The sequence below is a fragment of the Chiloscyllium plagiosum genome, chromosome 35 (assembly GCF_004010195.1).
Source record: "Chiloscyllium plagiosum isolate BGI_BamShark_2017 chromosome 35, ASM401019v2, whole genome shotgun sequence".
Lineage (NCBI taxonomy): Eukaryota > Metazoa > Chordata > Chondrichthyes > Orectolobiformes > Hemiscylliidae > Chiloscyllium > Chiloscyllium plagiosum.
Window position 1 is genome coordinate 9,678,371 of NC_057744.1, and position 72,089 is coordinate 9,750,459.

The 72,089-nt window shown below is 41.3% G+C and overlaps 3 protein-coding genes across 5 annotated transcripts in view; 1 reads left to right on the forward strand and 2 right to left on the reverse strand.

Moving 5' to 3' along the window:
- The window catches only part of LOC122540637 (palmitoyl-protein thioesterase ABHD10, mitochondrial-like), a 35,910-nt gene extending 35,130 nt beyond the window's left edge, over positions 1 to 780 (reverse strand). The window contains exon 1 of the mRNA XM_043676624.1: positions 529 to 780. The gene's annotated coding sequence lies outside the window, so the exon portion shown is untranslated. The remainder of the gene's footprint in view (positions 1 to 528) is intronic.
- A 14,867-nt stretch (positions 781 to 15,647) lies between these two features.
- LOC122540638 (transgelin-like) lies at positions 15,648 to 32,712 on the forward strand. Of its 2 annotated transcripts, XM_043676627.1 has the most exons (6): positions 15,648 to 15,772; positions 26,112 to 26,310; positions 28,139 to 28,313; positions 30,038 to 30,140; positions 30,963 to 30,996; positions 32,006 to 32,054. In XM_043676627.1, exons 2-6 carry the CDS (start codon positions 26,131 to 26,133, stop codon positions 32,021 to 32,023), a joined length of 510 nt encoding a protein of 169 aa, XP_043532562.1. In that variant the 5' UTR covers positions 15,648 to 15,772; positions 26,112 to 26,130; the 3' UTR covers positions 32,024 to 32,054. The 2 variants fall into 2 exon arrangements, with proteins under 2 accessions (XP_043532562.1, XP_043532561.1); XM_043676626.1 differs by lacking the exon at positions 30,963 to 30,996 and having other exon boundaries at positions 32,006 to 32,712.
- Positions 32,713 to 52,464: 19,752 nt separating this feature from the next.
- Positions 52,465 to 72,089, reverse strand: part of pcsk7 (proprotein convertase subtilisin/kexin type 7) — a 214,200-nt gene continuing 194,575 nt past the window's right edge. For both annotated transcript variants that reach the window (XM_043676630.1, XM_043676631.1), the window contains exons 13-16: positions 62,124 to 62,218; positions 56,309 to 56,405; positions 55,197 to 55,314; positions 52,465 to 53,285 (exon numbers count right to left, since the gene is read on the reverse strand). In XM_043676630.1, the coding sequence (XP_043532565.1) occupies positions 52,878 to 53,285; positions 55,197 to 55,314; positions 56,309 to 56,405; positions 62,124 to 62,218 (718 nt within the window). In that variant the 3' untranslated portion in view covers positions 52,465 to 52,877. The remainder of the gene's footprint in view (positions 53,286 to 55,196; positions 55,315 to 56,308; positions 56,406 to 62,123; positions 62,219 to 72,089) is intronic.

Here is a 72,089-nt window from a genome sequence, read left to right on the forward strand (position 1 = left end):
TTACACACGGAGAGTCCTTGATACTGATCCAGCTCTCTCAGAGCCAGCTCTCAGAGTGAACAGGATGTCTGACACTCCTGTTCTAACGTGTCAGCCAGGGCTCCTTGATTGGACCAGATTAACAGCCTCAATCAGGGAACTCATATTCTATGAGTCCACCTGGCTGACTTCTTTACATTCACTACTAGTATCTAACCTTTCAAGTCCATTTGGTGTTTTAAACACTGCAGTCAGTTTTTCCTTTAATCTTCAATATTCAAAGGATGCAAGCTAACCTCATAATTTAATCTTTCAACCCCTAGTATTATTCTGGGTCAATCTTGCATCACCAAAACCAAAAAATCCCTTCAGATGTGTATTGCCCAAAACTAATGACCAAAATTGTAGAAAACAGTACTTTTCCCACGATGTTGTTCATCTCACGACAATTGAGTTCAACAATGGAAGTCAACTTGAGTACACATTAAATGATAAAAACAATGAGGACATGATATAATAAAGTCATCTCCTTGGAATAATCAGACTCACCATGGCATCAGTATGAATAGTGCTGATTGGCTCCTTCCTGATCTCCATTCAAGTTTTCCACTCCTGGCTAATGGAAACTTTGTCTCCAAAGTGGTTGATATCCTCCATGATCACTTGTCAGGGACGACTAATGACAACTTCAATCTCCTCAAGTCCATTGTTCTTTACTAACTCTGTGCTGCAAAGTTGAACTGTCAAATTCTCAGCAGTCACACCTCGATAAAGAAAATGTTCCTAGGTTTCTTCATGCATTGATCAAGCAGACGTCCATCTTTCAAATTTGAAAAGGAAGGTGGTTTGACGCAAGCTTGGATCCCACTAAGATTGGCTGTTGTCTTGTCCTATCCAACTGTTCAGTTTGCCATTGAGTAGCCTTACACATTTCCTCAGAAACTCTGCCAGAGAAGGGAGAGGATGGGGAGTAGATAGAATCTTGTTAGGCATGGGAATGAAGCTATATCAGGTGTAGATGTGAATGTGGAATCCAAAACACAAGCATATCAGCTATGATCTGATCGAATGGGGGAATAACTATGAAGGACTGAGTGGTCTACTTCCTAATGCATATGTTGTATCAAATAGTCTAATCATGTATTAAAGCAAAAAAATAATTTAAAGCAGGTTTATTTGATAGTAATCACTGTTGTCTCATCTGAACAACACTCTCCGTCTTTGATATTTCACTCAGGACATCAGTTTTTTACATTCGGAACCTTTTTAACCTACTCTAGTATTATGGACTAGGCCAGACCACTCAAAACATTCTTAAGCAGACAGCCCTAAACCTAACTTTGCAATTTGTTTTGGTAAGTGTACAGTGAAAATTACCCAGAGTAAGATAGCTAGGTTGACAACTAGATTTTAAAACAGACAAAAACTTTATTCACAAAATTACACAATGAAACACAAAGAACAGAATAAAGATCCCCTACAGAACTCAACCTATCCAGCTAGACTTTATTATGATGTTCTGAATACACACAACAGTCCCAATAAGCAAGCTCCCTTTAAAAAACAGTATAAATGGAACACATGCTTACAGGTTTAAGTTGAAGTGAGAGTAAGAGAGAGAGTTTCCACACAGCTCCCCGTTGAACTTCCCAGTTCAAGACTGAACTAAAACTACTCAGTCAGCTAGCTAGAGATCTGACCACTCCCCTCTCTTTATACTTCTAAAGCATAACCACTTTGGCCTGAAGTCAGATCTGTTTACATGCAAACAAAAGGCCTCTCAAAATCCTTTTCATCTCTGTACCAAACCAGACTGATCGGAGTCCAGCCCAGTTTATTGCCCCTCTGAAAAAAATCAAGTACAGAGTCTCCTTGAACCAAGGAACAGCTCTTAGAAAAAAAGGGACTAGCTTTGTGACACTAGTTCATAAAATATTGGAAACATTTCAACCCTCTGTAAACTTTGTAAAGATGTCAAATAAACAGATTTTTGGGCTGAACTCTGGACCTCGAATTGGAAGATAGATCTCAAAAAACCAACATCATCCATGTCATAAAAATAAATTATCTTTGGAATCAAAGTAAACCAATGAGATACAGAACAGACTTAAACACTGATAGCTGCTGGCACAACAGCACATACAAACTGGAACACAGTTCATGCATAACGCTGAAGTTGCAGATCACAAGCAGAAGCAGAAACCAGACAATAATTTCAATTCTTCAACCTCAGAACTTCAAATGTCAGGCATAAACAACTTGACATTTGGCTTTTAATGGTAATGACTTCATACGGACCTCGTGATCAGAACCGTGGCTTGACACACTCCTATCTAGCCCTTGCTCTCTGCAATTTATATCCCACCTGCCATTTTCTAGCAATTTATTAGGAGGTATAAGGTAATGTCACCATAGTCTGACTAGAACCATTGGGCTGCTCTCACATTAGAGATAGACACTGGTGGTGGCTTAACCTCAGGAGAAGGGGGAGTGAATCCTTCACGGTAAACTCAACCAATGTGGAAATTGAACCCATGATGTTGACATTATTTTGCATTGCAGACCTGCTATTTGAGCTAACTTAGATTTAGATTTTATTGTTACGTGTACTCAAGTACAGAAGCACAGGAGAACAGTGAAAATTGTATAATGTCACCACATACCATCTTAGGCACAAAGATGCCTTGGTACAAAATACTTCAGTAGAAAGTAGCAAAAGTTAAAAAGATTAAGCATTATCTTCACAGAACAAGGAAAAAAGTAAAGAAATGAGGTAATAATTAACATTAAAGTCCTTCTTAATATAAACTAGAAAAGTAAAGGAAAAAGTTAAAAGTTCAACTTTGATGAGTCCTCCACTTAGCTTGCTCTCCAGGAGACCTTAGCTGCCTCTTCCTAATGCCGCAGATCCCAGGGATCACCCTCATCGCTCGCTCTTCCTGCTGGGCCGTGATGACATCGCCGCTGTTGCTGCTAAAGCTGCTGCTTCCCTCGTCTCCTCCTGCTGCCTCTGGAACATTCCTGGCAGGATCCACTTGCACATTAAGATGCCCAGCAAAGGTACACCCACACTGGGCTGAGTGAACGGACCGAGAGACCTGGCCGAGAGACCGGACTGAGAGACTGGACTGAGAGACAGGACCGAGAGAGCGGACTGAAAGACCGGACTGAGAGACCGGACTGAGAGACCGGACCGAGAGACCGACTGAGAGACCAGACCGAGAGACCAGACCAAGAGACCGGACTGAGAGACCGGATCGAGAGATCAGTCCGAGAGACTGGACCGAGAGACTGACCGAGAGATCGGACAGAGAGACCGGACTGAAAGACCGGACTGAGAGACCGGACCAAGAGACCGACTGAGAGACCGGACCAAGAGACCGACTGAGAGACCGGACCAAGAGACCAGACCAAGAGACTGGACTAAGAGACCGGATTGAGAGATCAGACCGAGAGACTGGACCAAGAGACCGACCGAGAGATCGGACGGAGAGACTGGACTGAGAGACCGGACTGAGAGACTGTACCGAGAGACAGGACGGAGAGACTGGACTGAGAGACTGCCACGCTGGGCTGAGAGACCACCACACCAGGCCAAGATACTTGTCCAAGACAATGCCATGCCAGACTGAGAGACTGGATCGAGAGACTGTCATGTGTTGCAGAGGGACCGGGCCAAGAGACCACCACCGGCCAGGCCAGATCAATAGGGCACCTTGCTAGGTCCACATGAGATTGGGAATGAAGAAAAGAAGAAAAGAAACACCAAGAGAGGAAATAAAGAGAAAGAAATAGACTGAATGGACGAGTTTCAATGGAAGCCTTCTCCTCTGCCACCATCTTGGAGTAAACTGACTCCCCCATTAAAGCTCTCCAGCTGACCTCAGTACTTAGTGAGAGGGCAGTCCAATCCGACCCTCAAACCACCCCTGTCATTTCAATCAGATCATTACTAAATTGTATCTCTCCCTCTTTGACACCTGATTTCACACCTATTGTTGTGAGCTCTTTTCCAAAAAGGACAATGATGGTAAGTTCGAAAGGAAGTCAGCTTTCACATAAATGATAACTTTGGACTATGTTCAAAGCTCTACAGATGTGATGTTGGATTTGGGGTTGGAAGTTATAGAACCTGACAATTCCATAACAGAGTCTGGCAGAGTTATTTCACAAACGATCCTAATGTCCAACAGGCTGATTTTCACATCATGAATGGGAACTGATCAGGAATCCTGATGCCAGTAGTGAAAGATGTCAAGACCATAATATCAACATCCCATGCTGCTGTGCTGATTACCTCCACCCCAATGCCAAAATAAACAAAGAAAGCTTTATTATTGATGGTTTGGGGAAAGGAAATGGAGCCTGAAGAACAGACCAGAAATATTCAGTTACAATTAACCATTCCATGCTCCCAATGCAAACCTGAATTCTTCCATTTGCTCTCAAGTGACGACCAGAAGTTTACTTCAAAAGAATGTAGGGGACTGATTCCACACAGATGGATACCTGGCTTTACATACAAATGTCAAACTTCAGAAGATTCCTCACATAAAAATTAACAAAAGTGAAAAATATATTGGTTTATCTATCCAAAAAGCCCACACTAGTCATTGCTTCTTTAAAATATACATGAACAATTCCCTTCCCATCACCACCCCGCCCCCCCCCCCAAACTGCTATTCATAGCTGCAAGGAAATCTACCCCCCTCCACAATGAGCCGACCCTCCCTGTCTAATCGTCAACTCTTTCTTTACATTCATGGTCAATATTTGTTGCCCATCCCTAATTCCCCTGAGATCAGATAAAAGGGTAAGGAGACTGGATTTTCTTCCGTCACAATACAGGAATGGCAGGTCATGGTCGTTCCAGAAGGCTACTCTCTCATTAGAGAGAGAGAGAGAGAGATGACTGGTGGTGAGCTTAACCTGAGGGTCACCACACCCTCAGGTGAGGGGAGAGGTTGAGAGGGTAGGACCTTGGTCCAGAGTGGGAAGTGAACCCACACTGTATGTATTGATCTGTCTAGCAAACCAGCCATTCAGCCAACTGAGCATCAAATTGATTTGAAAGGTACTGGTGACCATTAATTTGATTAGATTTTAATCCTTGACCTTGGGTTTTAAAATTAATTTTAAATTCCTCCAACCATGATGAAAGGAGAAGTACTATATCCCCAGAGAATTAGGCTTGACCACTAGCTTCTAGTTCAGTGAACTATAACAATGCCACCATTCCCTCTGATGACAATCTGATAATCTCTTTCTCTCTATAATACCACCAGTGCTGCCCAGACAAACTTTATTCCTCTATAACTAACATTGCTCGGAAAGACACAAACCTGCTCTGGTTGTCTCTGAAGTGGGACCAAGATGATGGCCTCAACTGGCTTTCCTTTTGCGATTTTGCGCTATGGCAGAGAATATCAACATAATTAAAATGCTGCTTTGCTTTTATGATTGTCCATTTCCAAATGAAGAAGAAATTTTCAAAAAGAGGTGGTATTTAATCCAGACAATGCTGGCCTAACCCAGCAGAGGGAGAGCTGGTGAGAGACACATCCCTTCCTTTGGGGAAAGACAACCATGCTGATCAGGGAGTGACCTTGCATCATTGGGTCTTCCCTGGGATTGCGGATCCTGGAGATGGAAATACCCCAGACCCAGAAAGCTCCTGGCCAATCAGAAGTTGCAAGTTGTCCAAGGCAGGTATCACCAGCCATAGTGGAGGCTGTGACCCGTGAAGCACCTACCAGAGGGCCAGGATCTGCAAGAGAGATCCTCTGGACAGTGGGGGTATCACTGAGGGGATCCACGGGATGAGTGTCACAGGCAGCAGATCAGATCTTACTGGGCTCTACCCTTTCCAATGCCATGTGCTTGGATCTGGCACTGAAGGCTTTTGAACTATTCCTTCCACTGGGAGGCAGAGTTTGATTCTCCTTCAAGATGACAGTCCTGCAGGTCACAAGTTTTGAATATCATTAAAGCCTCGGGCAGGGCTGGGGATGGTCAGCTGGCCATGAGCCTTCCCATATGTTGGCATCAAAGGTTGAAAGACAGTAGAGTCACTACTGGGCATCCTCCTGCCTGATTAAGTGCCCCCTGCATCTCCAGCCCCCTTGAGAGAGGGTATTAAATGGAATATATATTCATTTTGAGCCTGCACTGATATTTTTTTGAATGACAAAACATGAACATCTAAAACTAAATGAAAATATGAACATGTTTTGTTATAGTGATACAGAAGTTAAAGTTTAGAATCATAGAATCCCTACGAAATATTATCCAGCCCATCAAGTCCACAATGACCCTCCGAAGGCCATGCCAACCAAACACAGTGTCCTACTTTATCCCCGTAATCCGACATTTAACATGGACAATCCACCCAACCTGCACATCTTTGGACTATGGGAGGAAACCGGAGCACCCAGAGGAAACCCACGCAGACACAGGGTGAATGTGCAAACCCCACACAGACAGTCGCCCAAGGCTGGAATCGAACCTGGGACCCTGGTGCGTGAGGCAGCAGTGCTAACCACTGAGCCTCAAAAATACAAATCTTTAATATTATCTATAGCAGCCACATTGTCTTTGTTTTTTCTGTCTCCTATAACCAAAGTATCTAGGGATCATATTTGCTGTGTTTACAGATCCCAATAAACAGAGCGCATGGTCAAATCTTTTTACAAATAACAGAGAATGGAAAACTTAGTCATTAACCTGTTCGTTCTTAGAAGACCTGTGAGCAAAAAAGTCACACAGTTCTCAGAATTTAAATAAATTAAATGGTGTTGCAGGATTGCAGTCCCTCATTTCAATAATGCACTGTATAGCTAAAAATTAAATCACAAACCGTGTGCTGTGATTCCTCAGATGTCGAGTTCCTTCACATAACTGCATTCCATGGCTGAATGAGGATAGATTTTCTTCTCTAAAGGACTTCTGGGAGGCAGCTGGTAGTTTCACAGCAACCATTACTGAGACTGACCCAAATCTGCAATCATTGAATTTGAATCCAACCCAAATTACTTCCTTAGGATGTTACTTGAGAACAGGAGGAATTTGTCAAAGTGTTCCAGGAAGGAAAAGAAACCAACGAAACAGAAAAAAAAAACTGAGCTGGAGGTAGTGAGGAAAGCAACAAGCAGAGTATTGAGGTTGGGAGGGTGGAGAAAGTGTCACAGGGGAGTATTTCAAGAAGCTCTTTGGGAATGAGACAGTGGAGGCCAGAGGACAGGAAGGTCATGGCTGAGAAACTGGAGTCGAGGGTAGGATAGTAGACAAGAGTTAACAGTGTATTGGTTATATACAAGAATGCAAAGAAGAGAAAACAGACTAAAGTGAAGGCAAAATCTTGAAGCTGAATACAAAGATGAGAATTTTTAAATCAATATGTTACAACATGGGAAATTAATGCAACTTGTGGAGGTTTGGGAAAAGCTATTTATTAATTTTTGTTTTCTTTGTCCATGGGTGCTGGCTAGGCCAGCATTTATTCTCCATCCCTAATTGCCCAGAAGGGAGTTAATGGTCAATTACATTTTCATGTGTCTGGAGTTACGTGTCGGCCAGGGCGACCAGACCAGTGCCATTACTACTCTGTCACTGCCCCCACTAGAGGGAGCTACAGCTGAAGGGCATTGTGCAATTGCCCCCACTCCCCAACCGGATAACTGTCTGTGTGGAGTTTGCACATTCTCCCAGCATTTGCGTGGGTTTCCTCCGGGTGCTCTTGTTTCCTCCCACAGTCCAAAAATGTGCAGGTTAGGTGAATTGGCTATGCTAAAGTGTTCAGGGATGTGTAGGTTAGGTGCATTAGTTAGGGGTAAATGTAGAGTAAATGTAGATTAACTGGTTAGGGAATGGGTCTGGGTGGGTTACTCTTCGGAGGGTTGCTGTGGAGTTGTTGGGACAAATGGCCTGTTTCCACACTGTAGGGATTCTATGAAAAATCTCCAGTTTAACTCCCACCTCAGGATGCAGCGACCATGGAGGTGTTGATCACACGATATCTAAATAGATTAACAGAAGACCATGAAACAGCTGAGACATTGGTTGAGGAGGCAAATGCTGCATCCTGTAAATAAAGAAACTGTCAAGGAAAAGATTTGTTTCATATTAGTTTCATACTTCATCATCCGACTGTGGATCCATTTATCAAAAGAAAGGGCAAGAATTACCTCCTTTCCTTGCTTATTGACATTTGACACCAAGGGAACTGTGAGAAAGATTAATTTCAGAATATGGGGAATAACAGGTGTCCGTCCTGACCCCTTGGTAAAACTCCTGTCTCTCAGTGAGAAGATTCACCTGGTGAAGGAACAGCACTCCAAAAGCTTGTAATTTTAATTATCTTGTTGGATTATAACTTGGTATTGTTTAACTTCTGACTTTGTCCATCCCAGTCCAACACTGGCACTCCACATCAGTACAGCCAGGGAAAAGCACTGCGGAAAATACTGTCCATCAGAGGAAACCTGAAAACACAGTGCTATCTATTATCTCAAGGTTTTTAAGAGTCCTACAGCCCTACAGCACCAAGACAGTCCCTTTGGCCCAAACTGGTCCATGCTGACCAAAATGTCCATCTATACAAACCCCATTTCCCTGCACTTGGCCCATATCCTTCAACCCTTTCCTATCCATATATTTGACCGAACGCCTTTTAAACGTTGTTAACGTATTCGCCTCAACCACTTCCACATTCTAAAAGCGTACCACCCTCTGTGTAAAAAAATTGCCACTCAGATTCCCTTTTATTCTTTCCCTTCTAACCTTAAACTGATGCCCTCTAGTCTTCGATTCCCCAACCCTGGGGAAAAGACTGAGTGCGTCTAACCTAACCATGCCTCTCGGGATCTTATACACTTCTATAAGATTCCTCCCTCAGTCTGCTACACTCTTAAAGAAAAGATTCCTAGCTTGTCCAACCTCTCCTTATAACTTGGACTGTTGAGTCCTGCCAACATTCTTCTAAGTTTCTTCTTTTTTAAAAAAAATGTTCTTGCAAATATGGTGCAAATGCTGGCAAGATTGGCATCTGTTCATCGCTCTTAGTTGTTCTTGAGGCTCTGGAGGTGACTGTCACAGTGGTGTGGGGAAGGTGTAATGCGAGGCAGGAATTTCCAACACCTTAACGCAGGGATGCAGTGAGGGAACAGTGATATATTTCCAGGAACTGCAACATAAAACATCATTTTCCAGTATTTGAAGAGAATCAGTGAGTTCATATGGTCAATATTTCAATCTGAAAGCAATAATTATCATGTGTACAGATGCAGAAGCAGATAATTCAGCTTCTGGAGCCTTTTCACCAGTTCCAGTAGATCATTGTTGATCTGGTCACTCATTGGTGTTCGTAGGGGTTTAAATATGTCTGCTGTCTTTCCCCAACAGTGACTACATTGTAAAAGTATTTAGTTGGCCATAAGATGCTTTATGATGTTGTGAAATGTAGGGTATAAATAAAAATTACTTCTCATTCTAAACACATAATCATATGATGAAATTGTTAGACTATTCCTGAAGAAACACGTCCAAGAATATTAAACAAAATATTCTCCAGTATTTCAGGCTTTTGGCGTCTGACACAGCCAACATACTTTCTTTTGTTAATTCCAACTCCCTTGTCTCTTCCCCTCCCCCCACCATTGATAAAGATGTTCATCTCCATGACTCTGACAATATTCAGTGCCCACTCCCTCCTCCATTATCTGTGAACTCTGGCAATGTTCTGACAGTAGAATAAGTTCACCCCTCCAATGTCCCCACCTCAACCACTTCCATTGGCATCTCATTACACATGCACACCACCCTCTGTGTAAAAAGGTTGCCCCTCAGGTTCCCTTTTATTCTTTCCCTTTTAACCTTAAACTGATGCCCTCTAGTCCCACAGCACCTCCCCAGTCAAATTTTGGTTCCCACCCTCAAAAGTATTTCCTGTAAATCACCAATCATTAAATCTTTGGATGATAGTGGGATCATAATAATAGACCGGCAGGTCATTAGACCTAGCCGTCTGGAGACCCAGCGTAACGTTCTGGAGAGTAGATTCAAATCCCAAAATTTAAATTCAATTAGTTCTTTGTTTCCTCACTGTTAATGTAATCAATTATGGTTAAAAACACATTTGTTTTCTAATACCCCTTTCGAAGATGGATATCTACCCAATCTGACATCAATGTTAACTCTAACTCTCTAAGAGAACCACACAGTTCAACGGCAATATAATGCTACCTTGCTCACATCTCTGGAAGAATGTTTGAAAAGCTATTCCTCATCCAAGTGAACTTCCAACCAGACAGCTTTGTTGAACAGTAATGTAAATCACCACCTTATTACTGACTGCCCAGGTACAAACTCCCCTCTAATTTTCTCTCCCATCTGCTGGAGTATGTTATACCTGTTCATTAGATGCTTGCCTATTCACTTGACTATGATCATACCTCAAAATTACATCTGACAACACTTAAAGCAGCTGACGTATTCATCTTCAATCAACTCTGTTAACCATACAATTCGTGTCAATAATTTCAGTAAGTCAGACAGCTATAATTACAAAAACCACAATCGCCCTTCCCTCTCAGCTCACTGATCCACCAATCACAACCTCCCCTTTCCCTCGCTGCTCACTGATCCACCAATCACAGCCTCCCTGTCCTTGCTGCTCACTGATCCACCAATCACAACCTCACCTTTCCCTCGCTGCTCACTGATCCACCAATCACAGCCTCCCTTTCCTTTCCCTCGCTGCTCACTGATCCACCAATCACAGCCTCCCTTTCCTTGCTGCTCACTGATCCACCAATCACAACCTCCCCTTTCCCTCGCTGCTCACTGATCCACCAATCACAGCCTCCCTTTCCTTGCTGCTCACTGATCCACCAATCACAACCTTCCCTTTCCCTCGTTGCTCGCTGATCCACCAATCACAACCTCCCCTTTCCCCCGTTGCTCAATGATTCACCAATCACAACCTCCCTTTTCTCGCTGCTCACTGATCCACCAATCAAAATCTTCCCTTCTCCAGTGTTAGCTAATCTTCCAATCACAGCTTCCCATTTCCTTCCCCTACTTACTGACCATCCAATCATAGCTTTCCTTTCCCTTGCACCCCACCCCCTGCAAGTGCACCTTGGTCTGCCAGTTGCAAGTCCCTTTCCATTCCTGCTTCCTTCTGCCTCTTTCCCCAGGAATGGCTGCTGTCTGTTAATAAAAAGATGCCAGTTACTTTAGAGTTCCACATTCTCAACTAAACAGAAAACTTCTGCATGACTTAGAAGTGATGTGAGTGTTGACCGTGTAAATCTAATGAGTAACACTGAGGGAACATGGTGTTAGATAGACAGAGGCTGACCCCAGAGGGAGAACAGGCCAGGCACAACACCTACCTATGGGTTTGACCATTTCTAGAAGTTGCTTGGGACTGTGACTGATGGGAACAAATGTTAGCATTATTTTACTGTGCTCATTTTCTATAGCTAATTATGGGGGGTGTGGAACGGGAGGCAAAGCTGAAGGTTCGCTCGGGGTGTCTAATGCTCATACACTAGCCCTCCATTAAGCATATATTCGTAAGCACTGCCAGTCCTCACCCATCATCAGTGGAACTCAACATCCAAGGAAGAACTGTTGGAAAGAAAGATCAAACAAAGCTCCCAATTCCAACAATTGAAGCTGCCTTCAGAAGATAAAGTAAGAAAATCATGGGTAAAAAAACGATGAAGAAAAAGGTCTCGTAGTGATATTAACAAATGTTATTGTCATAGCTGTGTAACTTAGTTTTCTCATTGATTTCTTTTAAGTCAATTTTATATGTTATGGTGCTAGTGGTCTTTCAACCTACTATATTCTCTTTATCTGGTCAAACTTCTTGTTTCATTATTGGTAGCTGTGTCTTCAGCTTTCTGCATCCTCAACTCTCAAATGTTGCCCCCATCCCCACATTGCCACCTCTTTTCTCTCCCTTAAGATATTCCTTAAAATCTATCCCTTTGACCAAACTTTAGTCTGTCTGCTCAAGGATAAACATTTTTTTCAAAATGATTATTCATTCAGGAGATGTAGGCTTCATTGGCTGTGTAGTGATTGTAACAAGGTCAACCAAGTGGACCTCATAGAATATGAGTTCCCTGATTGGGGGGTTGTTAATCTGGTCCAATCAGGGAGTCCTGGCTGAGAGATAAGAAAAGGAGTGTCACAGAGAGCTGGATCAGTGTCTGTGGAGATACCAGCCTCTGTGGAGTTATTTCAGGCTGGACCACCATATTCTTGTTGCCATGGAGAAGGTGACCTGCCGTTTTTGTATCACTGCAAGCCATTGATGTGGATGCACCCACATTGCTATGATGGAGGAAGCTCCAGGATTTTGACCCAGCAACACTGAAAGAATGGTGATATATTTCCAAGTCAGGATGGTGAGTGGCTTGGAGGGCAACTTACAGGTGGTTCCCATGAATCCGCTACCTCCCCATCCCCCCGCCTTGTCAATGGAAGTGGTTGAGAGTTTGAAAGATGCTGTGAAAGAGCCTTGGTGAATTTCTGAGCTCCCTGTGACATTTTGTTTTATAACACACCTGTGAAGTGCCTTGGGACATTTTATTATGTTAAAAAGTGCTACAAAAATATAAGTTGCTGTTAAATAAAAATAGAGGATGCTGTAAATGCTCAGGTGGTGTGTGGAGAGAGTAGCAGAAAATTGCTTTGGTGGAAGGTCATTGACCTCTGTTTTATCCTCCAGAGATGGTTCTAAACATGTTGAAAACTTCAAACATTTTCTGTTTATTAGTTCAAAATTGCCAGCATCTGCAACATCTGGCTATGGTACAATTTGCTTTGGATGTCTTGTGGCACTGTGGGTAGTGTCCCTACTTCTGAGTCAGAGGCCTCAGATTCAATTCCTACTCTTAGTGCTGAAGTCAAAGGGAGGTATGTTTGTAAGGCAGCCAAACAAGTTGTGAGTATACATTTGTAAATCCTTCCAATGCTCAGACTGTATGGGCAGGGGAGCTTCCTTCCCAGCCATAAGACCTTTAGAAATAAGTTAAAAATCACACATCACCAGGTTATAGTCCAACAGGTTTATTTGGAAGTACTAGCTTTCGGAGTGCTGCTTCTTCATCAGGTAGCTGTAAAGCAGGATCATAACCCTTATGGTCCTGCTCCACAGTTACCTGACAAAGGAGCATCACTTCAAAGGCTAGTACTTCCAGATAAATGTGTTGGACTATAACCTGGTGTTGTGTGATCTTTAACTTTGCCCACCCTAGTCCAACACCGGCTCCTCCACATTAAGAAATAGGAACAGGAGTGGGCTGTTCGGCCCATCAAGCCTGCTCCACCATTCAATAGGATCATGGCTGATCCCATATTCCTCACATCCACTTTCCTGTCCTTTCCTCAAACCCTTGATTCCCCAACTATTCAAGAATCTATCTATCTCCACCTCAGATATACACAAGGACTCTGTCCCTCTAGCTCTCTATAACAAGGATTTGCAAAGAGTGCAAACCTTCTGAGAATAAATTCCTCTTCATCTCAGCCTTAAATTGGTGCCTTTTTATTCTGAGACTATGCCCTTTGCCCCACATTCTCCTATGAGGGGATCTCAGTAAGTACTCTCACAAGCTTCTTAAGAATCCTATGAGTGTTGCTGAACAAAGAGACCTTGGAGTGCAGATTCATAGCTCCTTGAAAGTGGAGTCGCAGGTAGATAGGATAGTGAAGAAGGCGTTTGGTATGTTTTCCTTTATTGGTTGGAGTATTGAGTACAGGAGTTGGGAGGTCATGTTGCGGCTGTACAGGACATTGGTTAGGCCACTGTTGGAATATTGCGTGCAATTCTGGTCTCCTTCCTATTAGAAAGATGTTGTGAAACTTGAAAGTGTTCAGAAAAGATTTACAAGGATGTTGCCAGGGTTGGAGGATTTGAGCTATAGGGAGAAGTTGAACAGGCTGGGGCTGTTTTCCCTGGAGCGTCGGAGGCTGAGGGGTGACCTGATAGAGGTTTGCAAAATTATAAGGGGTATGGATAGAATAAATAGACAAAGTCTTTTCCCTGGGGTGGGGGAGTCCAGAACTATGCTTAGGGTGAAAGGGGAAAGATATAAAAGAGACCTACGAGGCAACGTTTTCACACAGAGAGTGGTGCGTGTATGGAATGAGCTGCCAGAGGAAGTGGTGGAGGCTGGTACAATTGCAACATTTAAAAGGCACCTGGATGGGTATATGAATAGGAAGGGTTTTAGAGGGATATGGGCCAGGTGCTGGCAGGTGGGACTAGATTGGGTTGGGATATCTGGTTGGCATGGATGGGTGGGACTGAAGGGTCTGTTTCCATGCTGTACATCTTTATGACTCTGTGGCTCTATATTTCAATGAGATTATCTCTCAGTCTTTTAAACTCCAATGAGTAGATTTCCAACCTGTTCTACCTATTCTGACTGAACTGCCTCCAATGAAATGGTACATTTTCTTTAATAATTCTTTAATAATTTTCTTTAAAAACTGCTCACAATATCCCAGCTATGGTCTCACCTTGCAAATTTGCAGGAAGACTTCCCTACTGTTCTAGGTCAAACCCCTTGAAATAAGGGCCAACATTATCTTCCCGATTAACTGCTCTGCACTAGCAGTCTGTTTCCAATGCATAAATACCTTTATGTTGCAGCTTTTTTGCCATGTGGCTGGAAGTAAGTTGGAGTCTCTACTATCACTATGCACAGTTCCAGATGACATTGTACACGTTAGCACAGTGACTCGGGCTCCCTGAGAGGGTTATAGAATTATAGAGATGTACAGCACAGAATCGGGGGATATTTTCCTAATTAACCTGCTCAGAGATGTTATTACATATCCCTGGAACATGTGGGATTTGCAGCCAGGTCTCCTGGTAGAAATACTACCGTTGCACCACATGAACCCCTCCTGAGTGAACAATGCACCACAGGTTGTTACTGATGGGTGAATGGTTGTCAATATCATCCAGTGGAATTGTTATGTGGCGGCCCGACCAGCAGGTGTCAGTATCCCCAATAGAACTACTGCAACAGTATCCAGCCACTTTTTCCCATGTAGTAAAGATCAGCAGGCAAACTGAGTGCAGCAAGGATAACAAAATCATTGCAACACATCCAAACCATTGAAAACAAAGAAATTTAAAGTAAGGAACGCCCGGGTTCTGAATATAACTTTAGCGAAATGTCTAAAGGATAATACTTTGTCACCAAGCTTTTAACAAATTGAATAAGATGTTCAGACATTTGATGTGGCTAATTATTACAGAAGCTTGTCAAGACCAAGCCACATTGTTACTGGCCTCATGAATAAGTCTCTCTTTTGGAACACAGCTTTAACATCTTCTTTCAACAGTGCACTTTTTACTATCATCCGCGGTGCAATCTATCATCCGCTTATTCTTCAAAAAAGTAGCCAACCAGCATCTGTGGGCTTTTTGTTTTACAAATTCTGCACCAAAAGTATCTATACGTCTGCTGTCCATAAATGGACGCTCTGCTTAAAGGCTCTGCCTTTGAAATCACCAGAAGTTTGGAATGCGGGGAATGTGTCAATTTTCATGAACCTGCCTCTCGCTTATTGTGTTTCTCTGCGCCTTTTCCCAAATAAGGACGCTTCCCCAATACTGATTGTCCATTTCAGGCGTTGCTTCCTTTTTTCTTGACGAGCTGACGTCATGGTGATAAGGACAGCATTTTTAGTTGAGTTCCAGCCCGAAGCTCCACACTTTCTGGTTAGCAGTGAACCTAGCAACTTCTGTTCCTCCTGCGGAAAAGTAAGTCGTAACAGCTCTTGTCTTGCAACTGAAACTCGGGCTTGAATTTAATTTGGCACAGCTTGTGCAGGGATGGTTTCAGCAATATCAAACCGAAAAGTAAACTGAACAGGTTGGGCACCTATTCACGAGGGACAGACTTAACTTTTTAGTCTGTAAAGTCAAGAATCTAAAACGTTATTTCTCTCGCTGCCTGACCTGTTGAGTTTCTTTCACCCCAGCAATTTTTAAGTGTAACTTTTACAAAGTCAGCATCTGCAGTTTGCAGCTACTTTTTTTTAGAAAGGGAGGGGAAAGAAACTGGGCTAGTTTTTAATCCTCGGATGCTGCCTGAACTGCTGTGCTCTTCCAGCACCTAGTTTTAATCCAGTTGGACGACTGTGAATTTGTAGTCAGTAAAGGATTGAATTCTCTTTTGGCAATACAGTTTGGTTTGTGGTTTTAAAATTAATGAGTAAGTGTTGGGAGTGAAGATTTTAAATTGAGAACTCCAAGTAACTTATTTTAAAACAAAAGGAAATGTCAGGCTGAGGCTATCTACGGGTGCGGGTCCGTTGTGAACGGTAAATCGTGCTGTGTATTATTTGCTACGATCTGCAGTGTTAAGGTAGTTGCTGGAACTATTGATTTGTGGCTGAAGGCTTGGGTGTGGCTTCTTCCGAATCCCGCGAGGCTTTTGCGAGAAATGAAAAATGATTAAATTTGAGCCGCAGACTTTCTTATTCGAAAGGAATTTTTAAAAAAAAGTCAATTCTCGCAAAATTAATCATTTTATAGCCCTCGTTTTGGACTTCTGTGATGTTAACGATTATTTGAGAAACACGTCAGGAGGTGAAATTTCACTGCCAACTCTAGAAATTCTCAAAGTTTGGGGCAGATATCCAGAGAAATGCGCACGCTGGATGAAACGCCCCTCCATTCCAGATGTGGTTCAAGACTGACCTTTTTTTATTTTTGCCCCGACTGCTACCATCTCCCCAGGACAGGGACCACTGTTCCCTTTTTGACCGGAGCTCTCTGATCCGAAAACTCACTCCCCTTTTTAATGTCAGTGATTAACCAACCCCGGCCCCTCTGAATGGGCGGTTGTATCGTTACTACGGGCAGTTGCAAATGCAATGCACAAAGTTTAAAGACAGAGTAAGGCTGGCACACTTCCTTTCCTAAAGGACACCAGTGAATCAGATGGATTTTTACGACAGTTGATGACTTAGTGGTCTCAATCTTTGGTGCGCAGAAGACCATTCAGCCCATCGTGCCTGCGCCGATTCTATTACCCAAAGTCAATCCCCTGCACAAAGCTTAAACATTTAATGTGATGGCTAAGTATTTATTAAGTTGTAAATAATTCCGTGCATATCCTCTTGTGTCCCGAAGTTTTTACCCTTGTGATCTGGGATGGCTCTCTCCCTGCTCTCCAAGTCCCCACACTGGACAGCAAGTTCCTTTCCACTACTGCCCCCTGTAACCTTTCAGCGAGTCCGCTCGCTCTATCCCTCCCTAAATCTTTGGGTTCCTCTGTCCGCCTTTTAACAAGTTGTCACATCTCCCACTTTTCATCCGTTTGTATTTTTTTTATCATCATCCTTAGATGATTTTATGTTTTAAAGGTTAAATGCAAGTTGCTACAGATACAATAAACTGGCATCGATCCAGACATTTTGATTGACATTCCTTTTTTTAAAAAAAAACTATTTGTATATCTTAAAGTTGATGTTAACCGGTTCCTTAATACATCGAGACTTTGGGTGTATTACGCGTTTCACAGTGAGATTGTAAAACTCTGGGTCACTGCGTGAGGAGGTTTTAAACCACATCAAATGCTGCTTTAAAAAGCCTCATGCTGTGATTATCATGTCCGTACCATTTATAGTCCCCTACACCACCTCACTTTTGTAACTCAGCACTGAGTGGGCCAGGCAAAAGTGAGGACTGCAGATGCTGGGTGGGCCACTGAGCGGGCCAGCCTACTCGCCACAACTGTGGAATCTGACATTTTCTCTCCCCCTCTTTCTGGAGATAGATTGGAGTCACACCCTGTTCCTGTGGCAAGGTGCTGAGCAGAGCACAGCACAGATCCTGACTTCCATAGAAGAGGGGCAATTTCTCTCTTAATTTATATAATAGTCTGTGGGTGGCAATGATGAGGCCAGTATTACTTATCCATCCCTAAGTGGCTAGGCAATTTGTTGCTCCATTGCAGGAGGGAGTTGTTATAAAAGTCAATTGTGTCGCTGTGGGTATGCAGACCAGGTAAAGATGGCGGATTTCCTTCTCTAAAAGACATTAGTGACTTTTACAACAATTGATGGCTTCATGGCAGTATAATCATTGTATTGTTGCAGCCCATTGTGCCTGTGCTGATTCTATTACCTAAGGTCAATCTCCTGCCTTTCCTCTGGATCCTTGCTCACAATTTCTATTCAAATATTCATCCAACGTCACCCTGAATGCCTCAGCACCACCCTGCCCTCCCTGCCACCCTCCTTTATCTGCAACATCCACCCCCACTCTCCCAAAAGGTTGACTTCCTCACTACCTGATGCTACCTGGCTTGCTGTGTTCTTCCAGCCTCCTGCTTGGCCACCACATTTCATAACAGTGCATTTTATAAGCTTACTACTTGCTGAGTTTTTTTTTCTCTCAACTGCTCATTCCTTTTGAGCTGAAATATCTTATTCAGCCTGCTCACGATTTTGAAAACCTCGATCAGATCTCCACTTGGCCGCCTCCTTCTTCTCTCCAAGAAGTTATAAATTCTTCAATCTAGTTCCTGGAACTAGTCTTCTATTCCCAATTTCATTAATTGAATGTGAATTCTACAGTAGTTCAGTGATATTGCTTCTGCTGCACCAAATTCCCTGAATTATTACATGTACACACCTACTGTTCTAAATAGAGACTGGTTTCAGCAACATTCTGGAGAGGTTGGTGAGCACGCAAGAGAAGAACAAGGCGAGAACAATATTGTAACCTCATTCATGACCACACTTTTTTTGGTCAATTGTCCTTGCATCTCCTTATGTGGCTTGGTGTGTCAGTTTTGCCTGTGAAGTCTGGTAGGTCATGTTGCAACATTTAGTGCACTCTATGATCGAGCTGGTGCTGAGTAACTCAATGCTTTCATTAAAACTGAAGTAAGGTTGGTCTTTTGCATGGTCTAAATGGGCACAGTCATTAGAGATTGGATTTGGAAAGCTTTTGATTCTCCAATATTAAAGATTGGTACTCTGAATAGATTTACTGGTTGGTCAGTTTTGTTCTCTGCAGAGTTGATATGGGATTAACAGATTCCAGGACACTGGTAGCTGCAGAATTAAATGGCGGTCTATGCAGATCCCTATGTTAACAACCTTACTTTGTACTAGATTAATCAGCTGTATGAAGTATCAAGTAGGAAGCTTTGAGACACATCAAGGCCAATAAAGCAAGCCATATTATAAACTATAATCAAAACAAGGTCAAAAACTTTGAAAGCCATAATTTGCAATATTTTTCAAATGTTCTGAAACCAAAACATCCATGATTCAGGAAGTCTAGAGACTCTGATGCAGAAACAGTGGTGTCATCTAGATTTGACAGTCCTTGGTTCGAGCATTGAGAGACAACCACTTTCACAATGGATGCAGTCCACATGCTGCAACCAGTCTCCATTGTCTCTAGTCTGTGCTGCAGCAAATCAGTGGTGGATTGTAATCCAGTGACTATTGCTGGAAACTCTATGAACAGATGGAAGTGGGGGTTGGAAAATATCCATCTGACCTGCAACTCAGCCCTTTTATTTGCTACCCTAATTCTGCAAATACCTGCAAAATGGCAGTGAATTCCACAAGAACATGGAATGTGGTAGCCTGTAACTTTCACAACTAATGGCAACTTGCCATCTATCAATGCAAACAACTTCTTTGATTCAAAGCTGTGACATTTCTCCTTTTAAAGGATCGCAGTAAATCAAAACCCATGGCACGTCTGTGCCAGAGGCATTCAGCATCCACGGTAGCCTTTTTGCCTCCACTCTCATGACTTCTAGGATACATAAATAGATCTGAGTCCAATCTCTTCCATCATTTTTAAAACCTCCAGGATTGAGCTCTGTTATGATTTGCCTCTGCAGTTGAATTAATTGCAACTCCAAGTTCAAAATCAGGGAAAATGGTTGTGATGTTAGTGTGCATGAAATAGTACCCCAATTCTGTTTGCTTGGGTTTTGCTGTCTTACAATTGATAATCCTAGTTGAATCTTCAGGGCTGCTATTTTACTTACTGATCCATTAGACAAAATGATCTCTAAGAAGTGAATAGCTGAATTATTGTAGCAGGGTGTAGAATTTATAATTGTTTTTATGCTAACTATCACACACCCATTGAGAGGCAATCTTTTATGGTAAAGTGTGTCATCAGCCTATGTCCTTCTCTTAGCACAGAGATAGCAGGAGCACCCAATACTTGCTGGCTGTAAGCTGCTGTCATTACTTGATCTCTGTCAGCTCCAAAGCCTGGGGCAAGTGGTGGTACCTGTCAAAGGTGTATTTATTTCCAAGCTTCAAAATACTGCTGAATGAAACAGAAAAGATTCAGTTGTTCAGGCGGCATCTGTGATCAGAGAAAGATGTGATTTTCAGGTCAACTTCTAAGCATCAGAAATAAGTATGGAGAATGCTGGAGAAACTTAGCAGGTCTGGCAGAATCTGTGAAGAGAGAAACAATGCATGTTCTGAGTCCAGAATGATTTGAATTAGATCTGATTTCTTCAGTTGTCAGACCTGCTAAGTTTCTCCAGCATTCTGTGTTTTGTTTCAGATTTCCAGCATCTTCAGGATTTTGCAGAGCATCAAGACTTTCTTTTTAGATGATAGTGTATTGATGTTGTGCAACTTTTTGTTCCCTGCGTGTTCAGACCAGCAATTCAACATTGCTTTGTATCCCAACAAATGGATTGGAATGTGATTGTGTAAAGATATGGCTGACTTTGGCTAGCGTCTTAAAGGAGCTATTCTCATCTAAATGGCTGTTCTTTGCCTTTGGAATAGACAGGAGTATCTTATCTCTTCTGACCTTTAGCAGCAACCCTTTTCAAGAAAATGGCTGATAAACTTATGTACACAACTTAAAATAGGGCATGGGTATAAATAACTTCCATCTTAAAGTATTGCATCGAGGTTTTGCACTATTAGGTTAGATTCTCTACAGTATGGAAACAGGCCCTTCGGCCTAACAAGTCCACACCGACCCTTCAAAGGGTAATCCACTCAGACCCAATATCGTACTCTATACCCCTGACTAATGCACCTAATACTATGGGCAATTTAGCATTGCCAATTCACCTGGCCTGCACATCTTTGGATTGTGGGTAGAAACGAGCACCCAGAGGGGTCCCATGCAGACACGTGGAGAATGTGCAAACTCCACACAGACAGTCACCCGAGGGTGGGAATCGAACCTAGGTCCATGGTGCTGTGAGGCAGCAGTGTTAACCACTGTGCCGCCCAATATTATCAGCACACTGGTTCCTTGTATTTAGAAATCCAAAATCTTCCACTTGTGACTCTAACTACTGCAATAAGGTGCAATGATCATGATATTCAAAATCTTTTATATTCTATCATCTTCTCTAATTCAAACTTTCAATGCAAAATAGATTTTGTTCAAGCTATTGTGGGCTCTTTTGATTTGGAATTGTTCAGGAGGAGGAGTTTAGTGCTTGCACTCAGATTTCCAATTACTTGAATGAAATTTCGGTTTTCAGAAATGTGTATAAAAGGTTTTCAAATCACTAGCCCTCCCTGGCTTGGCAAGTGTTTTTTTTTGTTTCTTCATAATTTCAAATGTTTTTCTTTCTTGTTTAATTGTCAGGATCTTAACTGGGAGTTGTCAAATTGTGCACAGGATGTTGTGTCAACAAAAGGGGAACTAGGAGTTTAAATTAAGTCACCTGTTAGCAACATCTCATAGAGGAAAGAAATAGACTTTTTAAACCTCTCCCTTTTTTTATTGTATCCTAGATGCAGTGAGTTGATAGTGTGTTCATTGTTGTATGGACATTGCATTTTTAATTATGCCAAAGCAGCTCTGAAGCTGTTTGGAGATTGAAAGCCAGTTATTTTCTGTTGTGTTTTTTGACCTTTCCATTATTTGCATGTCCCAAAATAACTACTTATTTAGTTATCAATTTCCTGTGCTAAGATTCATTTGACCTTGTGCAATCATTTCCCTTGATGGCAATATCAGGACAAGTCAAGTTAGCAGAAAATAACAAAGACCCACCCTACCCTCCTAAACTCATTCAGTCTAACCCATTATTCACTTTGTTTTTAGCATCCAGTGGTTTTCAGTGAGGGGTAAGGAATGGCTTGTTTTAATTACAACATCTGGATGTTATTTTCTATCTATTTTTTGCTCTTTTCTAAGAAGATGATGTTCCTGAACATTTTGTTCAGATTTTTTTAAATTAGTTTGAGATTCCACAGTTCAAATTAACCATAACCTGTGAAACATTTCCATAAACTTTATCTAGAAAAATAATTATGACTTGTCTCCCCATCTTCCAGCCTGAAAAGCTCATTGATGTAACCTCCTGCCTCTTCTCTCTGCACTGCCGTTAACTACCAAACTCCTTTACTGTTTACTGCTAGCCAGAGCCGAGCAATGTTTCAGGTGTGAGATGGTTGGTCTGCAAAGTTTGATCATTGCCTATTGTGACATATTTGACTATTTGCAAATATCCAGTGAAACAAAAATTGAGTTTGCCTTCAGGGTGGTTTTAGCTGATGTCAATGTTTATAGAGTCATAGAGATGTACAGCACAGAAACAGACCCTTCGGTCCAACCTATCCATGCCGACCAGATATCCCAACCTATCTTTCCCCTCTCACCCTAAACCTATGCCCTCTAGTTCTGGACTCTCTGACCCCAGGGAAAATACTTTGCCTATTTAACCTATCCACGCCCCTCATAATTTTGTAAACCTCTGTAAGGTCACCCCTCAGCTTCCGACACTCCAGGGAATAAAGCCCCAGCCTGTTCAGCCTCTCCCCATAGGTCAAATCCTGCAACCTTGGTAACATTCTTGTAAATCTTTTCTGAATCCTTTCAAGTTTCACAACATCTTTCCGATAGGAAGGAAACTAGAATTACACGCAATATTCCAACATTGGCCTAACCAATGTCCTGTACAGCTGCAACATGACCTCCCTACTCCTGTACTCAATATTTTGACCAATAAAGGAAAGCATGCCAAACGCCTTCTTCACTATCCTAGCTACCTGCGACTCCACTTTCAAGGAGCTATGAACCTGCACTCCAAGGTCTCTTTGTTCAGCAACACTCCCTAGGACCTTACCATTAAGTGTATAAGGCCTGCTTTCCCAAAATGCAGTGCCTCGCATTTATCTGAATTAAACTCCATCTGCCACATTTTGGCCCATTGGCCCATCTGATCAAGATCCTGATATTTTAATAAACTGGATATTATGGTATCAAAGAATCCAACAGGTATTTACTATCATTATTAAGTATAGATATGCCATTTCCCAGGAACATAAGTGTCTGGGCTAATGTTAAGTTTTTTTTGGTTTGCAAAAGAGGAGCATACTTCAAGTAGAATGCCATGCTTTAAATAATCAGAGGTAAGATGGAGTATGAGATCTTTATGTTCATGCTGCGATACAGTGGCGATTTCAAGAAAACCTCTCTTTAAAGGCATACTAATGGCTAGACATAGCAAAACAATGTGGTTGTTCCGTTGAAAGAACTAATGGAGGATTACAAGTGCAACCGATCTTGACCAACACTTGAAGTATATGGATACGTGGTCCTATATTCTCATGTCGATAGCAGCATAAGGCAGTGTGATAGGAAAAAAAAAACAAGCTTCATGTTCACAGCTATTTTCTCATTCGCAAAAGTGTCATGAGGAAATTATTTCCAGTTGAACTTGGATTGCATATATCTCACTGTCGTACCCAACATTATTCTGATGTGGCAACTTGTTTGGAATGGTACTTGTCTTTTTGAAATTCAGTTCCTTGTAAGTAAGAATGCAAATCAAAGTGAGTCAAATGTTAATCATTTGTAAGTTAAACACCAGTAGCTAAGCAGTTATTATTTAAATTTCACCACAATTCGTGATGTCAATATTGTTACTTATGTACAGGATCTGTATAGTACAGCAAAGTCTCTTTTATAGGAAGAGTACTTGTCAGTGTGGGCCTACATCTTTAGAAACGAAGACAGGTAGAGATATGTCTGTAAAATAAAAGACACCTCTTATCTCATGAATCACATATTTTTTTGAGAAATGGGATTGTGTTTGTGATGTTGGGGTTGCATATTGAATTGCTATTTTCCTGTCTTACTATTTTTAATTTATCAAACTTTTGAGCTTCCATAGTTTCCGCTGTGCTCTTCCAGCTTATCCTGGTTTATCTAGGGTCACCACAATGCATGTTCATCACTGCTTCATCTTTACCTACCAGTCACCCATTCCTCTTTACACCAACTATACAAAGATCTCTTGCCGCTGCGTCCTTTCAGAGTCTTGGACCTTCTTGAAAGTCCCCTCTCCATCATTCACATTGTTACATCAGGAATGATGAAGGGCTTTTGCCTGAAATGTCGATTTTCCTGCTCCTCAGATGCTGCCAGACCGGCTGTGCTTTTCCAGCACCATTCTAATCTAGGCAATGTCTGTACAGCCACAAGCTGACATCCCAACTCCAATACTCCATGCACTGACCAATAAAGGCAAGTGTCCCAAATGCCTTTACCACCTTGTCTACCTCTGACTCCACTTTGAAGGAGTTATCTTTTTGTTTGGCAACGCTCCTCAGGATCTGCTATATATGTCGAAGAGTGTGGTGCTGGAAAAGAACAGTAGGTCAGGTAACGTCCTAGGAGCAGGAGAGTTGATTGTTCGGGCATATTCCCTTCAGGAATGTCTGGAACAACAAGAACATCCCTGATGAAGGGCTTCTGCCTGAAACGTTAACTCATCTGCTCCTCGGATGCTGCCTGACCGGCTGCACTTTTCCAGCGCCACACTTTTTTGTTTCGATTCTGATCTCCAGCATCTGCAATCCTTACTGTCTCTTGATGTATATGTTCTGGCCTGATTTGCTTAATCAAAATGCGACACTTCACAGTTACCTAAGTTAAACTCCATCTGCCCCCCAATTTCAGCCCATTGAGATGATGTACTGTGTTTAAATGTGCTGTATAAATGATGAGCAGGCTGAGGCACTGACCTGTCTATTCCTGCTAAGTTTTATATGTTCATAAATGTGTATTTGAATTGCTGTATATTATTCTTGGCTCTGGTTAAGTCTCCAGTGTGTCAGTAGTGGTTCAGTTAGTAGTACTCTCTTCTGTGGAGCACCAAGGTTCAAACCCCACTCCAAAGAACGCAGTAATTAAGACTGCCACTTCAGTGTAGCACTGAGGGAGCTCTGCTACTAGAGCTACTGTCTGTTGAATGAGACATTTTAAACCAAGTCCCATCTGTCTGATTAGTTGGTTGCAAAAATCTCTATTTCACAGAAGAGGGGAGTTATCCCTGATTTGTGGCCAGTATTTAAAGATGGTTATCTTTAGTCCTACCAGATCTTAAGATTGCCTTCTCATTACAGAGAGAGAGAGAGAGAGAGAGAGAGGGTCACCACACCTCAGGCAAGGGGGAAAGAGGTTGAGAAGGAGAATTCTCCATGGTAATCTCAGCCAGTGTGAGAATTGAACCCACGCTATCAATAGTGCTCTGCATTGCAAACCAGCCATCCTGCCAACTGAGGAGAAAGTGAGGACTGCAGATGGTGGAGATCAGAGCTGAAAATGTGTTGCTGGAAAAGCGCAGCAGGTCAGGCAGCATCCAAGGAACAGGAGAGCTGAAGAAGGGCTTATGCCTGAAACGTCGATTCTCCTGTTCCTTGGATGCTGCCTGACCTGCGCTTTTCCAGCAACACATTTTCAATCCTGCCAACTGAGCTAACTAAACCTCTCCAGTATTTATCCCTCAATTGATATCTCTCTCAAAATCAAAATAATATCATATTGCTACTTGTAAAAACTTGAGTCCCTATTGACAGTTTTAATGTCAAAGATGCAACAGTGCTACCTTAAGTATTGACCTGTAATGGCACTTTTTTTTTAATTGATGTGGGACTTCTGACTCAGGTCTCCTGGCTCCGAAGTAGGGGCAGTACCACTGTGGCACAAGATCCAACAACAATGGCTACATTTGGTGTTTAATTGCCTGTGAGCATTCCATTAGGAAAAGTTTTTTTTCATGTAAATTCAAGCCTTCCTAAAAATAGTCCCTAACTCTCTTCCTGCTCTACTTCATCCACAGGTATAATTTACTGATAAACATGGCCAATCAGGGACCTACTTTCGGACTTAGCAGGGACATTCGGAACAAGATTGAGAAGAAGTATGAACCTGAGCTGGAGGAGCGGCTAGTGGAGTGGATTATTGCTCAGTGTGGGGCGAGTGTGGGCCGACCTGAGCCAGGAAGAATGGGGTTCCAAGCTTGGCTTAAGGATGGCACAGTGAGTATCTAATGTTTCAAGGTTGTGTTAATTTGAAGCTAATCAAAGCCTTTGGCTTGGTTACATTTTCAATTAAAAATCTATTCGGTGATTTTTTTTTTGTTTGTTTACAATATTAACAGAGATTATTTAAATGAAAAGTTAAGCCCCTCATACATTGCACATCCACTTGAGCAATATGATTTTTTTTGCTTTCAATTTAGCTGTATCTCCATAGCTACGTGGAGCTTTGAGTGTAAATCCACATGTCGTCAGTATTAAGATAGTTAGATGAACTTTTAACACCATTGATCATGTGGGGAACTTTCTACATGTGGACAAAAGCTAATTAATCTATCCGGTGACTCCCAGCAGGCAGCTGTTGGATCTGTTAAGAGGCAAACCTGATGAGAAACAGAAAGCAGCCATTTTAAAATCTGTTTGAGCTCTGCTGTAGTCCCTGTTTTGATCCATTTACAAGATTAACCCAATTAATCTGAATGTGGAACACATTGGATTATCATCCAGCCCAAATAATCTCCCAAAAGGTGAGGAAAGTATATAATTGACAAATTACTACTGGTATATGCAGATCAAATCAGGCAAGTGGTAGGCACATTTTCATTATATGTTCTACAAGTTTTATATGCTGCAAAATTTGTTCTTTGAAAAGTTCCTACAGATGACTCAATTGGCTTTGGTCACTGTCCAGAAGGTTCCAAATACTCAGTCATTCATATGTTCAAGATCATGATTCAATAAATTATTTTTAGACAATTGAGGGAGTGGAGTTGAGGTAGAAGATTTTGGCCATGGCTTTATTAAGAAGCAACTTGCTCAAGTGGAATCATGGTTTTCTCCTGGTTCTTCAAGTGCTTCCCAAATTTTAACCCCAGTCTAACCATGTTTTCATGTCTCAGACTTTGGACGCTAGAATGAACGTTTGGGGAGAGAGAGAAGTTCTGGATTGGGTGGATGGACACAATGGAGTTTTGTGAAATCATACATTTAAGCTTACAGCACTGAAGGACATTCATCCCATTGTGCCTGTGCTGTCACTCTGCAAGAACTACCTAGTTAGTTCTCCCACTTCTCCTGCCTGTGAGCGTTTTGCTTTTTCAAGTATTTCCACTATTCCTTATTGTGAGCTTGCTTGGAATTTACACTGGGCTGAGTTCAAGATCTTTGGTACATCAGAGAAGGAAGAAACAAATTTATAGTTTCTCTTGTCAGTTGTCTTTAAATTTAAGATACGTTGATAGATTACAATTAGCTAGCAAAGTTCCTCCTTTCTCAACCACCAAAAAACCTAAACATCCACATTTTTTTTTTCCACTTTTTTGTTTTTATTTTGAAGCAATTTGGCCTCTGAGCCAGGCCCACCAAGACAAAACCACAGGTTTATAGGGGCTTTGGTGCTCATACTGAATACAATAAAGTAGCATTGATGTCTTGGATCTCTCAACCACACTGTGTGGGCTGCGTCACACCTTGTCTACAGATTACTATTTTTAATCCTGATCCCTGTATGAGTAACTAGAGTGCTCCACGCCATCAACAAGAATACATGAATGATCATCCTTTGCGGCTGGCATTGGAATTTTGGTTTGGTGTGTGCGCTTCATATTTCTTGCACGCATTCCAAATGAAATGTAGATATTTTAATCACCCTGATCAGAGATGTTATGTCATACCTCCTGGAGCAGCTGCGACTTGTGTCCAGGCCCCCTGAGTCAGAGGTAGGTACACTACCACAACACGCCAGTTTATTGGTGTCTGCTTAATCATGAACTGTAGCTGTGCTCTGAAACATCTATAGCAGTTATCACCTGAAGTATATCTTCCACAGGTACTGAGTCTCCTGATTAACAGCCTCTACTCAGAGGACCAGAAACCCATTAAGAAGATTCAGGACACGGACAAAGCTTTTAAACAAATGGAACAGGTGTCACAGTTTCTGAAGGCAGCTGAGAATTATGGAGTCAACAAAACTGACATCTTCCAGACTGTGGATCTATGGGAGTGTATGTATAGGCAGCAATAGTGCTTTTTGAACTCATGGCTTCTGTATTTAATGATGAACTTGGTGACAATCTGGGAGCATCTCTATAAATATTGAGTTGTTACTTTGTACTGGCTTTGGAAGTGGGAATCATTGTTTACAGTACGCTCTTGCATATTCATTAATTTTATCCCTTTTACCTTCTCCCTTTCATGTTAAACATTTTGTAAGTGATCCCAATCTGGTGAATGGCATACACTGTCTAGGCCCCAGATTACCATAGCAGCCAGTTTTCCCTTACTCACCCAATGAGGTGGAGGTGAAGGGAACTGCAAATAAGCAAAATAACATCAGCAAATGAGCACTCTTCACTTAATGAAATGAAGACAAGGCAAATCCAAAGAGCATGATCACATCTTGGCTCTTGTTTTTTTTCCTCCCACTGATCATTTTCAGGCTTAAAGTGCCATCACCCAGTAAGAGCCAATGGTGAGGTAAGGTAAGGGAAAGTTTTGAGAGCAGAGATTTGATTTTTAAAGAGTTGAGATCTGCAGGCTTTATTTTAAGAAAGGGAATCAGACTTTCAAGATCCATGTTCAGTTAGGCATACCCACTATTTTAGAGAATTCGAAATCTGTTGATGCTCAGCTCTTTGGAAGCCATTGCTGCCTCTGAGACCACGATTTTGCGTTTAAAGTTATCTCCTGACCTACTGGGGGTGGAACCCACCGTTTGGGAAGCCCATTAGCTTTCCAATGATAATTACACACATTTTTGAGGTAAATGTCAAACTTTACCTCCTTGAAAAATCTCTGCTTTGTGCGTTGAGTGATCCAGCCTGCTGCTTGTGCTGATGTTTAAGTTTTCTAATCTACCCAACTTTATTTCTCATGGTAAGAACTGTAGAAAGCGACAGTAACTTTGGAATGTAAAGGAATCATTTTCAATGCAGCTTTAAAATTCACAATGATTTGAACTGATTTTTGGCAGTAATTTAGTGCCTAGTCCACCAACTGAGTAACCAGATTTTACATCGCTAACTGGGTTAAATGAAACTATGTGAAAATATGATATGCAGTAGAATAAATAAGATTTTTTTTGAAAGATAAGGAATCATAGTGTCCCTGCATAGCCTGTTTCCATCAAGCTTTCGTAGACCTTCTGAAGAGCATCCTACCCAGACCCATACCACTACCCTACCCCTGTAACCCTACGTTTCCCATGGCTACTCCACCTAGCCTGCACATCCGTGGACACGATGTGGGCAATTTACCACAAACTATTCACCTAACCTGCACATCTTTGGATTGTGGGAGGAAAAAGGAGCACCCAGAGGAAACCCACGCAGGCACTGGGAGAATGTGCAAACTCCACACAGGCTGTCACCCAAGGGTGGAATTGAATCCAGGTCCCTGTTACTGTGAGGAAGCAGTGCTAACCACTGAGCCACCATGATAACATTATCCTTTTTCCAAAAGGTTTAACTTTCAATTGTTTCCATTGAAACACACTTATAGTGCTGGAAGCTGTCGCTGAATATTCAATATCTCTTTTGCTTTTTGAAATAACCACAAAGGATTGCAGAATCCAAATGTTCTGTTTTAAATTCAATAGCTGTTGGGTGCACTTCCAGGCCAGTGTGTGTTTAGTGTGGTGTCATGTATCAGTTCCATCCTGCTGGCTCAGTTTTGTATTGATGGAACATCGTCAGTGAACACATTAAAAGAACTTTCATTTGCCTTCCAGCGAAGGATATGGCTGCTGTTCAGAGAACCCTCATGGCTTTGGGAAGTATTGCCGTAACAAGGAATGATGGGCATTACCATGGTGATCTAAACTGGTTCCACAAGTGAGTAGGCGTGTCCCTATTATGGTCAACTACAATCAGGGGAAATGAACGGTTGAGGGAGCAAATATTTGACTAACAACTTCTCCAGTGAGGTGGAGGTGAGGGTACGTTCTCCCATTAATGTGGAAATTGAGGAGCTTGTGGAATTTGCAACCAAGTATATTCCTCTTGAATCATAACAAGAGTTTGCAAGAATAAGTTTTATTACCGATAATCTTGTTATGCATTAATCAAGATATTAGCAGCAGTTTTGAGCAGCACACTTTGATATCTTTTGATATGATTACTGGGTGAATTATTTCATTTAAACACTGAGTTCACAACCAAAAATAAAAGCATGCACTGTTAATTTGCACCACAAAGTTGGAAATTGGTTAAAGTTAAACTAAGGGGGGAAAGTGAGGACTGGAGATCAGAGCTGAAAATGTATTACTGGAAAAGTGCAGCAGGTCAGGCAGCATCCAAGGAACAGGAGAATCGACGTTTCGAGCATGAGCCCTTCAAAACTTCAGGCTCGTGCCCGAAACGTCGCTTCTCCTGCTCCTTGGATGCTGCCTGACCTGCTGCGCTTTTCCAGCAACACATTTTCAGCTCGAAAGTTAAACTAAAATATGTAATTGACATTTCTCAATCTTTTTGTAGCAACAGAAATTGAATCTGCATTTTCAAAGCAAATTTTCACGCCGTCTCTGGCCTTCCAATATCCCCCGCATCCCTGTTTTCAATTGTCTCAAACTAATTTGAAATCTTTTGACGTTTGTGAGAACACATTGTTTGCTTTTCAAATGGTTTATTGATCATGATCACTTTAATGTATTCCAGATCTTGTGACAAGATAACCAGCCAGCGTAAACTTGTAGGTTGACGTAAGATTAGTTTTATTGAGTAGATATGTTTACTTCTTTGCATTAGGAAATTAGCAGTAATTGTTACTTTATTATTTCTGTAACCTGCTGTAATGATTGGAATAAGGTTCGCCAGGTGGGTCTCAAAGAAATGAGTTCCCTGCTTGGGGCTGTTAACTTGGTCTAATCAAGGAACTCCTTCTATAATGTCTACCTCACTGACCGCATTCCAGTCATTGCACCTGCAACTGGGGGAAAAAAAATAGAGCTTCAGCATAACTATCCCAAGTGGTGAATTACATGAAAGTCATTGTACAGCCTTTGTACACAATATTCAGCCCTAATTAAACCGCACAGCCAGTATTAACCTGGTTTTCTCCTGCATTGTGTGTTTTACTCAGGTGTGCTGAGGCATATTCAATCTTGGGTTGTCCAAATCTTAAACCAATGTAAAAGTTTTTGTTTTTGCAATGTTTAAAAATGTTGAGACACCAAATCTCTGGGTGCTGGGTGAATCATTGAGTGATCTAGCTTAGGTTTTCTTGTTCAACTAGATTCCAGTTGGTGTGGGTCAGGCATGGGGCAAACCTTTTTTACAATGTGTAAAGGGTTTCCTTTTACTTCAGACCCTGTCTTCTGCCTGCTAACAGCAAGTACAAATTAAAACGAGTTGAATCCAGACTGCAGGATAGAGTTTGTTAGTAGTAGCTGTGACATGACTTTGCTTTGCACCTTTTTCTAGTAATTTTTCATTTGAACCTTTTGTTTTTTGGGATTTAGGTGAAGTTCTAATTAGAACTTTATTTTACAATCTGTAATCTGCATTAGCCTGAACAGTAGAGTGTCTTGGTGTCTTTTTTTTTGGATTGGATTTTAGTTTGCTTCATTTCAAAATTGTTCAGAGAGCAGTTCCATTAAATTGTGGAGATTTTTTTTGGAATTGTACTTTTTTTTTTTTTGCGGAGCCTCCTTGGGTATGTGTTTTATCAGCTATAACTCTCTGCTCTTTGTCCATTTCAGGAAAGCACAAGAAAATAAGCGAGAGTTCACAGAAGAGCAACTGGCCCAGGGAAAGAACATTATTGGCCTGCAGATGGGAAGCAATCAAGGAGCGTCACAGGCTGGGATGGTTAGCTATGGACAAGCCAGACAGATTATTAGCTAAATAACAATACTGATGGATCTTTCTCTTTTTTCTCTTTTTTTTCTCTCTAAAGCATGAATTTATCATTTTTGAAGTCAATGATCCAAACAGCTCATAACACTAAACCTTCCATGACCTAAATTGTGAGATATACATGAGTAGTGGTTATTTATTATCTGGCAGTTTTAAAATAAATGCATTTCTTACAACAGTTTTGTGTTTTTAGACCCCTTTTGGATATGGGCTGTAATTTGGAATTATTTGCAAGACAAAAAAAAAATCTACATACCCACTCTGGGTTGCCAAGGACTGCATGTCACATGGCTAACTTGTAATTACAACCATCTTTGAAATTGTGCAAGTGTAATAGTGCATGTTGGCAAAGCTTATTGTTCATATGGCTTAACCAGTCTGCTTTGTTTTTTTTTTGTCACTGTTGATCTGCTTAGTTACTAAAAATGTACGTTATGTATTTTTTAAAAAAAAAGAAACTACACCATGTTTGAAACCACTCATTACCATTTGAAAGGCATGTGAATAAGTGAGCAAAACATGAATTTCAATAAACTAATAAAGATTTAAATGTTTTCTGTGTAAATGGCCAAAGGAATTCAAAGCAAACTAGTGAAATGATTACATTGCCATTCCAATGACTTATTTTATTTTTAAAAAATTGTTTTTTGTTGTTAACTTTTGTGCTTGATAGTTACCTTCCCAAATTCACCCTCTTGCTCACCATGGACACTGTGGGGTGGTTGTTTACTTGCTGGTAAACTCTTTGATTTCCAAAAAATTATCCATGTTTACTATTAGAAGTGAAATATTTTAAAGATAACTTGCACAAGGAGTGGGGAAAGAAAGGTTAACTTGCAACATGCAACTCTGATGCTAAGCAACAACTGTATCTGTGTTGGGAGCAGTAAATGGCTGTAGAATTAGTGGGGCTAATTTTTAAAGCAGATTTCCTGATGGAAACGATCCATTTATGGTCAGAAGTGCAAGTTTCTAAAACAAATCTTGTATAAAATGTCCTTTTTGAAAATTACTCTATGTTGTACATTATTTTTGTTAAACAAATTCTGAATCTTTTAGCCCTAAATTTTGTACATTTGTCATTTGAAACCATAACAACTTAAATAAAAGTTTTGAGATGGAGAATTGATGACATCTTTATTAATCATCAGGTAGTGAATTTGACACTTTAAATATTGATGTGAGAGATTTGGTCATTCCAGTCTCGGCTGTTTAATGGGGTGACCAACGTAGTGATTGTGGCGAACGATGCATGGAATTACTGAATTGCTTGCCACCCATCCTAACTATTGCATTTTTCATTTAAGGAGAAAAAGTAACTTGCAATGAGGGAGCTATTGCACAATCTCCCACTGAGGTAATTCTTTGAAATAACTGCGGTACTTTCTACACATTTAATTTGGATAGGGCAAGATTCCACAAACAGCAACACATTGCCTGATAATGAATGTGTTCTCACTTGTTTCCTTGCACTTTTTCTGTGTAACAATGTGAAAATTTGAGGAATAAATGTTGGCCCACTTGGGAGGCTAAAAGCACCCCTTCTCTTCCGATGGAATGTTTTTCCATCCACGTGAGAATGAGTCTTAAGCCCACCTGTGACTCTGACCGAGACTAAAACCACTAACTGCAGAGTCAAGGTTCACATTGGAGGAAATGGTATTAAGGGGTGTGTGTATGACCGGTTTCGTTAGAACACTTTTCTCTCTTTTTTTTAATTCCACATGTAAAAGCTTTGTGCAGGTTTGTAAATTCTACAAGCTGTTGTCCATTAACCTCCTTCCTTCTGTGGCTCATAACTGATTTTGAATGAGTGCAAAACATTAGTTGATTGACTTTATAACACATGCCATCTGAAAAACCATACACATTTATACATTTGCTTTATCTCACCTGATAGTTCATGTATCTATTCCTGAATCCTTTTGGAAAAACATCAATATTCATGCAAACAACACTTGTATTTCTACTCATGTTATTCCCTCAATAATTTGAAAACTTTCTGTAACTTCCTTTTGAAGAACAGACTTAATTGACTCTTATCTTTCTAACTAAAGCAATTGGTTGTGGCATTAATTACCTTTTTTTGGGCAAAGTTACACTTTAGCAATGACTGATTAATTTCCTTGCACTTAACTGTCAGCTTCTCTTTTTTTAAGAAGCTATGATTATGTTTCAGTGACACTTTGAGAGCATCCTGTTTATTTTGGAAACTCTGCTGCAGAGTAAAAGGAAGTTTAATTTATTAGCCCTTCACTCCTCAGGATATCCACAGCAGTGGGAGGAAGATCAAAGTCACTAGTTAGAGCACGAAAGTCTTACTTGAATATCAACTGCTGCATTGTTGGTTGTGGGAGCTTTCAAGTTAGCCATTAAACACAGGCCTTGTCTGCTTTCTGAGGAGTATGTTACCATGGTATTTCAAAGAGTGCAGGAGTTCATCCTGGTCAATGTTATGTTCCAGCAACAGCATGAAAACAGATTATTATGTTATTTCATTGCTTTGCTTCAGTGTGGAAGTAGGCCATACCAATCCTCTGAAGAGCATCCCACCCAGACCCACTCCCTTACCCTACCCCTGTAACTCTGCGTTTCCCATGACTAATCCACCTAGCTTGCACATCCTTAGATACTATGAGCAATTTAGTGTAGCCAATCCACCTAATCTGCGCATACCAATCTGCTGAAGAGCATCCCACATAGACCCACCATGATCCTGCCTTTCCCATAATGAATCCATCTAATCTGCACATCTTTGGACTGTGGGAGGAAACCAGAGCACCAAGGGAATCCATGCAGACACGGAGCGAATGTGCAAATTCCACACTGACAGTCACCTGAGGGTTGAATATAAACCTAGGTTCCTGGTGCTGTGAGACAGCAGTGCTAACCACTGAGCCACCATTTTGCATTATTTGTAGGAGTTTCCTGTAATCTAAGATCTGGGTTTCCTAGTGCATGAATTGCAGAAGATTAGTATCAAAGTACCGCAAGTAATCAAAAAACCTAACAGATAGTGTTTGGAGATAGCAAGGACTGTGGATGCTGGAAGTCAGAGTTGATAAAATGTAGAGCCGGGGAGGCATAGCAGGTCAGGTGGTATTGGAGGAGCAGGAACATAGTGTTTCGGGTTTGGACCTTTCATCAGGAAATAAACCATGTTATGTTTTTTTTTGTGACTGGTATAGAATGTGAGAGTAGTGAGGTTATGTGCAGATATACAGGCCATTGCTGAGACCATATCTGGAGTATTGGCCACTAAAGGAAGGATGCTAATTCATTGGAAGCAGTCCAGAGAAAGTTTACTAGTCTCTCAGCTGGAATGAGCTGACTGCCTTATGAGGAAATTCTAGGCAGGCTGGACCCAGTTTCACTTGGAGCTTCGAAGAGCCAGAGATGACTTAATTGAACATATAAGATCCTGAAGGCATTTAACCAGGTGGATGTGGAAAGGATGGTTCCTTATGTGGGAGATTCTAGAATTAGGGATTGTAGGCTTGAAATAAAGGGTTGTCTATTTAAGACAGATCAGGAATCATGCTTTGTCTGAGTATTGAGACTGGTGTAAATTGCTTTCTTGGAGAGTCTTAATTCACCTCTGAAAAACCAGAAGGAGTGTATGTTCCCCTTGGTTGTGCTCAGAATGAATGAGATTGATATTACAGTCTGAAATCTTTAGTGTTGCAAGTGACGAGGTTTGTTACCCATAGTTCGTGAGTGTGTTGATCTGTGCATATTGGATGTTAAAAGATCCATCTGTTTCTACAATGTAAAGTGTCTCATGTCCATCCCAAGGACTCATATCAGCATTTGAGATGGATAATGCTGTCAGACTCGTTGTAAGCAGTTTGAATATCTTGTGTGTACTGTACCATATGGTTCAAGCCCCTGAGAGGACATTTTAGTCCAATGTCCTCTTAGCTTGTAAATGTCCCTAAATGCTGAACATTGTATTGGTGAGTGATATAAACTACACCTCATGCAAGTTTGGATGTTCCACTAATGTGCCCATGGCTGCAACATCACCATCATTGGCAATTACCAATCTTGTGCATTTTCCTCACAATTGGGATAGAATGTCATGTGTGAATGTTGAATGATAGGGCTGGCTTAAGAGGCTAAACTGTCAGCTGCTTGTTCTTTGTTGTGTGCTGCGGGGGAATTCCAAAAGGAGCTATTGGTTTCAATTCTGGATCTGGACAGATTTCTTGAAGTTTTACTCACATCAAGGAATGAATTTCAGCCCAGTGACTGTTCTGAAAATGAATCAAAGAATCACTGAAAAGTTAGGGCTGTGGTAAAATCTGAGGTTGTACGAAGAGAAAGGGTGAGTTAGTACTTATTACGAGCAGAGGCATGATGAGTTGGCTGGTTGCTAGAATGCCTAGCTGAGTGTTTACACAAGGATAATGCTGGTACAAGGCCAATGACAATGTTACTTTAAATCCTATTGGACTTCACACTGGTATGAGCTCATAAACTTAAGATATGGCTACAGGGCATCTACAGAGCACAAGAGTTTTCAATGTTAAAATAACTTATGTATGTATCAAACTTACCCTATATGAGGTTGAGCCTAGGGTTGTTCTCATTACTTCATCTGTATCAGAACTATAGAAACAATGATTCACATTTGGGAGAACACATTTGATTTCTGATCATTCAGATCATTCCTTGTTTTATCTGCTGTTTAGATGGTTCAGCTATGTGAAAGGCAGGGTCTTGGGGTAGGGGGTGGTGGATCTGTATGATATGCTCTTCAGAGGGTTGGTGTACACTCGATGAGCTGAATGGCCTGCTTCCACACTGTAAGGATTCAATGAACTCAGAAAGGCCACTAGCTATGTTATAAGAAGGCACCTTGCACCTTTCCTGAAGAAGGGCTCATGCCCGAAACGTCAATTCTCCTGCTCCTTGGATGCTGCCTGACCTGCTGCGCTTTTCCAGCAACACATTTTCAGCTCAACTTGCACCTTTGGACTGTGTGACTGATCTGTGGTGATTTTTGAATAAAGGAGACATATTAAGATGCTCATATATAAATGGGCAAGATTCAAGCAGGTGAAACATAAGTTACCAGAAATCTCTAATTAAAGCAACAATAATTAAGACAAGGTACTGACAATCAAAAAATAAGTTATTTGCTAAAGAGGAGGTACTGTTCACAAAGATAACGTGCATTTGAAGAGAAACTAATCTGATTAAACTGTGTGGTTAGGTCTGTTAAGCAAAAAAGAACATTAACTGGAATACAAAGCTTTCTTATCATCTGCACTTTCTATAACGCTTTCTGTAAATTTTTAAAACGTTTTTAAAGAAATTCCTATTCTTTCTGAGGGAAATGAAATGGTGAATGAACTAACATAGTGCAGAACCCATGCCATATGTACAGAGTTGAGGTGGTGATGTGAATCATCTATCTCAAGTGGCAGGTACACCTGATCTTGACAATATGACGATTGGTGGAGTTGCCGATACTGAGGAGGATTGTCAGAGGATACACAGCAGGATATAGATCAGTTGCAGGCATAGGCAGAAAAATGGCAGATGGAGTGTCATGCAGACACAGGTTCAAGGTGCGGGGGTGGGGGATGGAGTTTAAAATAGAAGTACGAAACAAGGTTTTGCACAAAGGATTAGTAAGTGCCTGGAATATGCTGCTAGAGGAGGTGGTGGAAGCAGACACAATAGCAGCATTCAAGAAGCTCCTGGACGAATACATCGATAGGAAGGGAATAGAGGGATATGGATCCTGTGAGTGAAGTCAGTTTTAGTATGGAAGGGCAAAATGTGTCAGTGCAGACTTGGAGGGCCACAGAGCCTGTTCATGTGTATATTGTTCTTTGTTATTTGTATTCCAGTTTAACATCAATCCACCACTAAGAGTAACCACTTCCAAACCTCCAGATCCACAAACTCAAAGAGGACAAATCAGCAACTAAAAAACAGAATCAAAATATTGTGGATGCTGGAAATCGGAAGTAAAATTGGAAACTTGGAACTACTCAGCAGGGCTGCGAGCATCTGAGGAGCGAGAAACAAAGTTATCATTTCTGGTCAATGGTCTTTCTTGAAATTCAAAATAGGTCTGAGATACCTGGGGCTTTGAAAAGGTAGATTGCTAGACTTGGGGGAATGGTGGTGGAGGGTCACAGTTTGTATGATTTTTGTAGAAAGGTTTCACTGAGCTCCCAGAGATCCTGGAAATTTGTGTCAGGATAAGCCATTGTTAAGGGATTTTTAAAGGCTAAATTAACCCATGTATTATGGCAAATGGGACTAGATTAAGTTGGGATATCTTGTTGGCATGGACAACTTGAATCAAAAGATCTGGTTCTGTGCTGTGTAACTCTATGACTCTAAATGAGATGAAAAATTAAAAGAAATATTCTATTCGGACTGTTGACTTTTCATTTCACATTGAATGATTGATCTCTTTCCTGCATTTTTGGTAAGTGGTGCAGATGTTCTTTACTGAGTGATAGGAATCAGAAATATTTTGGCGGGTTTGGAGTGTGTGGGGGGAGGGGAATCAGGAAAGGAAGAGTTGTTGTGACCCTGTCATTTTTTTCTTCATTAATTTCAAAGGGCCTCTCACTTCATGCTCAAATATTAACACAAAAGGATGCTTGGGGCATCTGTAATGACAAACAATATGAATGGGATCCCTTTATCCTTGCTATGACCCTTCATGCATACAAGCTCCAAACCTTCTATTTGACAGAACTTCATAGCTCACTGTCTACATTTGGTTAATTTATCAATTACCAAGGGATAATCTTCTGGTGGAGTCATACTTAGTATGAGGGAGATGGTTGCCATTGTTGGAGATCACAGCACCAGGATGTCTCTGCAGCATTTCCTCAGGGCAGTGTCCCAGACCCAACCATCTTTAGCTGCTTCATTAATGATGTTCCCTTCATCATAAAGTCAGAAATGGGGATGTTCACCAATGTTCAGAACTATTTGCAACTCCTCAGATACTGAAGCAGTCCATGCTCAAATAAAGCAAGTCCTGGACAATATCCAGTTTTGGGCTATCAAGTGGCAATTAACATTTGAGTCACACAAATATCAGACCATGGCAGTTCAGGCAGCATCCAAGGAGCAGCGAAATCGACATTTCGGGCAAAAGCCCTTCATCAGGAATAAAAAAAAATTCTTGGATGCTGCCTGAACTGCTGTGCTCTTCCAGCACCATTAATCCAGAATCTGGTTTCCAGCATCTGCAGTTATTGTTTTTACCAAATATCAGACCATGACTGTCTCCAACAAGAGATAAACTAACCATTGCCATTTGTCATTCAGAGGCATTACCATCCCTGAGACTCCCATTATTAACATCCTGGGGAATACCATTGACCAGAAACTGAACCATACTAGCCATATGAATAGTTAGAAAAACAGGTCAGAGGCTATGAATCCTGCATTGAGTAACTCAGCCTTGAACTCCCCAAAGCCTGCTGCCTGTAAAGCACAAGTCAGGAATGCATCCACTTGACTGGGTGAGTCAACTCCAACAATATTCCCGAAGCTTGACACCATAATTCACGACTTTCCAGCATTTCGCAGGATTTGCAAAAGAAAACACTGCGACATCAGAAATATGTCTGATAAATGGAAATAAGTCTTCATCAATTCTCTTTTCAGGTGCTGTCAGCATTTTGCATTTTTTGATGTTTCAGATTACTAGTTTTTGCAAGCTTCTTGCTCTATCAAACAATCATTGAGAGAAATTCGATTGGTAACGATCACTATTTGAATGAGCACATTGACAACACAACAGTTAACTGAATTGACTGAAACATTATCGTGATGGTATGCTAATGCTACATTTATAACTAGTTCCAGAATAAGTGGCTGTGTGATGAATCAGGCCTTCTGGTTCTCGATTCTGTGATTATATTCAAGGGTGGATTAAGAGGTTTGGAGTAATATTATAATAATAATGCAGATGCAGCATTTTATACTTGTTACTAGGAAACACAATCAATGAGACTATTCAGTAAGGGAAGCTTGATCCATCTGGGCCAAAGCAGCCTGTGTGATTGCCCCCACATCCATAAACTTCCACTCTCTCCACCACCAACACTCAGTAGCGGCAGTGTATGCTATATACAAGATGCACTGCAGAAATTCACCAAGGCTATTAAAGAGCACCTTCCAAAATATGTACCACTGCCACCCAGAAAGACAAAGGAAACAGATATAAATGAAAATACCAGCACCTGCAAGTTCTCACGTCACTCACCATCCTGATTTCAAATCATATTGCTGTTCCTTTAACGTTGCTTGGTCAAAATCCTGGAATTTCCTCTCCAACAGCATTGTGGGTCTACCTACAACACATGGACTGCAGCAGTTCAAGAGGGAGCTCACTATCACCTCAAGGGCAACTAGGGACAGGAAATAAATTAAGGTTTTGTAAAGATTTGTAGCTCGAGTGCAGTTGCTATGATTCAATGTAATCTGTTGACTTTGGAGGCAAAGTAAATACTGTTAACCTCAAAAAATATCTAATGATGTTTATGCTGAGAATTTTCACCCTCCACTGTGTAGCAAGTCCTAACAATCTTTAATGGTAATTTGCCATGTCGAGCTGGAGTTATATAGCAAGCTGACCAAGCAGCAGTCACAATAAAGAATTCTCACAGCCAAAAATCTACTAAAATCAATGATCTTTAAAAATTGGATTGAGAGGGTGGACTCTGAAATATCATGAAACCATTTTAAAGATCAGGAACTTAAACTAAATTAAGACATTTTATGACTTCCAAAAATATAAAATTATTGCCTCCATACCAGATCTGTTATTCAACAATAGTTATTAGACAGATCCCCAATTCAAAACCTAGTTATACCCGATTGAAAGGTGTCACATTTCATGGGGCTTCTTAGAGGAATGCTATAGAGTCATACAACGTGGAAACAGACTGTTCGGTCCAACCAGTCCATGCCCAACGTAATCCCAAACTAAACTAGTCCCACCTGCCTGATCCTGACCTACATCCCTCCAAACCTTTCCTATTCATGTACTTATCTAAATGTCTTTTAAATGTTGTACATCCACCACTTCTTCTGGAAGTTCATTCGACACATTTACTGATAACTGGCTCTGGGCAGAGGTATACACAGAACAGTGAGTGACAGAATGTATATGTTAATCTCCACTTGGGCAAATGTTGAGATTGTCAGTGTTAAGAATCTGTAAACAAAGATGGTTTATGAACTCTGAGAAATGGAGAACCACATGCTTGAATTGTATTCAACGTGCATATTTCAAATGTTCATTTTAAAGTAATACTTCTGTCACTCCATAAAGAACAGGCTCTGCCAGAGTTGCTTTGATAAACTTTATTGCCTTTAGTTTCTGTCACAGTATTGTGGTTAGTACCGTACAATTTGCTGGCAACATTACAGAACCAAAGGGATAAAACTTTGACTATTTTGAAAACTCAATTCTCAAAAACAAAAGCATGAAGGACTCACAGCAAAATAATTTATTTTACATCTGAATATCTTGCTGCACCTCTAAGTAGCACAAGCAAAGATGTAGTTATTCATAGAGACATCTGTATATACACAAGTATATATATATAAACCAGAGCCAAATTTTAGAGATTTTTTTAAAAAATTGATCAACCAAGGTATTTATTTAAAAGTAAAAACACCATCTATCATAGATTGCAATTTATTAAAGTTGTTGGTGTTTCACTTTCTTCCCCTTCTTCAAAGAAAATAAATCGTTGTTAACCTGATATTTCTTTTTCAAAATGTCTGGCGAAAACTCAAGTGGTAGCTGATGGAACAGCAGTAAGATCTCGTTGCCTGCCACTTCAGTCTGCATGCCATAGTTGTGATGAATTTTTCTGGCCCTCATTCTGGAAAGCTTTCCTATGAGAGTTACCAGATGCTGCATGCGTTGGTTTAGGCGCCTACTCTGCACTGAAAGTGGACTGTGCTTGATGATGGCCAAAGGAAGCTCAATGGTTCTCCCCAACCCCACAGCCGAGAGATACCCTCAGGTCAGTATCCATCCGGAAACAAGTTTCGAGGAACGACGTTATAAAACGGAAAAAAAAAAAGGCTAATTTCTCCAATACAGCTATTACCTTCCTTGGTAACTTCAGAAATGAAGGCAACACTGTGGAGGAGTACATTGCATAGTATTTTAAAAATTAAACTTTGTACATCAGGTACAAAGTTGTTCTTAATGTTATTCCACTGAAAACATTGTGAAATATTCAATACACTAAACTCTTGAATTTTTATTGATCGATATATGTGCACTCAAATATTGCCACTCAGTTATAGAATCAGAGTCAGAGATGTACAGCATGGAAACAGACCCTTTGATCCAACTCATCCATGCCGACCATATCCCAACCTAATCTAATCCCATTTGCCTGGACTTGGCCCATATCCCTCTGAACCCTTCCTAATCATATCCCATCCAGATGCCTTTTAAATGCTGCACATGTACCAGCCTTTCCATATACACACCACCCCCTGCGTGAAAATGTTGCCCACAGGTCCCTCCTAAATTGTTTTTGCCTTGAATGATTCCTAACAAATACTGTATGTTAGATAAAACAAATAGCAAAATGTTGACCATAAGAGCTATTTAGACTAAATGGAATTCATGTTTCGCTTGTTAGGTTCCCCCATTTGTTTATTACCATTCCAGTATAATTAGGTTTTGTGTTTTTAAGCCAGACAGTACTAATCACCCTGGGTCAGGCATAACAACAGCACTGTACAATGTCTAAAACAGCTTGAACATAGAAGGGCATGCATGCCAGCTTATAGTATGTGTAGAGTAGTTCATTATTACTCCATGATGTTACTTAGGAGGAAATCCCATCACACTCACTAAAAGCTGAATAAATACCCTACATTAATGTATTCCACTTTGTTAGACAATCCAAGGTTTATCCCCACCACTTCTCTCTCCTGCAGTTATGGGTCCGCAGCTCCAGAAAGACAGGAGAAAAATATCAAGGACAAACAATCTGAATACTTTCAGGTCAACCTCAAGAAATTCTACAAAAGCTTCAGAATCATGTCAGGGTGCACCATGTGTATTTCTTTCCACCATCGTTCTCCCTTTCTGAAATGAGCTTAACTCTCAACTCTGCATTAACAAAACTCGAGATGAAGAATGGCCTAAACGAACCAGGAATCGCTAAGCAGTATTGATACTCCCACTTTAGGCAACAAGAAACACCAGGCAAAAAGACAGTGGAATTTGTCCAAAAATATATCCATATATAAAGCAGACTTCTTTCAAAATCAACTCAGGAAATGTGATACAAATGCTTCCATGTCTAATTTAGATTCCTATTTTCTGGTTAGAACACTAACTGGTTCATAGAATCACACAGTACAAAAAAGACCCTTCGACCCATTGAGTCTGTGCAGTCTCGAGGTGAAGAGCAGCATGGACTCCTGGCCTTGAGGTGAAGGACAGCACGGACTCATCTGCTCCATCTGTTTTTACTTTCTCTCCCTCTTTCGCTGCTTTAGAAGGAGTGTAATGCTGTAATGGAAAGTGTGGTGCTGGAAAAACACAGCAGGTCAGGCAACATCTGAGGAGAGTCGACGAGAGGAGACATTCCTGACTCTCTTGCTCCTCGGATGCTGCCTGACCTGCTATGCTTTTCCTCTCCTTTCTCATTTCTAACTCAGATTTGTACCAGAAATGGTGACTGTGTACACTTTGCACTGTACACGTGTACCCTTGTACTTCAGTACGTGTGACAATACAACCTAATCCAAAAAAACATTCTGGTCCCACTTTCCTATACTAGACCCATAGCCTTGGATGCTATGCACTTCAAGTGTTGTTCTAAAAGGCTAAGGTAGCTCATTCCGTCATAGCTGGACTCTAACCCTAACCTTACTCTATTTCCATCTGAAGCAATGCTGACCTTCAATTGAATCAGAAAGTTGCCGAAATCAGTTGATGTAGGAATTCAATGATAAAATGCTCTTCCCCTTCCTGGGTAGTTGGAATTCAGCTCTCACTTTCATTATGGTTGTTATTAATCCATTCAATCATTGACATAGCCATGAAGAGTTCACCATAGTAACGGAGACTAGGAATAATCAGGTAGGACTGGGAACTCCCAGCAAATCATTCATTGGACAAAATCAGATTGGAGAAAACCCAATGAAAAGAAAATCGGAAGTACTAAAATGAACAGCAATTCCTGGGCAGGACAAGAGACTGCAGGGCGATTGGCAACTCTACACCAAGCACTGGAGAAAAAAGAAATAAATACCAGAAAGGCAGTAAATTGGAGTATTGTAATTGCCTCAGCTGTAACGTCAGACACTTGTTACATACAATTCTATTGAGTAGCAGTTTAACACATTGCAATTATTTCAACTATTTATTACCCTATTTTCCTCAAACCACAAATCAGAATAGCTTAAGCATGTTGTAGATCAAATAAGGCAGAAACAATGATGTCTTGGTATTAGTACCAGTTTCAAGGAGCTTTGAAAGGGAAAATAAACACAATATTTTGATGACAGGTTCAGTAGTGCATTAACCTCTTCAGTAAACCTGAGGACAGGGGAAATTTTACTAAAATATATTAAATGATCATTTAACAGAGAGCAATGATTAGATGCTGAGTGGCTATTTTCACTGTTTGCAGTTTCAAAATCTGATTTCCATCAATAATGCAATATTTAGTTTACAAAAAAAAGTCTTTCATTTTAACAGGTAAGGATGACTTTTACTAAGTGTCATCTACACAAAAATATCAGATCAACCATCATTTGCAGCATTCTATTTAAAATAAATTGTACAAAGTTGACAGAAATAAAAATCAACCTATAAGTTCACTCTAGGCTATCACCTCATGTTAAAGTCGCCATTTCTGTAGAAAGTCCCTAAGTTTCGGCAGCACATATGTAACGGGAACTGCATGCAGAAATGTGCAATTTATATCAGTCATCGCCTGGTCATGATATGACTCAACAGAGTGAGCTAACTGATGAAGTGTTCCCTCCTCTAAAAGCCTGCCTCATTGCTTTCAGTTCACCCACAGCCCCCTGACAGCACACAGATTTTAAGCAACAGCCCAATGTCGCCCCTCTGAGTTATAGCATAGTTAGCCTTTCATCTCACCCTGCTCTGCCAGATGTTCAAAGGAAACTTTACTTATTCACATCAATGTTATCTTCTCACTGGAACACACACACATACTCTTCGCCCCCATTGCTTGCTCCACTAATTAATTATTCTAATCTCCACGGCTCAAGTGCCCAACTCAGTTGATGGAAACGCCTGGTTCCAACACTATAAACTGACCACTGGGTATTCAACAGCTAAGTGCTGCCATCTCTCCTCTGTCCCCTATTGAGGATCACATGACATTGAGTTGGCTGAGATAGGTGCTTCAGAAGGGCATGTGAGGGAGTCTCATGTGTGGGAATCCATGTCCCAGCATGAAATGGGGTTATGTTTTGCTGCTGCAGTGCTCCGTAACTCCATAAGTCATCAAGGCTAGCCGAACAATTAGTTTGCGATCAGAAAATCACCTACCACATATGTTTTCCCGAACACAATGTTTTGTCAAATTTGTTCGACCAACAAAAACTGTACCCCTATTCAAAGCAACACAAAGATGTGAGTTTTTCATTAAAACATGGTGAAAGCAAATTCCTGCAATCATCCCACTACATGCAATCTCATAATGCAGTTCTATATGTTAGACTTATTGCACAGATACTGCCGCACATTACATACACTGCATCAAATACCATACTGACATTTGTACCACCTCTTCTGCTAATGATTTGGTAGTTTAATTTTCTCTGCTTAATACACTCATTTACACATTTTCCTGTGTGTGGCACTTAAGAAGTAAACAATGTCACAAACTCTGTGCATGGGTGAATTTAATGCAGACATATCAACCAATAGATTTACCAGAGGAAATGAAAACTTGGTCAAGTGACTGACATTGAAAACACTAGATGAAAAGATATCTTCATTCACTGATGAGAAATGGGTCACATTCAATGAGGAGATGGATCAGGTCTAGTCAAGGTTTATTCCCTCCAGAGCAAAGTGAAGGACAAACAAATCCAGAACGCCCTGGATGACACAGGAGATAGAAATTAAGACAAAGACAAAGACAAGGCGTATGTTCGACATGCGTCAGGGAGAAAATACAGTTTAGAAGCAAGAGGAACACAGAAGATTCAGCGGGGAGGTGAAACAGCACATCAGAGAAACGATGAAGAATTCTAAGAAAAGACTGTCGGCTAACATAAAGAGGAATCCCAAAGTCTTCAACAGCATATAAATGGTAAGAATGTCACTACAAGGGTTATGGGTGGCACGGTGGTGAGCACTGCTGCCTCACAGCGCCAGAGACCCGGGTTCAATTCCCACCTCAGATGACTGACTGTGTGGAGTTTGCACATTCTCCCCTTGTCTGCGTGGGTTTTCTCCCACAGTCTAAAAATGTGTAGGTTAGGTGAATTGGCCATGCTAAATTGCCCGTAGTGTAAGGGGCAGGGGTAAATGTAGGGGAATGGGTCTGGGTGGGTTGCGCGTCGGTGTGGACCTGTTGGGCCAAAGGGCCTGTTCCCACACTGTAAGTAATCTAAAAAAAAGGGTTCAAAATTAATATGTAAGAAGACTTGAATATTCTGTTGGTACTTAAAGTTGACAAGGCATCAGGACAGGATGCGATACATCCAAGGAATTTGAGGGAAGTGAATGGACATTACAGGGATAGTGGCTATAATCTTTCAGTCCTCCTTGACTCAGGTAAGATTTCAGAAGACTGAAGAATTGCAAATATCATGCCCTTGTTCAACAACAAAGGTTCTAAGGATAAGGCCAGCAATTACAGACCCAGTCAGTTTAACTTCAGTGGTAGGGAAGCTTCGAAAAATAATTGTACAGGATAGAATTGGAAGACAGTTGGTTGATTAGGAAAAGTGGATTTCTAAAAGAAAATAATTTGTAACTAATGTACATGTGTTTTTTGAAGAGATAACAGAATGGCTCAGTCAGGGTAATGCTGTTGATGTGGTTTATATGGACTAACAGAAATCATTCAGTATACAACTGACTTGTCAGAGAAGTTGCAGCTCACGGAATAAAAGGAATGGTAACAACGTGGATACAAAACTAGTGGAATGATAGGAAATAGAGAGAAATGGTAAATGGATATTTTTTGTTTTGGTGTTTTTCAGGGAAAACAGAATTTTCCAGGGGTTGTTTTAGGACCCTTGCTTTCTCTGGTACATAGAAATGTGCAAGATCATGGAGGATAGGGAACAACTTAAAATTTTGCACTTGATACAAGTGGATGGATTTGTGGCAGATGAAGTTCCAATGTAGGGAAGTGGGAGGCGATCCATTTTGGTAGGAGGAACATGAAAAGACAACATAAGTTAAGTGGTACAATTCTAAAGGGGTGAAGAGCTGAGGGTGCTGTGTGTATATGATCACAATTCATTTAACTCAAGATCACTGAATGTGGTAGGACAGGTGGGGAGAGTAGTTGGTAAAACATATAGTATCTTTGGCTTGATTAATAGGGGCATCGAGTACAAGAGCAAGGAGGTGATAGTAGACTTGTATAAGTCACCTGTTAGACCTCAGCTATATTGTCTTGTGTACAGTTGGGGGATCACATTGTAGGAAGAATGAGAATGCACTGGAGGGAGCGCACAACAGAGTCACAAAGAATAATTCTAGAAATGAGAAGTGAGGATGGATTGGAGAGGGTGGGGCTGTTTTCCTTGGTGAGAGGAAGGCTAAGAGGAGAGATTATGTAAGCTTTCAAAATCTTGAAGCAGCTGGAAAGAGCAGGTACGGAGAAACAGTTCCTGCTCATAAAATGAAGCATGAGAACGCACAGATTTAAAGTAATTTGCAAACAAAAAGACAATGTGAAGTGTTTGCGATCTGGGTTTGGAATACACTGCCTAGAATTTTGGAGCCAAGGCAGGTTCAATTAGGGCATTCAAGAGGGCACTAGATGATTATTTAAATAAAAACAACGAGCAAGGCTCTGTGGAAAAGACAGGAGAGTGGCACGATGCCCCCTTGGAGAGTTGGTACCAACATGACGGGTTGAATGGCCTCCATCTGCACCATAACACTTCTGTGATATATTGGTGTTACATCATTGTGCAAGGTGACTGATTGCACAATTTTAAGTAAAGTAAGGTATCCATTAAAACTCCCTAAAGAACAGTTCAAACTTGGGTGTTTAGTAAAGTAACAAGCAGGTAAAAACAATGACTGCTGATGCTGGAAACCAGATTCTGGATTAGTGGTGCTGGAAGAGCACAGCAGTTCAGGAAAGTCTGTCCCTTTCTACAGATCTACAGCATTTTACTACTCACTTTGGAGATCCTCTCACAGCTCACAAAGTATTTAGCAGCCCCTGACTGGTAGAATAAACTTATAGTTTTCAAGAGAGGTACATCAACAATAAAAATGTGAGCCCTGTAACATGACCTTCACTGTCTGGGTTTTTACATATCATTAACTGTTTACTAAATCTTGAAATGCTTGATATATCCAGTTTTAACACATAATCTAAAATGATGCATAATTATCCTGGTAGGCTTGAGCATTAAAGTGTTGGACATTAATGTTATAATGATTGTAAGGAAAAGCATCATAGACCTTAAAAATTGTAGACAGTTTTCTCTGCAGTGAACAAACATATTCCATGATGAGTGGGAATAAGATAAGCTGAAGAATGTAAGTGCTTCAATTAAAATATTAAAACAGCATTCTTCCTGCTGCTGCTATAAATTCCACAGTGAGCATATCAGTTCTGGTCAAAGTTGTACAGAGCAGAAAGGATAATTTCATTGTGAGCTCTTCCATTTTGAAATGCTTCAACTCCCAGACTTGCTCTAGCCACTGGACCCAATTATTCTCGCTCCTGCACTATTTCAGTTCCCGCATTCCAAATATAATTCAGAGCGTAAAGCCCATTGACACATTTGAAAGGCATAACGACAGGCTGTCAGATGTTTCCTTTCTTTGACATCACTGGAGCTTTATATATTTGAAACCAGGAAACCCGAGGGACACTTCGCTGGACAATGATGCTTCTTGAAAGAGAGAATTCCCATAAATATTGGAGAAAACAGAAAACACCTCCTTACAACTTTACAGAGGTGGTAATATGACATGAATATTTCTCTATCCTCGGTATAATAATATAGTGCTGCAAAAATTAAGCCTGGCTTACTAATTAATTTCCCCATTGTGAATGCTGTTTTTGTGCTGAAAACACAATCATTCCAGCATCTAAAAACAAGTTTAACTGGCAATCTGAAGAATCCATTTGTGAAATGGAAAAATAAAGCAGCATACTTATAAAGACAAGACTAGAAAAAATATAAATGTTGCCCCTTCAAATGTCAAGACTGACCTGCAGCTTCGTCATCACTTTTGAGGTATTTCAATCAATTTTCACTATTTTTTTCTCATGCTTCTATAGTCTGGAATGCCTTATCGAGAACATACTGAAGGGTGTACCCACAGATCCTTACAAAGTAACTCAAACTGTCTAATTATTTAAAGTACCTCTCAGCCATTTTATCTTTCTTCTTGGAAACAAGAGAAAAGAACATTTGCATTAGAGTTTGCTCAGCGTGATTGCTCCGAGCCACGTGCACTATCACATTGATCCTGTTGATGAAAGACACAATTTTATTCATTTTGCATTGTTGCTACGCTATTGCTGACATGACCACCATCAGCAGTGGTGCTGGCAGTCAGTTCAATCTTAAGTCCAAAAGACTTGCGAAGAGCCCCATTTCAGTTGCATAAGCCTGATTTCAAGTGATCAGAAGCTAGAAGCTGGATTTCACCTTTTGTTCGCTGCCAGGATACTGAAACTAATTATATAGCACCTGTGTTATCTGCGGAGATCAGGTAACCTGACACAGAAGCTTGGACATTGGTGTTTGTGGGGGTAAATTTCCTATTCGATATGAACAGGGTAACTGCAGCAGTGCAACGAGTTATTACATGTCTAACAAATCTATATCGTTAACACACTAATGGTCTAATAACGAATCACACTGGCAGAACAATAGGTATCTTCAAAACCAGTTTCAGGAGATAGACAAGGTCTTTCCAGCTAATGGAACCAATGAACTGTGCAATTTAAGAAAACATGTAGCAAGTCTTAGTCCAACTACTCAATGGAGGGTTCACCTGATGCTGTTCTCCACCCGGCTCTGTATCCATATTCTTTCCAGCCCTGGTTACTGTACAATCATCAGGAGAAGGAAGGCTCGATGATCCTTTGATCTAACAAACTAGCTGTTTGTGGATATTCCAAAGCCCCTTATCTAAAGGCAAGTGAAAAGTGTCTGAATAGCAGGAAAATAACTTGAAGGCAATGCTAAATACCAGAATAGGGAGGTCTGCGTTGTTCTCCACTACTTAGAGGAGCTGGTGTAAGAATGGGGTGGCCAAAATTAAAAATCACACAACACCAAGTGATAGTCCAACAGGTTTATTTGGAAGCACTAGCTTTTGGAGAACTGCTCCTTCATCAGGTAGTTGTGAAACAGGACCATAAGACACAGAATTCATAGCAAACAGCTACAGTGATACAATGAACAAACCTAGATTGTTAAGTCTTTCATCTTTTAGAATAGATTTGCTGGTTTTGGTTCTTTAAAATGTAAATCCCAGAACTTCTTTTAAGTCACGTTCTCAAGAAAATACAGAGGAACCTCGATTATCCGAAGGACATGGGCAGGAAGTATTTAGTTCCGTTAATCGAATGCCGGACAACATAGTTAGCCACGCATCCGAACTTTGCAATTTTATTTGAATGGTCCGAAGTTTGGTTAATTGAATGCCGGATAATCAAGGCTCTTCTGTATAAGGCTTTATAACAAAAGGTGACATCTCAGCTCAGACAATACCTTAAAGGTGTGAGTCTGTCTGTATCCCAATCTTGAGTCAGACTGGTTCTATTGCCAAAGTGGAATTTACAAAATATTACATGGATTGACTGCCTGTGTTGACTGCTTGCAGTTGTGCACTTTTTGAGCAAAATAGAATGTATCTGCAAATATAATTCTCCAAACACAAATTCTCCTCATAAACTTAAATGTGTGTGCGTGTGCAGGAGAGAGAGAGAGAGAGACAGAGTGAGTGTGTGTGTGTGAGTGCGAGTGCATGTAAGAGCGTGTGTGTTTGCACGTGTGCAAGCTTGGTAAAGTGTGTGTGTGTGAGTGTGATGGGTATAACCTGTGAGAGGGTGTGTGCATGGGTGTGAGTGTGTGAGGTGTATGTGTATGCATATGAGAGAGAGCTTGTTTATGAGAGAGGGTCTGTGTGAGTGTATGGGTCATGGTTAATTTCACACAGATGATCCCTGGAATGATGCGCCTAACATATGATGATCAGCTGAGGATCCTGGAATTGCATTCATTAGAGTTTAGAAGGTTGAGGGGAGATCTACCAGAAACTTACAAGATAATGGAGAGTGGTGGCCCTGTGGAATACGTTGCCACGGAGCGCAGTGGAGGTCGGGATGTTGGGTATCTTTAAGGCAGAGATTGATAAATTCTTGATCTCACAACGAATTAAGGTATACGGAGAGAGTGTGGGTAGTTGGGGTCATCTCCATGGGTACTGAACTTGGCTATCAGCTTCTGCTTTGCCACTTTGCGATGCTGCCCGTCCCAAAGTCCGCCTTGGAGGATGGTCATCCGACGGTCTGAGGCCAAATGGCCCTGACCGCTGAGGGAGCACTTCAGTGGGGGTTACAGGCAGACTCTAATCTGACACCTTTAAGGCATTGGCTAAGCTGAGATGTCACCTTTTGTTATAAAACCTTAAATTATCTTGAAAATGTGACTTTTTTTTTAGATTAGATTCCCTACAGTGTGGAAACAGGCCCTTCGGCCCAACAAGTCCACACCGACCCTCAGAAGAATAACCCACCCAGACCATTTTCTTCTAACTGATGCACCTAATACTATGGACTATTTATCTTGGCCAATTCACCTAACCTGCACCTCTTTGGACTGTGGGAGGAAACCGGAGCACTCGGAGGAAACCCACGCAGACACGGGGAGAATGTGCAAACTCCACACAGACAGTCACCCTCTGGGACTTACATATTAAAGAACCAAAGTCAGCAAATCCATTCTAAAAGATGAAAAACTTTAACAAACTAGGGTTGTTCAATGTATCATTGTATCACTGTAATCTTTTGCTATAAATTCTGTGTCCTATGGTCCTGCTTCACAACTATCTGATGATGAGGCAGCACTTTGAAAGCTAGTGTTTCCAAATAAACCAGTGGGACTACAACCTGGTGTTGTATGATTTTAAACTTTGTTCTCCACTGACATTATGGATGGACAGATAGTTGCTAAGCGATAAAGAGAAGGGAGTAGAAAAGAAAGAGAGAGAGAGAAAAAAACACTGACAGGGAAAGATATGCACTCTGTCGGGAAAAGATCTTCTGATGATCACTTCCAGTTCTGCGATACAGAGTCCTGAACCAGGGATGCAAATATGCGTGACCCTGAGGAGGCCACTATTATCTGACAGGCAGAGTTCATGTGGCGGTTGATTATCCAGGTTCAATCTGTTTATAAAGGGTGGTCCTGCCCAATTAGATTTTCCAAGGGCTTATATGTTCTTGTCTGCAAGTAGGTGCGCAATGAATTCCTTTGATATTACGTCAGCTCATTGTCACAGGAGAAAAGTAAAGAGTTCTCGCTGTTTCTATGCCCCACTCGATGGTTTGGAATTGAATAATCCCAGCTCTGTCTGGGCTCAGTTATTGGTATGGCTACATTTCGCACTTCGCACTTTAAGTTTCGATCTTTCTCCTCTCCCATTTTCTCCAAACTGGCTTCCTCGATGTTCAACATCTGTCGCTCGTCTACCTCATTTGCATCCATGTTTTGCAGTGGCACCAATTCCGATGCATCCTTTTCAACATTATGTAAGGTTTGATAAGATCCATGGGTAGATGTATTACACAGCAAGCTGAACTCAAACTGCTTCCGGGAGTAGAATATAACTTCCAGTGTATAATAAATAGACCAGAAGACAGCAAAACATCCCAGTAGCAGCAGCATCTGAGAAGAGAAAATACATTTAATAACTTCTTATTTTCATCTCTTCCATTTCTTTACCTTGGTTATGTTTGAGTAGGTGGTGAAGGATAAAGGGTTATAGGAACTTGGTGAGCACATGGAATTGGGATTAACACTCATGTGGAGGGCAGACACCAACTCAAATTGGTTAAATGGAACATCCAATTCCTTGGTGCACTTAATGAACCACAGACTTATTGGGAATTGTGTCAACATTCCCTACAATGGTGAGAGTTTGAACAGTTCAGGGGGATCTGGGTATCCTTATGCATGTACTGCAACAAATTAGTATTTAGGTATAGAAAGTAACAGGAAAACTAACAGAATATTATTGTTTATTCTGAGGGGAGTTGGATACAAAAGTAGAGAGGTTGTGCTTCAGTTATACGCGGTACTACCGAGCCCACATCTGGACTAGTACAGAGTAATAGTCTCCTTCTGCAAGGAAGGATGTAAATGCATTGGAAGTTATCTTCTGGAATGGGGAGGGTGTGTTATGAGTAGAGGTTAGACAGGCTAAGCTTGTATCCTTTGGAGTTCAGGAGAGGAAGAGGTGATTTAATTGAAATATGTAAAATCCTGCAGAGTCTTGATAGAGGGCATGTGGACAAAAAGTGTCCTCTCGACAGAATCTAGGAGCCCCTGTTTAAAAATAAGGGGTTACTCATTAAAGAAGGGATTAGGAGAAGTTTTTTACCCTCATAGAGTATTTATGGTTCGATTCCTGAAAAAGTGGTGAAAAGAGAGTCTCTGAACATTTTGAAGGCAGAGGTAACCAAGGGTGTGGAAGGTTATGAGGATAGGCAGAAATGTGGAGTAATTAGATAAACCAGCATCTTAGGCCATAAGACATTGGAAAAGAACTAGGCCATTCAGTATCTCGAGTCTGCTTCACCATTCCATCGTGGCTGATACATTTCTCAACCCCATTCTCCCGCATCCTCCCTTATCAACCTTTGATCGATGAGGAACCTATCTATCTCTGCCTTAGATACACTCAATGATCTAGTCTCCACAGCACTCTGTGCAATGAGTTCCACAGATTCATCACCCTCTGGCCGGAGACATTTCTCATCTTGCTGAATGGTGGAGCAGGCTCAAGGAACCGAGCGGCCTACACATAAATTTGTATGTAAAGTTAAAGTCACCATAGTCCCAGAGGACTACAGGGCTGGCATTCTCATTGGAGAAAGACAACTAGTGCTGAGTTTAACCCAAGGGTCACCACACCTCGGGTGGGGTTGAGAAGGAGGGACTTTCATCGTACCCTCAGCCAGAGCAGGAAATGAACCTGAGTGTTGTGTCACTCCGCGTTATGAACCAGCTGTCCAGCCAACTGAGCTAACCAACCCTCAGACTTTGTATGTTCAATGTGCAATGCATGGAGTAATCCTGTCAATCATAATGGACTGGACGTTGAATTAATCTCTATGTTCATTCTGAAAGGTTGAGGGTCAACATCAATTCTATGATTGCCAGGAGGACTTTCACGTTCAGATAATGGGGGTGCCAGAAACAGAAACAGCTGGTTAGTTAGTCTGAATGGTCCTTCCATTAAAAACCAGTCCGGGATGTAACACATGATCCAAATTTTACCTGGCTGTGAAAACCCATTCAAAGATCATTAGCAACGCAGCACTCAGCCTGATGTAAGTCATCTGGGACCACTTTGAATGTGAAATCTAATTCCAAAGTAACAGGAGAAACGGGAAGGAAGAAATATTTCAGCAGCTGCACAACACAGCATGTTGATTAGTGAACACCTTCCTGAAATCTGGCATTTTGGAAATATCACAACAATACCCCTGTGAGAACAACAATACCCATTTGTATAATTTGTTCATTCAAATAGTCATAAATACTTAATGGTATCAGTGTTTCAATAAATGTTACCTTCAGTGTATTTGGTGTCATGTAATTCCATTCCTGATCGGAGATTTCTAATCCAGGAGGGCAGGGCAGTGAGAAACTGTCATTGAGGAACTGTCCACTCATGGCTTCTTCAACAACCCTTCACAAAGTCAAAGACATGCACAGTTAAAAGATAACAATTCACCCAAATTGGTGGATATGTTGGGCCAACCAGGGCTATCCCAAGAAAGGAGCACACTGAGAAAACTGGGTTTTTAATCAGTGGTTAGCACTGCTGCCCTCACAGAGTCAGGTACTCAGGTTCGGTTCCACCCTCGGTCTGTGTGGAGTTCGCACATTCTCCCCGTGTCTCTGTGGGTTTCCTCCCACAGTCCAAAAATGATCAGGTTAAGTGAACTGGGCATGCTAGATTGCCCCATGGTGTCCATGGATGTGCAGGCTAGGTGGATTAACCATGGGAAATGTGGGTTTCATAGATAGGATAGGAAAGTGCGTCTGTGGGGGATGTTCAGAGAATAAGTGTGGCCTCAATGGGCCAAATGGCCTGCTTCCACACTGTAGGGACTGTACGAACCTTCTTTGGATCATCACAGAAGTTGGGACACAGGCGTTTTTATTACAAAATTCATTAGTGGGATATGGGTAATGATGGTGAGACCAGTATGGATTACCCACCCCCTACTGATGGTGAAGGTGGTGGTGAGACTTATTCCTGAAGTCCCACAGAGCTCCTATGTTACCAAGGATAGAGCAAGGATCTCCTAAGGATATGCAAGTAAATAGACAGCACATTTACTGGATGGACCATTAATCTTTTGTTGTCCCTTTTGCAGTTTCCTCTCATTCAGCTGAATGTAGTCAGATGGGAATTCCACCTACTCTGACCTAGACAACTTGCTAATCTCAGTGGCATCTTTTGAGAAACAGCAATGGTTCTGGTGACCAACGCACTGTCAAAGATATGGGGGTTTACAGCGAGTCTCCAAGAAGAACACCACAGCCAGTGGCTGTCTCAAGAGCACTAAAGGCCTCTGTGCTGCCTTCTTCTCTCCCTTCCCCTCCCGTGCCAATTCGGAGAAGATCTTGGGGAAGTAACGTCCAAATCATGTGAACATACACAAAAAAGCCTTTACCTCTGTCGTTCCTTGACATCTTCAAATGACCAGGAAGAGCCGTAGAGAGTGAGCTGCCATTGCTTGAGGAAGCCGTTCTCCTGCTGAGGGTTCTCCCCTGAGCAGAGAGAGAAAGACGATGAGAACCACCATACTCTTTATACAAACACCTGGAAGAAACATTATAACCACTTCTACCCAATCAGCTCAGTTCAGTATCAAATCACAACCCAAGGACACACCTCAGCTTTTGGGAATTGAGTTAATAACCAGACAGACAGAGGTCCAGGATTAAACAGTTTACTAAAGACAGCCAACTACAGAGACCCTTAGTCAGAGTTGATGAACAGTCTCGAATGAGTTCACTGATCTCACTCTGGGTATAACAGAGGCAATGCAATTAGCATTCCAAGAACACACTATTCCTCCAAATACCTGCCTTTGTTACATCCTCAACAACTTCCATTTCTCTTATCCAAGCTGTGCCTTTTTAAGCTCTTGAAATCCCTCCATAAATTTCTCGGCTTCTCTTTAAGGCAAGCCTTAAAACCTAACTGCTTGTCCAAGCTTTGGATCATCTGCCCTAAATTCTCCTTATGTGCTTCAGTGTCATTTTTTTCCCTGTTAATTCTACAATGGAGCACCTTTGGATGTTTTACTCAAGGCGCTATATAAATGCAAGTCGGTTTTGGGGAAGGCAGGAGTCAGATGAGTGTACCGCACCAGGATCTTTACTCCTGATTGCTAGTGGTCATCAAACAGGTTCAGGAGAATGCTCACCAGAGTGGAACAGTCCACCGGTGCTCACTACCTGTGTTTACACTTATGGCCATTCAGACAAAGTACTTGAGGGCAGACTGCGGCCTGGGAAGTGGTTTGTGAGGTTTATGAGAGGAAGGTAAAATACTGGAGAAGTTTATTTCTGAAAAAGAAGCAAGTCCTCAGACCCAGCACTCGAAAGGTGTTGAAGGTGTGTTGGTTCTTGTGTGGTCACATGTACTGGATGCTTGGCCTCAGTGCACTGTCAGCATGAAGTATGAAGCAGTGACCACTGAAATGGGCGAGGCAGACAATATTCATTCTTATTAATTCAGCTCTCCCTCACTGTCTCCATTCAGTACCTTCGTTTCCCAAAGGTTTAAATATTAACTCAGCAAGGAACAAGCTGAGGAAACAGGTCCCTAAAAACGACCTCAAACCCTACAGTGCTTAACCTGCTGGCTTTAACCCACAGCATACTTGTGACACCCAATCATATGAGTCAGCTCATCCCCGTTAGCTCAAGTAAACATTCCAAATTAGAGATTGATAGATTTTTTATTTGTTAGCCAAGTGAATTGGAGGATGTGGAAGCAATGTGGGTGGGCTGGAGATAGGATACAAGTTGGCCATGATCGGAATGAATACTGAGAGGCCTGGGTAGAGTGGACATGGAGAAGATGTTTCCAATAGTAGGAGAGATTAGGACCCAAGGGCACAGCCTCAGGGTGAAGGAACAACCCTTTAGAACTGAGGTCAGGAGGAATTTCTTTGGCGAGAGGGTGGTGAACCTGTGGAATTCATTGCTGCAGAGGGCTGTGGAGGCCAGGTCATTAAGTCTATTTAAGAGAGAGATAGATAGGCTCTTGATTAGTAACAGGGTCAAAGGTTACAGGCAGAAGACTGGGCAATGGGAATGAGAAATGACTCAGCCATGATTGAACGCCAGAGCAGACTCGATGGGCTGAATGACCTAATTCTGCTCCTATCTCTAATGGTCTATGGACTTATGTAGGATGCAACAGGCTTGGGGAGCTGGATGGTTACCTCCTGTTCCTCTGCCCTCTCCTGCAGCCTTGCTGGGTATGATCAGCTGGCTGGCATGACATTGGGAGATTTTGCAATAGAGACCTAAAAGGGGAGACAAAAAAAAACTCTCTTGCAGAGGTTTTCTATTGACTTATAAGGGTACAAAGTCAACCTTTTATACTTATTTATTTTTCAAAACCATTTGCAATTTTGGAGGAGATCCAGCCTCTGACAAATGCACAAAAATGTAAAAAATATGTCCAGGTCAATGGGGATAAATTCCTTGAGTTTTCAGACTCAAATAAAGAGCATAGTTGGTCTAATAATGATAAACCTGCATTTCTTGTAATATAGATGAACTTCAAATGAAAAATAAATCAAGTTTGTGGTTGATTTAATGTGCATTTTCTATTCAGTTGAGAAAAATTAGAACCAGTTTAACTCAATTGATATCACTCTTGCTGCGTCATAAGGTTATGGGTTCAAGCCTCACTCCAGAGTATCAGTCTAAGCACATGTTTCAGTGCAGGAGGGCTGCTTTATCACAGATGCTGTCTTTCAGAGAATACATCAAACTGAAGCTCTGTCTCCAGTTCAGGTCACCATAAAGCATCCCAACACTACAGGGAATCCTCTCAATAATGTCCACGACAACATTTCCCCCTATAACTCCACTAAAATGACAGTAACTGGTCATCAATTTGTTCTTTGCACTGTCTGTTGGGACATTGTTGCATGTAAATTTGCTACAATTTTTGCTTGCACACTAACACTTCCAAATCCTGCACTTCTCTCAAAGTGCCTTGTGATATCCTGGGACATGTCAAGATAGCGTATGAATACAAATTGTTTCTGAGATAGAGAGCGAGAAAAGTGAGGATAAAGGAGGAGGGTAGAGAAAATGGATTAATTTATGACGTGCTGTGATGCCAATGAGCTTGCTATCCTCTTTTTCTTAATGAGGGGTCATCAATTAAAGAGGGAAGGAGGGGTGAGAAATGCCAAAACTGATTGCTAGCCGAGTGGGAATGAAAGAGGGCATGGTTCAGGAGCAGGGCAGGACATGAAAATACAGACACTGAGCCCAAAGAAAATAAAGTCCTGAACAGTGGCCAATTATTTAAGTCATTGCTTACAGAATAGGACCATTCCAGTGTGTCAAGTTTCCCCAGTAGAAATGACAAATGGAAAGGGGCCAAGCCCAAGGGATTTCTGAGCTCAGACAGAAGTTGGACAGTGTATGGTAGAGCTAATGAACAACAGACAAACATACCACAGTCCAAAGCACGTTTAACAGTAGCAGTAGAGAGGGAACCCTGTTCTTCTCTAAGCTTACACTAGCATATCATTCGTCCAATAAGTTATCATCACAAGGGCATTGGTGTACAATGCAATGGTCTCTGGAATGACAGGGTACATACTTTCACACTCTAACAAAAAAAAAACATGTATTTTATTCCTTACTTTGCATTTGAGGTGTTCTTGTGGCTCAGTGGTAGCACGGCTACCTCAGGAGACACTCTGGGTTCAAATCCCACAAAAGCACCTGCTGGCTATGTTACAAGGCATGTTTATTACAAGGCCAAAGGTTGATGGTCAGTGTGTGATTCCTTCTGATACACCAGACAGCAGGCAGTAAGAGGAGCAGAGTTGTCTGGAGGAGGCAATAGCAAACCACTGCAGCCCATTAAGTGCGGACCAAATCCAATGGAAGACTGCACCCCAAACCTCAGAAATGAGGATGGGAGAAAAGTTGGGACAGCCATCAATCCAGAGATGGGCACGTTGTGAATAAAATGGGTCCTAATTATATAAAGACTAAAACAATGGATGTACCTGACTGGGCTGTTCTCATGAGTTAGAACAGCAAGATCCAAGATTTTATTTCTACTCTGTGTGGAGCGAGCTGCCACTGGCAACAAAATTACCAGGAAGAAAAGATAGCCAGAGGAGGCAAAGGGGAGGTGGTGACCTAGCAGTACTGTGGCAATGTCACTGGATTAGTAATTGAGAGTCCCAGACTAATTTTCTGGGCATTTGGGTTCTAAACCCAGCATGGCAGATGATGAAATGGGAATGCAGTAAAAGTCTGGAATTAATAGGTAGTCTCATGGCAACCTTGAAACCATTGCCGATTGTCATAAATACTCATCTGGTGTACTAATGTCCTTTAAAGAAGGAAATCCTTACTGGTTCTGACTTACAAGTTTACTCTCAAATGGCCCATGCAAGTTACTCAGTTTAAGGGCAACAGGGACTGGAAATAAATACTGGCCAAACTATTTTTGTCCTCAGAACTTTAGCCTGGGTTCTAGATTACTGGTCCTGAGACATGACTGCCTTCCCAAGAGATAATTGACAAAAGAATCCTGGAAGAGACAGCATATCCCTTAAAGGCATCAGCTTGTAATCTCTGATCCCACATTATCCCAGTCCCAAGCCTCCAACTTGGCACCACCCTCTGGACCTTTCCATCACTCCTCCCTCTGACCTATCACCTTCTCCCTCACCTTCATCCACCTATCGCTTTCTCAGCTACCTTCCCCCCAACACTACCCTCCTCCCGTTTTATCTCAGCCCTGGCCCACAAGCCTCATTCCTAATGAAGGGCTTATCGATTCTCTTGCTCCTCGGATGCTGCCTGACTTGCTGTGCTTTCCCAGCAATACACTCCAGCATCTGCAATCCTCACTTTCTCTGAGAGGGCAAGTGTAGCCTGGTTCACAGTAACAGGTGTACTGGTGGTACTTGTAGTATTTCCCAGAAAGTGGGACATAGCCTGATGATGGCAAACCAGTGTGTGGAAACTCCGTCTGCCATGCTTCCTGTGCAAGAGCAAAGATTCTGCAACGTCAATTCTGACAATCAAGAGATCTCCATCTTGGGTCCCATCTCTTTATTTCCCACAAGCTTAACATATGAGAAACATCTGTGGACTCTTGGGCCTATACTTGATGGAGTTTAGAAGGATGAGGGGGATCTGATTGAAACTTACAGAATACTGAATGGCCTGGACAGACTGGACATTGAGATGTTTCCACTGGTAAGAGAGACTAGGACCCAAGGGCATAGCCTTAGAGTAAAGGGAAGACCCTTTAGAACGGAGATAAGGAGAAACATCTTCAACCAGAGAGTGGGGAATCTGTGGAATTCATTGCCACAGAAGGCTGTGGAGGCCAGGTCACTGAGTATATTTAAAACAGAGAGAGTTAAGTTCTTGATTGCCAAGCGGATCAAAGGTTACTCAGAGAAAGTGGGAAAATGGGGTTGAGAAACCTATCAGCCATGACTGCATGGCAGAGAGAATCAATGGGCCGAATGGCCTAATTTCAGCCCCTGTGTTTTATGGTCTAAGCCTTGATGTGGAGGTGCTGGTGTTGGACTGGTGTGGACTAAGTTGAAAATCACATGACACCAGGTCAAAGGCCAACAGGTTCATTTAAAAATACAAACTTTTGAAGCGAAGCTCCTTTGTCAGGTCTAAGCCTTGGAACACAGTGTTTATGTGTTGTCATGTAATCTTCAGCACACGAGGAGGCCACTGTTCCTGGACTGGTTCCTTGAAAGAGCCACTCAATTAATTCTGTTCCGAGTCCCTTCCTCCATAACCTCACAAATTGTTGTTGTACAAATTGTACAACTCTCGCCTTCACTTGGAAGGCTGTAACCTGAAATATATTTCATTGATTCTGCATTTAGCAACTTTGCTTTCTGGAGAGGAAAGTACTCATCCCAGTCTAACGTTCTGGAGATGTGGATTCCAGTCTCAACATGGCAGAGGGTGAAATTTAAATTCAGTAAAAATCTGGAATGAAAATCTCATCTAATTATAACCTGGTATCTGTGGTCTGTTTTTGTAAAATTTCACCTTGTTCACTAATGTCCTTTTTGGAAGGAAATCTGCCATCCTTACCTGGTCTGGCCTACACACGAATCCAGACCCACAGCAATGTGGTTGACTCTTAATCAAGGATGGCAACAAATGCTGTCCCAGTCAGTGACACCCACAACCCACAAATGGATAAAAGAACATAAGGAGTCAGCAAACCTAAATCACGGATAATCATCCTGTAGACACCTTCTGCCTTTTCACCCCAGCATCGCACTGTAGAGTACATCCAGTCAGTGAAGCCCGAGGCATCCCTGTACAGAGGAAGACAAAAGATTGTGTAGCTGGTTAGTGTTAACTTCTAATGAATTACCTGTGAATCCCCTTGGTAGGCTCAAGGCGAGGGCTACCAATTTGCCAAATGTGTTGAGGTTACCATTACCTGTTCACTGGAGCAGACTAGATATGCTTTAGAAAACAGGCAAATGGGGACTTTTATATCAAGGTTACTATTGAATAGGCTGCACTTGCCAGTCTTGGTTCAAAAACATATGTTTCAATACATTTCCCCAGTTCAAATCCCCTATTTTATACCAAGTCCTTCCTTGCTCAGGGCCAATTCAGGAAGCAGACAATGTTGATCGGGGCAATACTGAGAATTGTCCAGGTTCTACCAACTCCCCTTCAACTCTGTTGGGAAGCACTGTATTTCATTTTACATCTCATTCCATAGTAACAGCCCTATCGGGACTCATGGCCAAAATGAATGGCACAAATTTACATCATTCCTGTCAACAATTCAAACTCCACTTTACAATAAGCAGGATTGCACTGTGTGTTTTAAAGCAAATGTTTAGACATAGAAGAGGAAATGAGAAATAAAACAAGCTGATGACAGTCAATATTCAAAGGACCTTTTCACTCAATTTTATCCTCGGAAAGCTTTACATCCCCTTTGAGTCTATATTCAGAGCAAATATGCACGCTGTTCTGATTTCAGAATTGTTCCTTTGAATAGGATGTCTTAAATGTTTCAGACTGGGTGACGGCCAATATTAATGAAGAGCTTTGCAGTGGAAACCACAATACTCAGTGGTCCTCTGCAAGAACAATCATCTGATTTTCAAATACGTTCGTGCTGGATGGGAATATTTTTGCTGAGATGTCAGGTTATGAACAGTAACATGATGCACCTATCCTTCAGCGTATGGTAACAAAAAGAGTATTTACAATAAGCACAAAGATAAGTCTGATGTTAACTTACAAAACTGTACGCTGACAAATCAAAGTGTGGATTCTGGGCAAACTTTTGTTTTCAAACTGCTCTTTATGAGATAAATAGGTTGCTGAAAAACGAGTGAGTAAAGTATCAGACATGACTCAATATCGGGACATTCTTTGTGGGTTCGTACATCTTATGGCTAAACTTGAAATTTACTTGAATATACTCACTATTTCTTAATCATCATTTTTTATTTTCAAATTGTCTTCAGATTTATTTGTTTAATCACAATCTGCTGATTGGGAACTTTACCAGTGACAACCCATCATTCCATTCTCTAGAAAGAAGGCTGTTTGTATGAACATACGATAAAGGAGAGGATGTAGATCATTCACAGGCCCTAGAGACTGCCCTGCTCACTCAGCTGGAAACCCTTTTATAGAGTCATAGAGATGTACAGCACGGAAACAGATCCTTCAGTCCAACCCGTCCATGCCGACCAGATATCCCAACCCAATCTAGTCCCATCTGCCAGCACACGGCCCATATCCCTCTAAACCCTTCCTATTCATATACCCATCCAGATGCCTTTTAAATGTTGCAATTGTAGCAGCCTCCACCACTTCCTCTGGCAGCTCATTCCATACATGCACCATCTGCGTGAGAAAGTTCCCCTTAGGTCTCTTTTATATATTTCCCCCTCACTCTAAACCTATGCCCTCTAGTTCTGGACTTGCTCACCCCAGAGAAAAGACTTTGCCTATTTATCCTATCCATGCCCCTCATGATTTTAGAAACCTCTGACGCTCCAGGGAAAACAGGTCCAGCCTATTCAGCCTCTCCCTATAGCTCAAATCCTCCAACCCTGGCAACATCCTTGTAAATCTTTCTTAGATAAAGATTCTCACTTCCTCTGACTAGCAGTTTCCTCAAAGCAAGGAGGGCACTTGTCACACAGTACAAACGGTGGCAAGAGCTTAATCATGAAGTCATTAACCTGGGCGACTGTTGTGTTGAAGCTACCCCAGAGCTCTGGCTAACCAGGAAAATCTCCTTCCTACACTGGGTGTATTAGAAGGATTTACATGATGATACGCAGCCTGTTTAGCCACAATACGAATTCATCTTTCTTGATTAAGGCCTGGACGGGGATTTGAACTGGGAGCTTCTGGCTCGGAGGCAAGGACACTATCCACTGCAGCCCAAAGTCTGCTTCTTTTCCTGGTATCGTTCTTCACCTTTCTGGAAGAAACGATTCCTATTGGGCTGGAGTTCATTGGGTAATAGTTACTCTCTAGCACCTCAGCCAAGAAAGCATTGCTCATGCTTGAGCCAGCTAGCAGGCCAGTTGATCATGGACGGTTATTAGGACATGGAGGTGGCGGTTTTGGACTGGGGTGGACAAAATCCGAAGTCACATGACACCCAGATTGGGTTACTAAGCAGAGGACAATCACACTCTCATAGAGAAAAAAAAATTCATCAGCTTCTCACTACGGTTTCTTTAACAATACCCTTAAACTGGTGTCTCTGACCCTCTTGCCAGTGGAAACTCTTCCAAAACCCCTAGATCCACTCAATCTTCTGAGTTCACAGGAGATCAATCTCAGCTTCTCTAATCTTCATGTGATTGATGTTCCCCACTAAGGGCACCATTCTGATCAATCTCTGCTCGCATTCTCTCCAGGATATCAGCAGCCTTTCCAAAGTCTGGTGTTCAATTCCACACACAATTCACCTGCTTAATCAACCAATTAACTGGATTAATGAATTTTATTTTAAGTTTTTTCGACCCCTTCCAACTCCATTTTGATTTAGCCTTCTCCCCCTCACTTTGCATTGGCCTTAATTAGATTTGGACATAAATCATTCAGTTGGAAAACAGGGGTGATTAATTGAAGAGAAGAAATACCACAGGTGGTCTGGTGTTGGAAGCAAAAAATTCAGTTGTGCATAAGAACACTGCTGAGTATAAAGAAGAAAAGGAAGATTTTAAAAAAGGTTCTTCTAATTCAACTAATAAATTTCTGTGAAATGTTTTACTGTACTGAAGTATAAATGCAAATTATCTTCTTAGCACCACTTCCTTGTTTATACTCTATTGTACAGCAGGTCTTGATTGCCAACTTGCTATCACATTAAGGCCTAACAATAACTAAAATGGCTCTGTACTCAAACTAGATCTAATGCTAGTTATGACATATTGGAATTGAGTATTATAATGAAGTATCATACCATTGAGGAGATCTTGAGAGCAAATGGACATTGGTTAGGCCACTTTAGGAATACTGTGCACAATTCTGGTCTCCTTGCTATAGGAAAGATGCCATTAAACTTGAAAGGGTTCAGAAAAGATTTACAAGGATGTTGCCAGAATTGGAGGGTTTGAGCTATAGTGAATAGGCTGGAGCTATTTACCCTGGAGCATTGGAGGCTGAGGGCTGCAGAAGGTTATAAAATCATGAGGGATATGGATAAGGCAAATAGCCAAGGTCTTTTTCCCAGGGCAGGGTATTCCAATACTAGAGGGCATAGGCTTAAGGTGAGAGGGGAGAGGTTTAAAAGGGGCAACATTTTCATGCAGAGGGTGGTGCGTGTATGGAACAAGCTGCCAGAGGAAGAAGTGGAGGCTGTACAATTACAACATTTAAAAGGCATCTGGATGGGTATATGAATAGGAAGGGTTTAGAAGGACATGGGTCAACTGCTGGCAAAATGGGACCTGATTAGGTTAGGATATCTGGTCAGCATGGATGAGTTGGACCAAAGGGTCTGTTTCTGTGCTGTACGTCTCCATGACTCTAAACAATTCTATTTATGAAGCCAAGGGTCTTACATGTTGCCTTAAAACAAAGCAATCAAAACACATATAGCATTGCAACACAGAAATGGTCTCTTCAATCCAACCAGTATTGCAGGTATGTATGTTGCACAGAACACATGGTCATAATCCTATATGCACATCGTTTTTCTGTACATCTTTCACTGAATCGTTCATCCAATAACTTCTCACAAGCTGATGTAGTCCCAGCCTCCATCACCAAACCCAATAGTGCCTCATAATCCTGCATATAAACATATACTTCTGATTTTTGCACTTTCTTCACCCTACTTCTGAATGTTTCTGAGGGTTTTGGATATGTTCTTTGTAGGTGGAGAGTGGTGGTGGGGGGTGGGGAAAGGACACTTTTGCTGATAAGATGTTGAGATTTAAGGTACTTTGCCAAAGAAGCAAATGCAAGATGACAAGAATGATTGTTCACTCAGTGGGTATGACATGCACTGCCTGGAAATGTGGTGGAAGCAGGCTTAATTGTGGCATTCAGGAGAATATTGGATGATGATTTAATAATGTGCAGGACTGCAGGGAAAAGGCAGAAGATTGCCACGAAACTAAAATGCTCAGAAACCGGTGCAGACTCAATGGGCTGAATGGTGTCCTTTTGCCTGATAACAATTATGTGATTGAGCTGAACATGCACATATTAAAAGTGATATACTAGAATCTGGTTATTAATGTCGCTGGACTCTGATTTTGCAATAGAATCCATATTACTTATGTATTAGCTAACTGATTAATGATAAATTATATGGATTATTAAATATATTTGGACTCTGATTACTTATTAAAATAATTCTGATTATTAATGTATTAGGGTCTGATTATTGACAATAATTTCCTGTTAATTGAAGCAATGGATAGCTGATTATTAATAAAATAGTAACTGTCAATTAATGTAATTAGATCTTGACTACTAGTGTAATAGGATACTGATTATTCGCACACTGTAATAGTCTTGGAACTAGGGATCATTGTTTAAAAATAAGGAGTCACCCACTGAATATCAACATGAAGGGAATTTTTTTTTTCTCAAAGAGGGTCATGGGTCATTGGAGCTCTATTCCTAAAAAGATGGGTGCAGTAGTGTCCTTGAATATTTTTAAGACAAAGGTAGATTGATTCTCAATATGTAAGGGGGTGAACGGGTACCAGTGGTAGATGGAATTGTGGAATTATCAGAGCAGCAGGGGCAAGATAAGCAAACAGGAAGGAGAGAAATGGCCAAAACTGAGAAGATAAAGCTAAAATTTCAGGAGATGTTTAAAGTCATGAAGTGTTTAGGTAAACAAAGAGGAATGATATTCAATGGCCAAATGCTCTTCAAACAGAGGACACATTTTAAAGGTGATTGTCAAGGTGACCAGAATGACATGTAGAAAATCTTTTCTCACAACATGTGGTTAGGACTTGGAATGTTCTATTTGATAAAATTGTGTTCTGAAGATGTGGATGTACTATACCTTCAAGAGAGTAAAAGCTAGCAGTGACTAACAGTGACAACACCAAGTGTTCTCAATAAGATACAATGTAACATGTGCTCCAGCTACTGGGGGGGTAGCTGGTTGCCTGGAAACGACAAAACAGATTCGAATTAGGCCAACCTGTTTAAATTATACCCCGAAAAATACCAAATTCCAATCAAGTTTGAATTGAGTATATTGATGATCTTAAAAGCAAATGACACAATCTGATGCTTTGGGGTATAAGACTGGAGAAAATTGAATAGTTGGGCGGAGAACTGCCACCAGACCAACAGCTGTAGATTGCTAGTCAGGACTCTTTGAAAGGTATCTGTCTAGATAAGGAGTTTGCACAGAGAAAAACCTCAACACTTACCTGGAGAGACAATCTACCAATGAAGATTCGACCGGTGGTTGGTTTTAAATTTTGAATTTTCCTGTAAATCTTAATTGGGAGTTTTATAGAAGGGAAGGTCACAGACAGGTTTGAGGAAGGAATTGTAAATAGTGTTAGTTAATCATTCTCTGTTATACTTCAAGAAGTAAAGTTTAAATAGTTTATTTTAAACACTTCTTGGCCACTCGAATTTTTACAGATTACTGTACTGGATAAATCTTTTATGTGTTGCTGGCTTTAAATTAAGCAGGAGGGTTTACCCTGTGTTGTAACAATTGAAACCTACAAAATAAAACTGGGTAAGTACTTGAAGACAAAAAGAAACTGCATGGATAGGGTAAAGAGCAGGGATGGCGCACAAACTGAATTGTTCAATGAACCACCAGTGTAGAGTCAGTTGGCTGAATTGCTTTTCTTTTGCTGTATTATTTATGATTCTACAACTAAGACTCTCGATGGCAGGAACAAAAGTAACAATTCTTGAAAGACCCTGCAAAATGGTAGCTAAATGTTCCAAATACGTAGATTTTCACGAAATATGCCGTATGTCACTGACTACAGACAGACTTGCCTTTGTATAGCACTTTTCGTGGTCATTGGACATCTCAAAGCACCTCACAGACAGTGAAGTACTTTTAGAAATGCGGTCATTGTTGTAATATTGGAAATCTAGCAGCTATATACACACAGCAATTTCCCACAAACAGTGTTATGGTAATAACCAGTTAATCTGTTGTTGTGATGTTGATTGTGGGATAAGTATCAGCCAGGACACCAGAAATAACTCCACTGTTGCTTTAAAACAGAGTATGGGGTCTTTCACGTTGAGATGACAGGGCAGGCAGAAGTTTTGTGTAGAGGAGAGAGGAGAATATGACTAACTGTGCCAAAGCTAACACCTCGGCAAAATGAAGATAATTTCTAAAATGGTGCTTGTTGGAGATTTGTGTTGAAAATGTTTCATATTTAGAGTCATTGAGATGTACAGCATGGAAACAGACCCTTTGGTCCAAATCATCCATGCTCACCAGATATTCTAAACTAATCCAGCCCTGTTTGCCAGCACTTGGTCCACTTCCCTCTAAGTCGAAAAGTGTGTTGCTGGAACAGTACAGCAGGTCAGGCAGTATCCGAGGAGCAGGAGAATCGACGTTTTCGGCATAAATCCTATGCTCGAAATGTTGACTCTCCTGCTCCTTGGATGCTGCCTGACCTGCTGTACTTTTCCAGCGCCACACTTTTCGACTGTGACTCTCCAGCATCTGCAGTCCTCACTTCCTCCATGTCCTTCTAAACCCTTTCTATTCATATATCCATCCAGATGCCTTTGAAAAGTTGTAATTGTACCAGCCTCTACCACATCTTCTGGCAGCTCATTCCATACATGCACCACCCTCTGTGTGAAAAAGTTGCCCCTCAGGTCCCTTTTAATTTTTTACCCTCTCACCCTAAAACTATGCCCTCTAGTTCTAGACTCTCCCACCCCAGGGAAAAGACCTTGTCTATTTTCCCTATCAATGTCTCTCATAATTTTATAAACCTCTATGAAGTCACCCCTCAGCCTTCAACACTCCAGGAAGAACAGCCCCAGCCTATTCAGGCTCTGCCTATAGCTCAAACCCTTCAATCCCTAACAACATCCTTGTAAATCTTTTGTGAACCCTTTTGAGTTTCACAACATTCTTCTGATAGGAGGGAAACCAGAATTGCGCACAATATTCCAAAAGTGGCCTAACCAATGTCCAGGTACAGCCGCAACATGACCTACCAACTCCTATACTTGAAGCTCTAACCAATAAAGGAAAGCATATCTTCTTCACTATCGTAATCTACTTGCAACTCCACTTTCAAGGAACTATGAACCTGTACTCCCAGGTCTCTTTTTTTCAGCAACACAACCCAGGACCTTACCATTAAGTGTATAAGTATTGACCTGATTTGCCTTTCCAAAATATAGCACCTCACATTTATCCAAATTAAACTCCATCTGCCACTCCTCAGCCCATTGCCTTGATTTGGTTTTACAATAGCATAAGACAAGAAAATGACTACATTTATTCTGAATATGGCTCAAAATTAGTTAGAAGATGGAAGAAGGTAAAGCGGTAGGCACTGTCAACATGGACTTTAGCAAAGCCTTTGACAAGGTTCCGCAAGGTTTACTGGTTACTAAGGTTAATTCACATGTGACTCAGGGAGAACAAGCTAATTGGATACAAAATTAGCTTGACATTAGGAGACAGAGGATAGTGGTAGAGGGCTATTATTCAGACTGGAGGCCTGTGACCAACGTGTGTTGCAAGGATCAGTTTTTGTTTCACTGTTGTTTGTTATTTTTGTTAACAATTTGGAAGTGAATATACAAGGCATGGTTCGTAAGTTTGCAGATGATACCAAAATTGGTGGTACCATGGATGGTGAAGAACATTATCTAAGAGTACAACGGTATCTTGATCAACTGGGCCAGTGGGCTAAGGAATGCCGCATGGAGTTTAATTTAGATAAATGTGAGGTGTGGCATTTTGGTAAGACAAATCAAGGCAGGACTTACACAGTTAGAGGTAGGGCCTTGGGGAGTGCTGTCAAACAGAGAGACCTAGGGATGCAGGTACATAACTCCTTGAAAGTAGCGTCACAGGTAGACAGGGTGATGAAGAAGGCATTTGGCACCTTGCCTTTATCGGTCAGAGTACTGAATTCAGGAATTGGGACATCATGTTACAGCTGTACAAGAGTTTGGTGAGGCCACATTTGGAGTACAATTCTGGTTGCCCTACTCTAGGAAGGATACTATTAAATTGGAAAGGGTGCAAAACGTATTCACAAGGGCGTTACTGAGACTGTTGGGAGGGGGTTGGTGGTTGAGTTATAAGAAGAAGCCAGAAGAGGCCTGGAGCACCGGAGGCTGAGGGATGACCTTATAGAGGTTTATAAAATCATGAGGGGCATAGCTAAGGTGAATAGCCAAGGTCATTTCCTCTGGGTAAGGGAGTCCAAAACTAGAAAGCATAGGTGAGAGAAGAAAGATTTAAAAGGGACCTAAGAGGCAACCTTTTCATGTGGAGGGTGGTGCGTGTATAGAATGAGCTGCCAGAGGAAGTGGTGGAGGTTGGTACAATTACAACATTTAAAAGACTTTTGGATTGGAAAGATTTAGAGGGATATCGGCCAAAATCAGGAAAATGGGACTAATTCAGTTTAGGAAAGTGCCTTGGGCTGAAGGATTTGTTTCCATTCTATATGACTCTACGGCACTATTGGAACAACTCTACTTCTTCAGATTTGCTACTTCTAAAGGACAACTAGCTTAATACAGGTTTATGATCTATTCATTTTTAGAATCTCATTAATCATATCTTAGACAGCACCTTCCAAACCCATGATCAATACCATCTCGAGGACAAGGGCAGCAGATACACGGGAACACCATTAGCTACAACTGTGAATAAAAATAGAATGAGTACTTTGCAAAGTATTTGTAGAGTAGTTCAGACTAAGAGCTGTCTACCTCACTTAGCTAGACAGCCTACCTGTGAATGGGTTAATGAGGTTCAATCACATTCTGCGGCCTACCTCCTCAACCTATCCTGCAGCAAACAAACACACAGCACTTTGCTGTGGTTCAGTGAATAATCGCCAAGGACCTGCCTTCAGACAGAGAATCAAGGAAGAAGAAATATAAACTTATTACTTTTCCAATAAAATCAAATTAATGCAAATAAAGGAATTATTAACAGCTGGTTTATATCTTTAAATTGATGATTACGAATAAAATGAGGTTCTGGGAGACAAAGGGGAGGAGATAAACAGAGACAGTAGGATGAATAATGGTTGTCGAGATTTAGTACTGAGAGTAAGATTTGAGGATTACTGTGTAACAGCTGTCCTTTGTAAGCAAGCTGCTGTAGCCATCTGGGAAATATAAGAGAGAACTCTGATCGCTGATGGGTTGTGGAGCTAGCAGGCTGGTGGTCTCACTCGGGGTCTTGTGGCAAACAGTATTGACGGCCTAAGTGCCTTTGCTCTTTTCAGATTGTTGACAGCTTTAAGGGGGTGATAGTTAGAGATAGAGTGCCTGCTGCCGATACCTGCAGCCATGGAGAGGATCCGAGGACCCAATGCACCCTACAATTTATCAGGGACACTGTACTACCCTGCCGAACCGTACTCTTTCTTCATGGTACTCCAAACACAAGTGCGTTCTGTCCAATGTCAGCATCCCTTATTTTCATCAAAAATACAAACTGATCCATCCAGTAATTGG

Coding starts and splice junctions, on each gene's coding strand:
- LOC122540638 (XM_043676626.1), top strand. CDS start 26,131: ATGGCCAATCAGGGACCTACTTTCGGACTTAGCAGGGACATTCGGAAC. Junction 28,314..30,037: donor GACTGTGGATCTATGGGAGT/GTATGTATAGGC, acceptor TTTGCCTTCCAG/CGAAGGATATGGCTGCTGTT. Junction 30,141..32,005: donor GATCTAAACTGGTTCCACAA/GTGAGTAGGCGT, acceptor TGTCCATTTCAG/GAAAGCACAAGAAAATAAGC.